The sequence below is a fragment of the Haemaphysalis longicornis genome, unplaced genomic scaffold, assembly GCF_048455015.1.
Source record: "Haemaphysalis longicornis isolate Haplotype H1 unplaced genomic scaffold, Haemaphysalis longicornis Haplotype H1 scaffold_2, whole genome shotgun sequence".
NCBI classification, from domain to species: domain Eukaryota; kingdom Metazoa; phylum Arthropoda; class Arachnida; order Ixodida; family Ixodidae; genus Haemaphysalis; species Haemaphysalis longicornis.
The window spans coordinates 7,917,190-7,988,698 of record NW_027526295.1 but is presented as its reverse complement, the minus strand read 5'-3'; the positions used below and the strand labels follow the sequence as shown (position 1 = coordinate 7,988,698).

General features: G+C 49.2%; 1 protein-coding gene across 4 annotated transcripts; it reads left to right on the top strand.

Moving 5' to 3' along the window:
- Window positions 1-20,895: 20,895 nt before the first annotated feature.
- LOC144168725 (tRNA-queuosine alpha-mannosyltransferase) lies at window positions 20,896-59,422 on the top strand. Of its 4 annotated transcripts, XM_077697667.1 has the most exons (9): window positions 20,899-21,322; window positions 29,909-30,145; window positions 33,485-33,594; window positions 36,062-36,206; window positions 37,360-37,408; window positions 37,468-37,538; window positions 46,968-47,059; window positions 57,158-57,280; window positions 57,734-59,421. In XM_077697667.1, the coding sequence occupies exons 1-9, from the start codon at window positions 20,970-20,972 to the stop codon at window positions 57,958-57,960; spliced, it is 1,407 nt and encodes a 468-aa protein (XP_077553793.1). In that variant the 5' UTR covers window positions 20,899-20,969; the 3' UTR covers window positions 57,961-59,421. The 4 variants fall into 4 exon arrangements, with proteins under 4 accessions (XP_077553794.1, XP_077553793.1, XP_077553795.1 ...); XM_077697668.1 differs by lacking the exon at window positions 57,158-57,280 and having other exon boundaries at window positions 20,896-21,322; window positions 57,734-59,422; XM_077697669.1 differs by lacking the exon at window positions 37,360-37,408 and having other exon boundaries at window positions 57,734-57,871.
- Window positions 59,423-71,509: the final 12,087 nt, after the last annotated feature.

Here is a 71,509-nt window from a genome sequence, read left to right as displayed (position 1 = left end):
GTGCCGCTTTATTTGCCATTCCGTGACATTTTTCGAGTCGCTCAATGCTTTTCAAACGAAATGAACTGTGGCTTTAGCTGATTGTAAAACCTTTATTGACACCAAAAAACATTGTTATCGCATGGGCCAACGCTGATATTGCCCGTGGCGGCCCTTTGAAGCACAGGAACCAAAAAGCGCGGTAGATCGCAGGCCAACGGAGTGGCATAATGCATGCCGAGGGAGTAAGCGAAATACAGTGAGCGGCTTGTCCCGTTTCCCTTTCTGTCTGTATTCGTCAAGTTCTACCCAGACAAAAATTTGAAGTGGTTTTCGAAGTGGTCCCACTTCATCCAAAGTGGTCCCACTTGCCTGCAAGTGGGATCCAAAGTGGTCCCACTTGCCTTCAAGAGGGATCTGAAGTGGTCCCACTTGCCACCAAGTGGGACCTGAAATGGTGCCACTTTGAGGCAAGTGGGACCACTTGCAAGTGGTGCCACTTGCAAGTGGTCCCCCAACAGGTACCACTTTGTTCAAAGTGGGAGCTGAACTGGTCCCACTTGCTGCAAGTGGTCCGCGAACAGATACCACTTGCTTCAAAGTGGTGCCCGAACCTGAGGTCCCACTTGAGGTGAAATAGTGATTAAGTGCAGCACTTCTACTACTTCTACAACACTGGTTTTGGTCATAACCCCGTTCCCTCCACCACCCCCTTATCCCGAAGTAGCTTTTCCCCCACTACCCTCTTATCCCGAAGTAGCCAATGTGAATGTCGATCGGATAACAATTTCAGATTGTTTTATTCCATACTGTGGAAATAGCTTTCGAAAATATTCACAGAAAAAAATCCGTATATTTAGTTGGTTTTTTTTTTAAATCTCATGCCACACACTCCACTCAAAGACATCTTACTCGATATCTAGCATGGTAAAAACAAATTTTTTCAGGCGGCCGTAACATTGCTGCCGTAGCGCAGGTGTAGTACATTGATCAAAATGAACCGAGAAGAGAGTTGCAACCATCGACACATCTCGCGATAGCGCCGCTCGTCTCAGCCCATATAATCGGCAGTAGTTGAGGACTGTGTTTGCACACCTACTTGAGGTATAAATGATTGAATAGCTAGTGCCGGCTAGTGCTATCGCGAGCGGCTGCTCCCAATTTATTTTGCAAAATGAGCGGGAGTGTTTTGTGCGGCAGTTGTTAGGGTTGGTGTCGTATTTAGATTATGTGATAAAGTTGCAGCTGTAAAGCTTAAAATGAGGGCTAAACATGGTTAAACGACGTCAAAAATTTGTGTTATAATTTTATTGCAAGGCATATACCATATAAAACTTCTTATTAGCCTTTTTAACGCGATTCATGAACCCCGGCGGCAGTTTCGTACACATGCAAAAACGTCACAAAATGGCGTATGTTGTGAATGAGACTGGTGAGCGCGGTCGCCTATTCAGTTATATTAGCGTGCAACCGCTGTGTTTTGTTTCTTTGCGATGTCGCGCATCGTGTTTATAACAAGTGCGTCACCTGTGGGAAACGCAAGAACTTCTGCGCCGGCATATGTTCCAAGCTTTCATATCTCCGCACAAGGCGAAGTGACAAGTGTGCGGGTTTGACTGGTCGTACTAAGAGGTAGGTACCTTTCTTTTCCCAATGAAACTGTGACGTCTGGTGCCGGATGCTGTCCGACGCTTTTTAACATGTAGATTTTAAAAATGAGGTCAACGAGCTGCGCTTTTATTAGTGTAAGCCACGTTTCGTGGTTCAAGTGAAGCACGTGCGTGCGGGAGCCGGTGTTTGCTGGCGCCTCGTAGACTTTGTGAAGTCTCCCCCCCTACCCGAGACTGAATTCCGTGCAGTGCGCCTCGCAGGTATTGTGCTCGCGAGACTGGCTGCCGCCGTCGTGATCTTCCGCCTCGCGGCCCGAAGGCGGGCGTCGTATATGCGTGCCGTCCTCGTGAAACTCGGCACCCAAGTACTCGCTCGCCAACGCGCCCCGACAGCGTGCGCGTCGACCGGGTGCTGGCGGAGTGGTGCGGGAAGAAAAGTAGTCAAGAGATCAGGACACAGGAGGTGTAGTTAAATAGATGGGAATTTACTGAGTGGAAGGGCGATAAATTAATATGCGAGGGCAGGAGAAAGAGTTCGCACCGTGCGCCGGCGAGCGAGTATGGCAATTTAACGACGCCCGACTTTGTTGGCGAGCTTCACGAGTACGGCACGCATACCGCGACGCCTGTCTTAGAGCTCACAGAGGCATAGAGTTCACAAACGTGGAAATTGAAGGTAAAATGCGCTCATGCGGCCTCGCAGGGAATTAACATAGTCACGGGGGGGGGGGGGGGGGGGGTAGATTTCACAACGCCTACTGGGCTTTGTGTTGTTTGTTGCATTTGTATTGCTGCTAATTATTAATAATTTGATGGTTATGCAACTTCTGGGACTGAAACTTTGAAGGTAAGGAGTGCGCGAGAAATTCGATAGCCCCGTGGAATACTTTTGTTCTGTTTTATAAAACTGATCAACGAGCATTCATATTTCTGCGGTTTTTGAGTGACCAAGTGATCACGTCGTCTTGGAAGCTCGCTGATTAATTGTAACGTGACCCAATAGATGCGATAGGCCAACATCCATTGCATCCTAGGAAGGATGGAATTCCAGCGAGATATTGTGGTGATTTTAGCTAGGCAAACAATGTCTAGGTGAAAATAACACTGGAAAGTAGAATTTGTCAGTACGAAATTAAATAATTCCTGCTTGTAATCATCTTTGTCCCGCAAGAAAAGACCAGTTTTGTAGCTAGATGTTCAGCTAAAAATTCCAGCAATCCAGCTTGTGTTGCAAATTGTTCTATCTAGGATGCAGCTACTACTTCAGCTAAAAAAAATTCTAGTTGAGATACTTCTAGACAAATGAACTTTCTGGTTCTATAATCAAGCTAGAAATGGGAATATTTTCATCTGTGTACAGACAGATTGGTGTACTATTTACACCTGTGAGGCATTAAATGCACTTGCTTTAAACTTGTTACCTTTTAAAAAACTAAAAAGCAGCTTAGCCCTGAAAGAGTGGCTACAAGCATTGGTAAGCAGCAGCATTTTTTTGCATGCAAACATGTGCCTAATTATGCTTTCCTTTTTCTTTTTTTTTTAGGAACAGCGACCCACTGAGCAGCAAGAACCAGAGCATTCATGAGACATTATGATACAATTTTTACGATGATTAGAAGGAAATGCATTAACAGCGGGACGAACTGCAATGTCTGGTGTGCCATTTCTTTCTGTTTGTCCTGTTCTTAGTGCAGTCCTCCTAATCATGCGAGACCAACTAACCCTTTAGATTGCTTTGATCTTGTGTAACAGAAAATTCAGGACCTGCGAGAAGGCAAGAAGTACCAGTTGTAATTTCTGATTGGGTGCCTAAAATAAATCGTGCAAACGTGTAAGCAAAACTGTGATTTTCTTCGCACCGAAGGCCTCCAGCGTGCCACTATCAAGTGGTCCCACTTCCCAAGTGGTCCCACTTCCAAAGTGGTCCCACTTTAAAGTGGGATATCGAACAGGGACCACTTGGCAAGTGGGACCGCTTGCCAAGTGGGATATCGAACAGGGACCACTTGGCAAGTGGGACCGCTTGCCAAGTGGGATATCGAACAGGGACCACTTGGCAAGTGGGACCACTTGCCCAAGTGGTCCCTGTTCGATATCCCACTTTAAAGTGGTCCCACTTCAAATTTTTGCCTGGGTAGCTACTTTGCGCCACTTCAAAGGGAAAGCTTGAAGGACTGAATGGGAAGTATTGAATGGGCAGTAATTTGCCGCACAGAGCGCGGAAGGAGAGAACATTGACTTATTGTGACTGATTAAAAAAGAAACCGCATTTCGTTCTACCTTAATTTTTTCTTCTACCTTCAGGAACGTTTGGGCGAAAGTTCGAAGCACGAAGAGTTGTAAGAAGTTCCCTGAATAAAACAACCTTAACCGAACGAATATAAAAGCTCCTTTTATTTTTCTTCCAACGGGAACGATCGCTGGCTGCAACACCGTAGCCTGTAGTGAACTTGCAGTAGTCAAGGGCAGATGGAAATCGCTGTTCCGGCGTCAGTTCAGGGGCAATAGATAGAAACGAATGACAGCCTCGCCAGCGCCCGGGGAGGCACTTGCTAAGCGCGTGCATCCGAGTTGTACCAGTTGTACACGTTTTGCACGCACGCAGATCTGAGCTGGAGACTGCACACACACACACACTGCGCAAGTCAGGCGCGAGGACCTCGCCACTTGCTAGCACACTTAAAGAAAATCGAAACCAAAACTGAACTACGCACTTACTCTTTGTTCGCTAATTAGAGCTTAATTAGACTAAAAGTTTTTTATAAAGATAGTTTTAAGTACTGAGGCAATTATTTCTAACAATTTTGCTTCAGTTCTTTGTTTTAGTTAAATAATTACGGAACAACTTTTTAGAGGGCTGAATACAATTGATCTGGCAACGATGGGAATTGTATCATGTCAGCGCCCACGATTCGTACGGTCTCGGAGCTCGTTTACCCCCCTGGCTCCGGCGGCAGCGGCGTTGACGGCGTGCGCGGCCGGTCCGCTGGGCTCAAAGTTGCGGCCGCGGTGTATAGTTGCGTGTCTGCCCTAGAAGTTTCTTCTTTCCGCTTGCGTTTGTCTTCGCCCTTGCGGGAGAAATTTCTTTCGTGTGCTGGGATTGGTGCAATTCTTAATTCGCAGGCGGCTGTACGAGATTTTACAGCCCACTTTAGCAGTGATGCTTGTGCGGAGGCCATGGACACGTGCATATGGGGCACGTGCCCTTTACAAAATGTACAACTGTGAGGAGAAGGACGGAATGTATATAGCTCCTCATGCTAAAACATTATTATTATTATTATTATTATTATTATTATTAAAACTGCCTAATTTTAAACCCCACTAAAACAAAGGTTGTCACCTACAGCCGGAAAACCCACCGTCTGCTGTTTTCCTACAGTATTGAGGGAGCTCCTCTGCAAAGGGTTGATGAGATTAGGGACCTAGGGGTGCTTTTCGACAGTACCCTCTCTTTTTCTCCTCATATTAGGCTCATCACCCGGCGAGCACTCCGAAGCCTTGGAAATGTGTGTCGGATTACAAAGGAATTCTCTTCTCCAGATCCATTTCTAATGCTATACAATGCAATATGTATACCACAGTTAGGATATGCTTCTGTTGCCTGGAACGGCATCTCCAAATCTAGTAGTGAATTAATAGAACGTGTGCAGAAGAAGTTTTTATCCATATTTAAGCACCGTCACCACAATCACAGTTTTCATCCTGATTCTGACTTACCCATAGTCCCTTCCATCCCTTCCTTGAACTGCAGACGTATGCGTGCAGATCTTACATTTCTTCGCAAAATTGTTCATGGCGACCTTTCTTGCGCAGACCTGCTTAACTGTTTAGATTTTAGTGTACCACAAAAGCCCACCAGGTCGCATCGCCCGTTCTTGACCGCTGCGCGCAACTCCAATCATTCTCCTGTGCGCAGAATACAGAATTGTTACAACCGCTTCTTTGAACGCCTTGACATCTTTCAGAAATCCTTTACAATTTACCGTACAGCGCTGTTGAATACAGTATGTTAAACACCTATGATATGTCTGTCGCTCTTTTTTTCTGGAATTTGGTTTCTCTGCGGTTGTGTCTATCCAACTGATAGTTGCCTATTTTTGAAACTGTTTACTGTCATTTGTTCGTATTATCATTTGTCTCTACACTCCGTTGTTTTTGTTGTATTACTGTCAAACTTTGTCGTGTGGCCTTTACGACAGGCAGAGCAACATAGGCATCTTCGTTTTTTATTTTTTACCTGTACCCAGGCTCCGCCTGTGCTGTATTTGTCATTTTCACTACTTCAATTTGTGTGTCTTGTCGCTTGTTTGTTTCTTGCTATATGTTTCTTGTATTTTGTTTTCATGTAACTACCCGTGCGCCAGCACTCAGGTCTCTGGCTGTTCCTGGGCACGTAAGTAAACATGATTGATTGATTGATTGATTGATTGATTTATTATTACTGAAACAAATTATTAAAACAAAACAGACTCTAGTGAACAAAAACTAAAATTCTTAATGCTAACAATATAACCGGAAAACATGCAATTCAAATCTCAATACAAAACTTCCTAATTTATCCAGGATTTTTGGTGAGCTTCAACCGGCGAAACAATTTGATTTCTTCGGATCAACAAAGGATACGTGGATGTATTTCATAAATAAAGCATGAAGTTGCTGCGCATGGCTATCAAGAAATATCATTCGTGCTGCAACGAATTTGCGCGATTGGCATGGCAAGCGAAATCGTGTGCCCACTTGACAGCTACTGCTACGTGAAAATTCATTTAAGATGCTGTCGTTCTTATTGGTATTTTATCCCCCTCTAAAAGTCACTGGGCGTACGTACATCTCCGTGCATAATAGGCCCGTTTCAAATAAATCACGAACTGCAATAGCGCGGCAACAATTGTTGAGCAACTTCCGAGAACAGTTATTTCTTTTCGAGTATGCAGAGCTAGCTGGTGCCGAGATGCCGAGATGCCGGGGCGGAACGTACGCTACGGGAGGTCCGGTTTTTGCATGAGGGCGAAGGAGTCAACCCACTGCGCCACAAAGCCGACACAGAATGGAAGGCTACGAACGCGCCTTATATCCTTGACTCATTCAAACTACGTCAAGAAGCTGCTGATACAACGCATTCACTACCACCAACTCCCCAAACACTAAACGTTAACGCAATACACCCACCCCCTATGCGACGCATTTACTCGAGTCCCCCTCGAGGGGAGATGGGCCCAATTTTTTTTGTTGTTGTTGTTACCAGCTGTAGGAATCAAGCCTTAATAATACACATCCTATGTATTTTTTTTGCTTTTTTCCTGAGGGTTGTATTTCTCTGGCATTCTTTTCTCATCGCGCGCGGCGGAGCGCCACCAGGTGGCACGACTAGGTGATCGATGAAAGGGATAGTGGAGGGTAGAGAGATGGCTTTAGCGGTGTCTTACCTGTGGACGGGTAAGGATAGCAAAGAACAAAACGAAAAACTGGTGGCGTGTCTAAAAAAGGACATCGAAGATTTGAAACGTTCCGGGGAGGTACTATTGGTAGGGGACATGAACGCCCACATTGAAGATCTAGACGGGTACACCGACTTCAACGGAAATCTAATGCTAGATATGTGTGAGTACCAGAAGCTGATCATAGTAAATAGGGAACAAAAATGCGAGGGTCAAATAACGTGGGAGTGTGGTAGGAGACAGTCGAGTATTGACTACTGCCTTATTTCAGAGGGACTTTATGAATGGTTGGATGGCATGACCATGGATGAGGAAGGGGGCCACAGTCTGGGCAGTGACCACAAGCGCATAAACCTGAGTTTTGGGAAACTGGGGGGCGAAAAAACGGGTCGACCGGAGCAGCGCACAAAGTTAAACAGCAAACAAATTGCGGATATAGCCAAAAGCATTGAGACTGACATAGAAAGAAATCCTGGAGAAGAGTGGGAATATGACAGGCTCATCAAGACTATGCAGGAAAAAATAGTCAAGGCAGAGGGGGCCAATCGATGGAGAGGAAAAAAAAACACCCAAAAGCTGGTAGAACAAAGAAATAAAGGCGGCGATAGAGAGGCGTAAACAGGCGTCTAGAGAGCACAGGCAGGCCAAGAGGATGGGGAGACATCAGGAGGAGGTGGACCTAAAATGGGAGCAGTATAAGCAAATGAAACAGGAAGTGCAGCAATTAGTGCAGGCGAAAATAAAGGGGGACAGCGAGCGATGGGTAGCGCAAATACGAGGAAGGGATAGAGACGCGCCGAAAAGGTTTTGGAACCATGTGCAGGCATTAGGGAAACGTACGAGTCCCACAGAAGGCGGTACTATAGAAAACGAGCAGGATTGAACAACTTTTTATTTGCCCAGATTTATCGCTTAGCCGTAGGTCAGGAGTCCTTGGTCCCTGGCGGCGGTCGTGGCCATCTGGACAAGCCGGGTCTGGATACCCGGGTCGGAACTGAGTAGCGCGGTCTCCCACTGCTCCTTCGAACTTATGCTGAGTGCAGGCTGCCCTGCCTTACTGCTTTGCGGGTCATTTCTCCGGAGAGGGCAAGACCATACCATGTGATGTAGGTCAGCCCTGTCACCGCACGCCTTGCATTTATCTGAATAGAGCCCTGGATAACATCGGCTGTAAGCCACTGGATTGGGGAAACAATCTGTCTGCAGCCGTCGCCACGCTACTGACTGCCATTTGCTCAGTGTCTTGTCTGGGGCTGGGTATTTGGCCCTTTCCAGTCTATAATGGTCAACTACGTCTCTGTAGGACACCAGCCTGTCCCTTCCTGACCGTCGTGTCGAGTGCGCGTCTGTGTCAGGAGTTTCGACGTCGGCTCGGTCAATGAAACCTCGAGCCGCGTCATGCGCACACTCATTCCCGGCCAGGCCAGAGTGGGCCGGTGCCCATATCAGTTGTATTTTGCCGTCCCGCTCCTTAGTCAAGCCGGATTTTAGAATACGAAACGCCTCGGGTGAGATGCAGCCCCTCGCATAGTTTAATATTGCCGACTTGGAGTCGCTTACTATAACTTTGGTCTTGGAGGACGCGACCATTGCCAGGGCAATGGCCACCTCCTCGCCAACCTCCGGGTCCGTCGTCCAGACCGAGCCGGAGGCGATGCAATCGCCCTGTCGATTCACTACCGCTAAGGCCATAGCGTCGCGGCTGACAGATGCTCAAGGGAGAGGAAGCATTAGCATACCTGCACAAAATCATCACGGAGAAGTTCGGTAAGGTGGATGAAGAGGCCCCGCAGCGACACAGAGATGTCGCGGTGGGTAGGCCGAAATGTCTGGAGATAGATGGGGACAAGCTGAAATGGAAAAGAGCAGAGGAAAAGGTCCCCAAGAATACCGCGGCAGGCACGGATGGGATACCGATGGAGTTGATTAACCAGTTAGGACCAAAGAGCAAGGGAAAGCTACTGCAAGCCATCAGAACAAGGATAGAAGAAAAGGCAATACCGGCCGCGTGGCAAATGAGCAGGATGAACTTAGTGTACAAGGGCAAAGGAGTCAGGACAAACCCAAGCTCGTATAGGCCAGTAACCGTCACGTCAGTGCTGTACAGGTTAGCAATGCAGGCAGTGAAGTTCGAACTAGAGCAGTGGGTGGAAGAAAATAGGATATTAGGGGAGCTTCAAAATGGGTTTCGAAAGGACAGAAGACTAGACGACAACTTATTCGTGGTAAGCCAATGCATAGAGGTGGCGAAAATGCAAAACCGACATTTGTGGTTAGCCTTTCTGGACATTAAAGCGGCTTATGATAATGTAGACAGGGAGCGGCTTTGGAGTATCCTGGAGGACGAGGGAGTTGGGGCAGAATTCATTAGCTTACTCAGGGAGATATACCGGGAGAACAAAGTGCAAATAGTGTGGGAGGGGGTAACATACAATAGGCCTGTATACACCTACAAGGGTCTGAAACAAGGATGTCCTCTCTCTCCGCTGCTGTTCATGATCTACATGACGGGGTTAGAAAGGAAGCTAGAACGCAGCACGATGGGGTTCGACTTATCCTACATGAAAAACGGGCAGGTGGTGGAACAACGGGTTCCGGGACTAATGTATGCAGACGACATATTGTTGATGGCGGACAACCGGATAAGTATGCAGGGCTTGATGGATATATGCGGTAAAGAAGCGACGCACCTAGGGCTATCCTTTAGCAGAGAAAAATCGGGGATCATGGTCTTTAATGACGGCTCGGAGCACAAAACAGTATCAGTGCAGCAAGTAGAAATACCATTGGTGAAAGAGTATAAATATTTAGGAGTATGGCTGAACAACAGCGAAGACTACACGCAGGCGCATGAGGCTCACCTTAAGACGAAAGGAAGACGGAACGCGGCTATAATGAAGCATAGAGCCCTCTGGGGATACAGCAAATACGAGGTGGTAAGGGGAGTCTGGAAAGGGGTCATGGTACCAGGATTAACTTTCGCTAATTCGGTTCTGTGCATGAAGTCAGAGACCCAAGCGGGCCTGGAAGTAAATCAGAGGGCGGTAGGCACATTGGCCCTAGGGGCCCACAGTAAAACTACAAATGAAGCGGTACAAGGGGATATGGGCTGGTCGTCTTTCGAGGCGAGGGAGGCGCAGAGCAAGATAAAGTTTGAGGAGCGACTTCGTGACATGGAGGACGAAAAATGGGCCGCGAGGGTGTTTAAGTACCTGTATTTGAGGAGCGTGGACACGCGGTGGAGACGGAGGACCAGACAGTTCAGCTGACCAAGCGGTATACGGAAAGTCGGTAGGGGAAAGCGGGGTTTACACAACAGTTAAAAAGCAGGTAAAGGCAGCAGAGACGACGAAGTGGGCAGAGAGAATGGAAGCGAAAAACACCCTGGAGACTTATAGGACAGAGAAACGGGAATTTAAGAAGGAGGGATTCTATGGCAATACGAGAGGCAGTGCGTTGCTCTTCGAGGCACGGGCAGGGTGCCTGAGAACCCGGGCATACACGGGTAGCTACAGGCAGCAGGATGAAACGTGTGCATGCTGCGGCAGTGATCGGGAAACTATAGAACATATTGTCAGGAGCTGCACAGAGATACGGCCACCGTGGGGTGAGGGGGAAACGACGCTGGCGGAGGCTTTGGGATTTGGGGCGAGGGGGAACCTCAACTTCAAGGCCATAGAGGTGACGAAGAGGCGACTGGAGTGGTGGTGGAGGAAAAGCAGGGAAGGGATGGGTACGCAGGTGGAGTAATCATGCGGACGAGAATTTAGAACAGAGAGGGGAGAAAAAAGGGGGGTGGGGGCGATGAGTTTAAAACAGAAAAGAGGGAGAAATGGGAGGGAGGAAGCAAATCTATAGGTTAACCTGGGAGTAGGGCATGTAAACGTAATAAAACAGGCAAGTCGATTGCTGACAACCGACGCCCCGATTCAAAGGGAAAGCCACTAATCATCATCATCATCATCATCATCTCGCTACGGCTGCGTCGATTACGGCGTTTTTCACCGGTCCTGTGGGCCCGGGGCCCACAACTCCGGTCTCTACTGCACCATCGAACACCATGGACCAACTCGGAGCTTCATACAATGACCCAGCCTCGGAGCATATGGATTTACAGCCTTCCGTACACTCCGCCGGCTCGGACGCTTCACTAGGCCTATCCAGGAGTACGGCACTCGTCGCAGGGCCGAACTCGGTGCCGGTGCGGACGCTACTGCTACCTCACAACAATCCCTTCGCGCCCCTGGCGGACCTTGAACAACCAGAAGGTGAAGGCAAGCGCAACTCCTTTGCTACATCTGCCGTGCGCATGATACCGACTGCCAAGCAAGGGCAGAAGCGAGCGCGGGGTGCCGCACCAACCAAGCACAGCGTCGCCGTACTCGGGGCTAGGCCTAACTACACCGGCGTTCGCACCAAGGCTCACGCCAGCGGGGTCATACGAGTCAGATCAGGAGATTGTGGCTCAAGAAGCAGTTTCTGACCAAACTGAATGGCAGGAAGCACGAAACAGACGCAAGAAGCGAACGGGAGCCGCTACGGAGGAGTCGAGTTCGGGCCGACCGGAATACGTTCACACCGTTGTGCAGCAACCATGTCAGCCTTGTAGGATCATGGACGATAACTTCATTGACATAGATGAGGCAATATCGCGCCATATCACCAGCTGCAAACCAGCTGATGCGAAGCGGTCCCGACCGAATATCGTCATACGATACCTTCGCAGGAGCAACCAGATAGCCGTGGACGCAGCAGACGACGAAACGCGGGACGCTCTCCTGACGCTCAAGAAGCTCCCGATCAACGAGAAACCTACCGCCTTTCAAGCTTACGAAGCTATTCACAAGGGGCAAATCCGCGGCATCATCCGAAACGCGGGAGGAATGACCTCTGAACAGCTGACGGAGAATCTTCACTGCAGGAAGTGCGAGATAGTCAGCGCGCGCCCACTTGGAAACAAGGGGACAGCTGTTGTGACATTTCAAAGCAACAGTCTACCCTATCGAATTGGTCTCAGGTCCTTCACCGTTCGGGTACTTCCGTACAAGGCTCGTGTATGTACGTGCGAGACATATAAGCTCGGCCACCGAAAGGAACAGTGCCCGAACCACGACAAACCAAGGTGCTCTACATGCGGGGGAGGACAACACGAAGAAGGTAGCAGCTGCCCTAAACAAGCTCTCAAGTGCAGAAATTGTGGAGGCGCACACTTAGCTACGGCGAAAAACTGTCCGAAGAGAGTAGAAATTAACAAGCAAATCAACAAGAACATGAAGCAAAGAAACTCTTCCTCAGCTCCAAGAAAGTCTCAAAATTCGACCGCCGGATCACAGGACGCTGGGCAGCATAAAAGCGTTAGGCCTCCGGTCATCACGGCCGCGCGGCGGGACTTCTGCACAGGTATCAGTGCATCTAGACGTGCTCGTGACAACGCAACGCAGCATGGCCGGTCTACCTATGCGAACGTTGTTGGGGCCCTGAATGCACATGCTTTACATCCGACCGCCCCAGTGCGCGAAACCGCAGCCTCGAAATTCTCCACCGACTCCAGTGGGCCTGCAGCTGGGGGGAGCATCCCGGGGTAAACTTAGAACCCAACAAGGGCAAAGCACAGCCCTCGGACTCTCCTCAGCAACCGAACTTCGAAGCCATACTGGAAGCACGCATGGCTCAGCTGGAGGCGAAGATCATTACACAGGTTCAGGCAATGCTTGAGAAGACGGTCGAAACGTGCGTTCGCACAATAATGGAAAAGCTCATGCTCAGCGGCATGTTCCCTCTTGGGGCACCGCCAGCTTTGGCGACGGCGCTCACTGGCGCAATTCATGTGGCGTCACCAAACGCGAGCTCACCGCAGCAAACCCATGGCTCTGCATCCTTCGTGTAACAGGGGCTCCGGGCACGGTTGGGGTGATGAGGTGAAAGCCGCGACCGTGATTCAATGGAACTGTCGTTCGCTGCGGCGGAAGAAAGCAAATCTGATATTGTGTCTTGGGCTGAATCAACAAAACTCACCTGCGGTTATAGCTCTTCAGGAGGTAAATGGTCCTATTGCTAAATTGCCAGGATACGAAGGCTACGGTCCGGCAAACGATCCTAAAGAACGGGCATTAACAGCTGTATATTTGTTCACACCTGAACAGCTGTAACAATTGTTCACACCCAACTGGATACGGACTCGTGGTGCTCACCCAACACCAATGTGACGGGATGCCGCGTTCAACTTTCCCCGCAAAGGACCGTCCTCGTCTTCTCAGTCTACATTAAGCCAGAGAATTCCCGTACGAAACTCAAGAACCCCCTACCGGACACAAGTTTCGTGGCACATTTTCAAAAGCTGTACCCTCAGGACCTTGTCCTCGTGTGTGGAGATTTCAACTCGAAACACACGGCGTGGAACTATGCGACATGCAGCCGGAGGGGCAGGAAGGTGATGGAAGACGCCGACCACCTTGGTCTCTCCCTGATGAATCTGCCACACGTGTACACCCGTATCGGACAAACAAGCAGGCAAGCAGATACCACGCCAGATCTCACCTGGACGTCCAGACCTCAGCTCTGCACGTGGAAGGTGCTGGAGGATCCGATGGGCAGTGATCACCTTCCTATTGTTGTCACCATTAAGACCGGAAGCAACAAATCAGGAAGAGGGGCACAAGTAAAGAGAGACTGCTGCGTCACGCACTGGGATCGCTATAGAGACATTCTCAATACGCTGCCAGTGACAGCGAATGTATCGGAGCTCACACAAGCGATGATGGAGGCGAAGCGCAAGGCTACCAAAACATTAAGCGTGCCAGAGGACCACCCTGATCTGGACAGGCATCTGTTGTCTTTGTGGAACCGTAAGCTGAGACTTCTGGGCGCTTACCGAAAACGCGGACGCCCAAAAAACCTCCGCATGAAGCTCCGCCGCATCCAGGAGGAAATCAAGAGCTACACAAACCAACTCGCATCTGAACGGTGGATGGACACATGTGAGCAAATGAATGGTCGGACAAATTCAGCTCGTTCATGGGCCATCCTTCGCGCACTCTTGGGGCAGCGTAAGCCCAACAATGCGGCCGCAAGAGTGGCTTTGAGGGAAGGCGTCAGCGCGCAAGACATGGCCGAAAAGGCAGCGAACATCTTCCTCCCGCAGACGTCCGCCCCGAATGCCGACACATACGACATGGACACTGGACCTCCCGATGCTGAGGCTATGAATAGTCCATTCACGATGAACGAACTGGAGCGTGCGATTCAGCGGGCGAACGTGCGCAGTGCCGCAGGGTCCGACGGCGTCAGTGTAGCGCACGTTAAAAATCTTCCCACCCCGTGCAAAGCAGCGCTGCTCCCAGAGTTTAACCGACTGTGGATGTCCGGAAAGCTGCCAGACGAATGGCTACATTCGATCGTGAAGCCCATTCCGAAGCAGGGAAAGCCTCCTAACAGTCTTGCAAACCTTAGGCCGGTGTCTCTCACGTCATGCCTGTGCAATATCATGGAAAGCATGGTGAATGCCCGCCTGATTTGGTGGCTAGAAGACAACCAAAAATTGGCCCCCACCCAGTATGGCTTTCGACCTGGTTTAACCACACAGGACATCATGCTTCGCTTAAAAAGCGACGTTCTCGACGCAAGGTCTCCATTCCCGCGCAGTGTTGCAGGAGTCGATGTGAGGAAAGCTTTTGATGCCACACCTCACACCTCCATCATGCAAGCGGTGAAAGAATTGGGAATCAGAGGGCGCATGCATAACTTCATTGCTGCCTTCCTAAAAGATCGGACCTTTCAAGTTCAAGTCGGAACAGAGCTTAGCACAACCAAATACAACCGGGTGGGAGTTCCCCAAGGCTCCGTCATATCCCCCACCCTCTTTAATATTGTGATGGCAGGCCTCCCACAACAACTAGCTTGCATACCCGGTATTGAACATGCAATCTACGCGGACGACGTCACAGTATGGACAAAAACGGGATCTCTCGGAGAACAAGAAACAGCCCTCCAAGCCGCCCTAGACGCCATTGCCGTCTATACAAAGTCGGCCTGTCAACAGCCCCCGAAAAGACAGAATTTGTCGTTATACATGGAGGCAGGCGTTCGCAATCGAAGACTGCGGAGAAAGAGGCGATCCAGCTACAACTTCGACAGAGTTCAGTACAGCGGAAAGCCGTAATCCGCATTCTCGGAATGTTTTTGGACGAGGCATGCACATCCAACACGTGGCACGCACGCATAATGAGAACAATAAAGCAGGTCACGCACATCTTCCGCCGGATCACAAATCGAGCGCGGGGAGTAAAAGAACGAGAACTGCGCCACTTCATCCAAGCGTTCATCCACTCGCGAATACTGTACGGGGCACCGTATCACTCCCTAACGAAAACGCAAATACTGACCCTAGAGCGCCTCAACAGCGAAGCTCGCAGGATTGCAACCGGCCTTCCGAGATACACTCCCATAGATGCTCTCAACAGCTACAGCATGATAAATACTGTTTCGGATCTCATCGAGGTACAAATGCACACGCAAGTCGCACGGTTGCAGTCGACATCAGCGGGGAGGGCAACACTGGCGAGACTTGGGCACAACGTCAGTGTACTTCCCCCATTACCTCTACAGTCACCACCATGGGAATGCATTTCCCTGGCAGATGCCAAGCCGTTACCGCGGAACATGGGAAATGATCAAGCAGCCAGAAGACGGGCATACGCAAAACGTCACGGGAAATGGCTTCGTTGTCTAAAAGACCACTCCCCCGGAGGCGAAAAAAGTCACGTCTTCTATACCGATGCGGCATGTATCATGCACCTTCCCAACTTCGCCACAGCGTGGGTTAATGAGGACGGCACATCACAAGGACGCAAACTTCACATCACAAAAGAACCGGGACACAGCACCGGGGCAGAACTTCACGCCATATTGGATTTAATCAAGCACCTGAGCTTTCAGCGCAGTTCAGATTGATTGATTGATTGATTGTAGGGTTTAACGCGCTGACGCAACGCAGGCGATGAGGCGCGCCGTAGTGGAGGGCTCCGGATTAATTTTGACCACCTGGGGATCTTTATCGTGCGCCGAAATCTCGTACACACGGGCGTTTTTGCTTTTCGCCTCCATCAGAAAAGCGGCCGCCGCGGCCGGGAATCGAACCCGCGACCTCAGCGCAGTTCAGAAGACCGTAGTCTGAAGCACACCTATCATGTCTTTACGGACTCACAGGAAGCGTACAGGGCCTGTGACGACGCTCGGCACACGTCCACTGTAGTCAGCCACCTTCGTCAGTACATCAGCGGGATCCGCTCCTTGGGCCACGACTTCACAGTTCACTGGATACCTGGCCACTCGGGCATACGGGTAACGAAAGGGCAAACCGACTAGCGCGCGCTCTACTCCAATCCGCGCAATCGGGACGCCCTAGTTCGGAGGACGACATCGAGCACGAAACAGAGACGCCACCAACAAGTTACGACCCAAGAGAAGCCATCGTTCAAGCTAAGAAGTATCGCCGGGAATACTTAACGAGCGCCCACAACCCTTTGGGCATCCCTCCTCCTCCTGGCCATGTCTTCAGTCGTCGGCAGCAAGTCACTATCCGCCAAGTCCAGTCTGGCACTCTCTTAACCCCATTTCTACTGCAGCGTTTCCGTAGACCCCAAAACGCTGGTTCATCCCGTCACAGCTTGGGCTCGTGTGATACGTGCCTAGTTCGAGCGGACCTGGAGCATCTGCTTTGGGCCTGTCCGCTCTACTCGCTGCTCCGGACTCGAGCCCTGGCCACTCTGCGGCCCGAGGTACGCCCGACCTCCCTGCGAGCTTGGGCCTGCCCGGACTCATCTACCCCAATTGCGACCGCCGTCGAGCTCTGGCGGGCATTGGACGAGTTCCTTCTGGATCCAGCTGCTCCGCCCACTGGCACTAGGCTCCTCGCCCTTGGGCATACCGCATGATGGGCACACCGGAAGACCTCCGCAATGGACAATGGCGCCGTGGGCCCCCGATCCGCAACTGCCCAGGACCTCGCTTCTTTATTTGTGATCCCCTTAAGGGTTTTAAATGCAGAGCATTTCAGTAACTCACGATGTCACCCGCGTTGGCGTCCGTAGTCCGCATCGCTCCCCCTACACTATATAAAAAAATTGGCCGCGTATCTGCTCCTTTCGTTGCAAATGTCGTCAAAAGACGATAGTCTTTGTTGGCATTTGCCAAAAAAATGCCCCCCTTCGCTTTCCCGCTCACCTCTCATGCTGCTCCTGTTCCGTCGCGCTCATCTCAAAGTAAACACACTAAAGGTTTGCTCAAGGCGATTTGAATTTACCGCGTTCCACTGCTACAGGCGGGGTTCCTCGATGCCAGCGCTGCAGTACGGCGGAGACGCGCGTGAATGGAGGCGGCCGACTACAAGGTTTATAGAACCGCGTGGCCGTGCTCCACGTGCGTTCCAAGCAGAACGCGGAACCTAGCTAGTGGAACCTTTCGTTGCTGTTGCCGCGTGATTTTTCATATGCCGCCAGGAGGCGGCGGTTTTCTGCAGTAGATGTAGAATATCATTTGCTATCGAAAAACCAAGCTCCCAGGAATTTTTTAATAAAGGAACACTGTAAATATCCATTGTGTACTAATTTCCTGTCTTATATTTGCGTAATGCCTTGTTCTTGTTCAACAAAGTTGACAAGTACGAACATATAAACTGGGCTTAGGCGTTTGCATTTGGCTGCGAGTATATAAGACTATTGCGCAGTAAGCAGTTTACTTCGGCCGGGTAGGTGAATCGAGTTACAGACAGACAGACGGACAGACAGACATACAGACAGACCAAAATTTCTGGGTTTAAATAGCCCAAGAAAGACTATCGTCTTTAAAAAAATACCTTCCCACGACTCTGCGGGCGGAACGCAAGGTACACGGCGCTCTACCGACTGCTCCACAAAGCCGACACAGAATGGAAAGTTACGCACGCGCCTTATATCCTTGACTCATTCAACCGTCGGCCACAGGTGTGCCCTCTCCCCCGCGTCCTCCTCGCCTTCTCTCCGCTCGCAACACCCTCTCTCGCCGCGTTCGGTTAGGGCGCACAAGTGGGGACGTGCGCAACACCCTCTCTCGCCGCGTTGGGTTCGCATCACGCGTTCGTGTGGTGGCGCGATTTCGGCGCTATAACATTCTCTCGCGAAGGGCATTGGATTGGATTCGATTGGATTGGCTTGGATTTGATTTGGATTGGGTTGGATTAAAGTGGATTGTGTTGCGTCATAGCCGCACCACGTTGCGTCATAGCCGCTCCACGTTGCGTCATAGCCACGGCAGGGGGTTCACGGCACGTTTCACCATCGACTTCATCGACAATGTCTACGCTGGAAGACAACAATTACAACAACAACAACCAATACGTAATCCATAAGACTTGCAGGCGCGCCCCCCGCGGAAATGCTCTGCATTTGATCGTGCCCCTCGCGAGGGGGATGTGCCCCCCGCGTCCTCCTCGCCTTCTCTCCGCTCGCAACACCCTCTCTCGCCGCGTTCGGTTCGGGCCAACACCACCTGGACTCTAGGTGGTGTTGTTCGGGCGCACAATAGGTGGGGGCGTGCGCAACACCCTCTCTCGCCGCGTTGGGTTCGCACTGAGCAACAGCCGGTTCGCGCGCAAGAACAGGTGGGGGCGCTCGCATCGCGCTCTCTCGCCGCGGTCGGTTCGTGCTTAAACCACATATGTCGTTCACGCGCGCTCCGGTCGTTAACATCTGTGGCGCGATCGTGACGTCAACATCACGCGTTCGTGTGGTAGCGCGATAACACTCTCTCGCGAGGGGCATTGGATTGGATTCGATTGGCTTGGCTTGGATTGGTTTGGATTGGATTAAAGTGGATTGTGTTGCGTCATAGCCGCGCCACGTTGCGTAATAGCCGCGGCAGGGGGTTCACGGCACGTTTCACGTTCCACCATCGACTTCATCGGACAATGTCTACGCTGGAAGACAACAATTACAACAACAACCAATACGTAATCCATAAGACTTGCAGGCGCGCCCCCCGCGGAAATGCTCTGCATTTGATCGTGCCCCTCGCGAGGGGGATGTTTTGAAAAGTGTCCGCATTGTGGTGCCGTCAGCTCTTCAGCGTTCTATGCTTGATCTCATTCATGACGGGCACCAGGGTATAAGCCGATGCCAAGCCATTGCCCGGGAGTCTGTATGGTGGCCGGGAGTCAACAGCCATATCGAGACACGGTGTCTAACTGTGCCAAATGTGATGAAACCCGCGTTCAACGTGCAGAGCCAATGATGCCTTGTCAAACTCCAAGTCTTCCCAGGGAGGAGGTTGGAGTAGACCTTTTTCTTTTCTTTTTTTTCCATTTCACAGCAGCCCCCCAGGGGCAATTTAAGTGAAATAAAGACGTGAAACAACAACAACAACAACATCGCGCGCGCGCGCTGCGTTTGCCCGGCGTTGCACGCGCGCTGCGGCAAGTCGATCGACGTTCTCATGTGGTGCTGACTATTCTTCTCTGTGCCTGCCCTAGGTTCAAGCGCACCGAGCTTTTCTTGCGCGCTGACATACCGGCGCTCACATGCGGTTTCAGTTATGCTTTCTTTCCGAGCGAGGGTGGGCGCACACATCTGGTAATTGTGTACAATCTTGGAAGCAAACTGCTACAGTAAACAGAAGGCAATACAATTTTTTTTTGCCCCTCGTAGTGGTTCTTCTGAGTCCACTCCTCCAGAAGAGCTGCATACGCGTGCTCCAGCAGGCTGAGTAATTTCGTGTCTCTACAAGTTACTTCCTTTCGTTTGCGTTTGTTTTTTACCCCTGTGCGCGAACCTTGCCCTTACAATGCGTTCAGTTTGTGACGCTATTGAAAGTACCGATTTCATAGAGGATTTCGTTGACTCAATACGCTGTGTTTTCTTTGATGGCTTACCGAAATGGTACGTGCTCCGCACCTGGCTGTACGATAGCAGGTACAGATGCAACACTTAAGCGTCACTTTTTAGATCCATATTTCCAAAGAGCTAAGGAAAACGCGCAAGGTATGTGGACATCATTTTCTCGAAAAGAACGTTGCAAAGTCGCGACCGGGCTTACGCTGAAGGAAGGTGCAGTTTAACTTCCCAGCAACTTAATTTGTTGCGAAAGCAGACTCGGCGGCGACCTCCGAAAAAGAGAGACAGCGTCTGCGCACAATAAGCTAGGTGATTGCAAAAGGAGAGCACTTGCCCATGGAGAGACAAGAGGAGTTGTCTAACCCATAGAGTTTCATACTAATATTTCATTAGTATGAAACTCTATGGTCTAACCATGCCTGTTCCTCTGCAGTGCACTGATTTTGCTCAGATAGTCGAGCATAGTGCGGTAATACGGCTCCCAGCCAACTTTAGAACGGCAGCACTCGAAAAAGAACCGAGGCAGCGTCGGCAAATTGTTTTTTACGCGGCCGGAATGAATGCGGGGGCGTTGTTGTGAGGCATGTTGTCCACGAAACGGAAAGCTGCTCCAACAGTCGTGTGAGGAAATATCGTTCGTGATGCAATAAATCTGCGCAATTTCCATGGCAAGATAATTTGTGTGCACGCTTGACAGCCACTGCTACGCGAACGTTCATTTAAAACACTGTCGATCTTGATATTTAAGCCACCGCTTCAAATCCCCGGGCGTACGTACACGATTCCTTGCATAATACCACCCGTTTCAAATAAATCTCGAAATGCAACGGCCGCAACAAAATGATGAAACATCCGCGAACAGTTATTTCTTTTGCCGTACCTACGCCGCCAGTGCCCGCCACAAGTGGTGAGGACCGGAGATGCCGAGCGGAACGCTCCCCGCTAGCAGACGACGCTAGCTTTCGGAGCGCAACTCCCAACCCATCCCAACCGCAGCGCCGCGGTGGCGAAAGTCGTGGCCGGCCGCCTTCTCTGCATGGCCGCGGCGGGGAGATACGGACGTTGGGTCCGAAGTCATGTCGGTGCTGCTGCTCGAGCCGTTCTACGGCGGCTCGCACAAACAGTTGATGGACCTGGTGGCGTCCGAGCTGGGGCCCCAGCAGTGCCGGCTGGTCACACTGCCGGCCACCAAGTGGCACTGGCGCGCGCGCACCGCCGCGCTGTGGCTGGCCGAGCGCATTGAGCCGTCGGCGCACTACCGCGTGCTGCTCGCAAGCGGCGTGCTCAACCTGGCCGAGCTGCTCGGGCTGCGGCCGGATCTGGCGCCGCTGCGAAAGCTGCTCTACATGCACGAGAACCAGCTCGTCTACCCCGTGCGCAAGGAGCAGCAGCGGGACTACCAGTACGGCTACAACCAGGTGGCCTCCTGGTGCGTATGGGACCTAGATATAAAGATTCTTCCCTTCGCAGGCTGTCACCCCCTTACGAACTTTTGTGTCTATTTTCCTTTCGTGACAATCGTGTGTGTGCGCGTCCTTGCCTCATATCTTCACTGACAATGCAAAAGCTGCCAATCTTTTTCGTCGTTACTATCATAACCGGACCGTTTGCGCAGCGCGATTATGACCATCTTCATGTTTCAATCTACGGGCCCTCTGCACCCATGTATGCAACTTTTTAGGCAGCACCGTCCTCATCTCATACACATTTTAAGCACAAACCTGACCTTGAAGGACCATCCAATAGAGCCTTGGCGCTGTTTGGTCGTAGATACCCTTACGCCAGTAAACACAACCATACTGCTACTAGCACGATTTCTTTCCATTTGATTCCTCCACTTCCAGAGAAACCGTGTCATTGCCTCCTGTTTGTTGACGCGTAAAAAAACGGCAAAAAGCTGCGACTTGCTAGAAGGGCGTGACAGCTGCTGAAGTAACAGTGAACAGCAAAGACAGGAGCCCTAATGCACGACGGGCTTTATAGATAGTGACCTGCCCATAACAGCCGGTGACAGTGGGAGCCAGCAGGCCGAAAAATTGCTATGTAACGACGGCGATCTTTGTTAAATGGTGCTGCATTTAATTCCCAACTTCACCAGTGTAGCTTCACCCACAATTCCTCCTGCAACTGCTCGCATAAAATGTATAGCGGTCATACCAATAAATACTGATTGTAGAGATCAGTGTCTATAATACCGGCCAATGCCGAGAACTCGCGGTTCAGTCTAGATGTTTCGTCTTTGCTATGCGGAGCTCAGCGTATACAAGTAAATCACACTGCTACCATATCTGCCTGCCTGAGTAGCATTCTTTATTTTCGAGCATTCTCGTTCATTTAAACATGCGGAAACTTTTATCGACTTTGGCTTTATCTTGAGAAATTTTCTTTTTACGTGGAGCTCGTCTGTACACGTTCAAAAGTTCACAGCAAAGCTTGAATTTGTAGGGCGCGGCTCCAATTATGTGCGTTGAAGCGCTGCCATTCTTTGGTGAAAACAGTGTTTTTCCAGTGAAGGGAGTTGATGGCTATCTCTTCAACGGCTGTGGCGTTTTCACCACAACTCTTGTGGGAGCCTCCTTGGGGTGACTCCCAGCAAAAAACAAAGTTGCGTGGCAGCTGTCCCCGGTCAGTCTCAGCAGTGAGAAGCGCAGTTATCTTTGAGCCACTGCCGAAGCAGTGGTAACCTGGTGAGAAGAAATTGCTTTTACCGTGCAGCTGCCATTCGGTCTGAGCTGTACACTACAAATACCATGGTGTACAATATGTTCACTGAAAGTACGATGCAAAAAAGTTGCACTGGATCTTTCAGCATGTTTTGTCGCGAAGGGTAGGGCTGTCTCGGCCGAGCCTTTTGCCGATGTAAAGTGCAGCATTTCAGTTCGACATCAGACTCACCGCAGCTAAGTGTTCCAGAAGGACTATGCTGCAACACTGCCTCCATAGCTGAAGGCCAGTCAAGGCTACGGGCTTATTCTGTGTTTTTTGTTATACTTGCGCTATGAAACGTGTCCTAAATCAATGGGAATTGAACGAGTGCTGAGTGTTTCTGTTGTTTTATGCACTGTATGAAAGAGTGCGTGCCAAGTGCCTCTTCGAGTTTACTATTTCTGATCCATGCTATGGAGAAAAACGTGCTGAGTGTTGTGTTTTATTCGTTCTTACGTTCCATCTTATTCATTCTTGTATGCTACAGAACGCGTGTGTTTACAAGGGCTGCTTTTTGTGGACGATATTTGGGTGGGAGCGCGTTTGGTGGGCACCTGCCGGGTGCGTGCTTTCGCCAACCTAGCCAAGTAACGATTTGGCCTTAAAAGCCCCTTATTTACTGTCGAGCCCACAGAAGGTGTGCACTTCCCAGTGTGAATCACGAAGACTGAGTGTAACAGACGGAGAAAACGACGACGGCAGGCTGAGCAAACGCGTATACAATGGGCAAATGCTGATTACATGCAGTGCAGGCTGGTGCAGTGGTGTAAAAAAGAACTAAAGCAAACAAGCCATAACAACCTCAGCATGTGGAATCGCTGAGCTAGTATTTGTAGGTCGCTATTTATAAAGGCGGTCATGGTGTGGTATATTCCTCGGCAGAGTAGTTTATGAGAGGTGGACATTCTGAGAACAGGGGTGACTGGGAGATGTTAAGTTCAAAAATTTCAGATTTTAATCACAAAGCTTCAACAACTCCGGTCAAATACCGCAGGCTAAATACCACACATAGCTGGCAATTTTTCCGACCTAAAACAACTTGTTGAGACTCCTCCGCGTATACATGCAGGCAGCAAGCCGTGCTGCCCACTGGGGTTGCTCTCACACAGTGGCCGGTTTTAGTTCCTTCAGACCCGCATTTCAAACAGGGTGGTGGGGCCTACCGAACTTAAGCAGTGGGCAGTGAACCAGAGAGATGGGCGCTGAAGTGGGCAGCATTTCCACCGCCGCCCACCGTTCCTCGCCATGGCAGGTGACAATGTAATGTGGCTGCTTGTTTCGGTCGCTGTTGGAGCGATCACCTGCCAGTTGTTCGTGACTGTACTAGCTGGCATGCGGCCGTCGGGGCCAACCTGCGAGACCCGAATGGCCTTGTGCGTGGAACTCGCCGTAGTGGCGATTTGGAACGCATCCTTTGCCTTTTCTGGGGCATTCTTAAAGGGACCCTGCAACACTCTTTGAGCAGTGCAAGTAAACCTGCGCGACGTTTAGATTACACTGCCAGGAATACATGAGCCAAATATTACACGTACACGTGAAGCGGTGAGCGCGAAAATCGATGTGAAAGACGCGGAAAAACCAACCGCTCTCTCTTCAGTTGTCCTCATTATGCAACCCCTGGCATGGCCTAAGGGACGTCACATAGGCCATGGCTGCCCGATCGGCTGTCACTGGTCAACTTCGCGGCTAGATTCTCCCATTTCCGTCATCGTCATCACTGTGTACGAACCTCTTCTATGCCTGAACCTGTAGGCACAGTTTTGCCGTTTCTTTTGTGTTTTGAGTGCGGGCGGAGCTTGAGTGATAAGCTCAATACTTCCCTTTCAACGGGACAACTTGACTACAAACGTTTATTGCTTCAAAAACGCCCTACCAGCCCGAGCGTGCACTTGCGAGCAGGCACCCATGCCTGCTTTTTTGTGGCACCAGACCGGAAATAGGCCCCTCCGCGTTGCGGAGAAAAGGCGAAAACTACCCAGAATGTGACATATCGAAGGCCGCTGAAGAGAATGCCGTGAGCCGCCCCCCTCTCCGGGAGAGAGCGCGCAGCTTTCGTCGCGTTGTCTGCGGTCGAGCTGAGAGGGAACGATTATGCGCGATTTCTCATCGCGCGTAGTTTCGTTAATCGTGAATGGATTTTCATAATTCTTGCGGGAGGAGATTTCTGGGACAATAGACTTTATCCCAAAATACATTACTAGTAGTTGATGGCAAGCGATGCAGGTTCCCTTTAAAGGGGCCATGCAGACAAAATACAATGTGGTTTTATTCGAAAGATTTTGTCTTTCATAGGGCCCCAAGTGCCTGTGCGGAAGCAAATGATGCTTTATTCACTGAAAAATGATTTAATCTAGGTTAAAATTTTGATTCTCCTGCCAAATTGTGTGTTTTCATGATGTCTGCAATGACATCGCAGGAACTGCTCTGCAGCCGATTTCGGAGCTTTGTTTACCGTTAGTCAACCTGTACTGTGAAGGGCCGGTTTCTGCCTTTGGTTTGTTTTTGACCGTATTTGTACCTAGCTTGTTCTTGTTGAGGCAGAAAATAATCGTTTCGTGAAACACGGTGTTCGCACAACAAATATGGTCACGTAAAACACTGCTGTTTGCATCTATCGGCCAGTGTCGTCTGAGATAACCCCAAAGCGCTGCAGCGCTGTGCAGCTAAAACAAGCATAGGGCAGGCAGCACGAACAGCAGTACGCATTGGTATTTCTATGTTTACGTATACTTTCGTAACCTCCACTGTTTACCCCACCATTCTTACGGCTATAAGAAGAATGTGGCCAAAATTAAGCATAAATAGCTCGTTGGCAAGCTTATAAGCCCTGCCTAATGTGCGTTGGCTTTAGCCGGCCTCAGCCAATCGCAGAGCTGGCTGGTGTGACATCATAGGTTCTGTTGCGGGAAATGAGCTAGTGGGTCGCATGAGAATTCCCTTTTTTCCTAATTGTATAGCTTAGTAGAGCGAAGTTTACGCTAAAAGTGGTGTCAGTATGATACTAACGAGGCAATCTTTCAAATGAGCCAAACTTGTGCTTTGTTTGCATGGCCCCTTTAAATGGTTTGCCTCCGTTTTTATACAGTCACTTTCAGTTACTGAGACCCTGACAGGCCCAAAAGTCATTCATGTGTCTCTCTCACATACTCTGGAGTGTGTGTGAGCACTAGACCAGGAAGGGGGGGAAATAAGAAGGGGAGGGAAATGCGGCTTCTTGAAGGGGTTAACAGTGCACGTAGACGAAGACACACGAGGAAGAGAAGACAGGGCCAAGTGCTGCACTACAGCTGATTTTTATTCAGACAAAAAATATATGTAAACCTGGAAACATCCAATAGGAAGGCCAACAGAACCTGACGCTCATTGCTCCTGCTACTGTATTTCTTTTTTCGAGGGCGCAGCCAAGGGCATGCTGACACAGTTGTCATCAAGACCTCCTCCGTGCTCTGATCCTTTCCTCTCCGAAAAGTAGAACAGCAGCGCATTTTCTTTCCCACGAGGGTCCTGTTGTTGAGGCCCCTCTGGCCAACATGAGTCCGGCTGCTGCCATCCGGGGGGAGAGTGCCCATTACGCGGAACAAATGGTTCCCAGTGCAGCCCACTCTACCATCGGATGCAGCTGGTTTAGGGGCCCAGAAAATGACTTGAACGCCTGCGCACGCACTAATCTTCTTACAGTTGTGTGCAATCCTTGTGCATATAAGCAGCCACCACGGGTTTTCCCTTTGTGGTGGTTCCTTATCTCTTATCTCTGGGTCCTAACTCTTTCAATGAGGCACGAGCCACTGATGTCAGCACATGCTGTGGGTGCCCAGCAGACAACAGGCGATTAACCCGAGCCGCCATGACACTTTCTTCTGCTGATGTACACACGACTTCAAGAAGGAATTTCTTTGACAAGGTATGACAGTACCCCGTTTTATCAGTTCAATGTGGTTGGAGGGGAAGGAAGCAGCGGTTTTGACGCGCGGGGCTCGTACAACCAACACGCAACTTCTCTAGTAAAATAATAATTATTATTATAATTCTTTATTCGGAAGGGGAGACTCAGGGTCTAGTCGGGGATGGGGAAGGCGGTAAAGAAGGTGAGAGCGTCTGCATTCTCTTATGTATCCCCGTGGTACAAGCGAAAGTCCACAGGGACATAACAGTCTCTCTTGGGTGAGCCCGGCCCAGAGGAGGCGATGCCCACTCCTGGAGGGTCTTGATGTACGGCGGAAGATGGGCTCTTCTCTCCGCCGCGAGCCCCAAGCACTCCCACAGCATGTGCTGCATTGTGGGCCTTATTGGTGCGTGACACGAGGAGCAGGTCACGATGGTAGTCTCCCTGGAGTTCTCGAGGGGTTCTCTCAGGTATCGTGAGCGTCGGGGAACGTATGCCCGCCACTTTGCGAGCACGTCCTCCGTAAGGGCAGCCCCTGCTCTTTTGTGTAGCAGGATTTGGGCCCCTCTGGGAAGTCCTCCTGGCAGTGGTCGTGGGTCATGGGGTGTAGCAGCACGGAGCTTCGCCCTGCTCTCTTGCTTGGCAGCGGCTCTGTCGTCCGCAGGGTCTGTGTCGTGCCGTGCTGGGCGAACAGGGTGTAATGGGTCGGAGCGGATACTTGCTTCGTCGCTCGCCCACGCGTGGGCAGCCTCGTTGGGCAGCCTCGTTCCCGACGCCACCCGCGTGTCCCGGCACCCACTCCACCCGCACGGTAATGGATTTCGTTGTGCGAAGCCTCTTCGCAATCGTCTTGACGTTTCAGTTTGACACCATGCCCAGCACAGTGCGATGCGAGCTGGAGGCGGTACTACTGGCGGCGAACCACATCGAAGAGCGCTACCAGGCGGAGGAGCACCGGGGCTGGCAATTTACCATATATACTGGCAGCAGAGAGGCGGTGGCAAGACTCGGTGGCACCCCAGTCATCGGATCCACAAGCCACCTCTAGTAAAATAAAGCATCACATCTAGAAACTTACGAACCGGCTAGTGGAACCTCGTGCATCAGTTCTAAAGGCATCAGACAGTCGTTGAAAATAGCCAAGACATGGGAAACTGATTCGTTGAAGTTAATGGCTTCACAATTTAAAACTATGAGGTAGTCATTGACCTACCTTAAGATGCGCCTTACGGTCGACTCAGATAAATGCTTACTTAAAACATGATCATGATAGCAGGTCACTTAGAATAGGCGCGATGCATGGCCTGGTGCAGATCCCGTTTTTCTGAATGAATGTCCCTTCTTGCCATGAAATGAACGTTGGTGTAAGGTAAAATCCCCAAAAAGGCAGCGTCAGGCAAACCAGCAGAGTCCTGGAAGCCCACTACACTGTGGTTGTCAATGGTGTAAAGAGCTCTTTCAAAGGAAGCCGACAGCAACTCGGGACACTTGTAGTTCACACAGGCTTGGCCGTGAGTGGCACTTCTATGCGCTTTAGGGATGGAGTTCGGCCACCGCTGCCGGGCTGCGTTTACTTCTGCGCGGACCTGTACGTCAGTGTGCAGTTTGGGGCCTACAAAGCAGACCTGTGGGGAAGTAGCCGGGTAGCTCGTATGTTGCCAGTGGTGTGCCAAGCATTGCTTGTCTGCTTTTCCTGTGCTTCAAATAGCGCCGAAACTGCTTCCAAGCGGAGTCTCTGTGTGCCAGTGACAGCCGCTTTGCACAGGGATCAGTAGAGACTCGTTTCTTACGCTGTCATTCACCATGTGGCGCGCTCTAGTGGACTCCCTAAGGACTAGCACTGAGTCACTCGTCACAATTTCCTGGTCTTTGTTACGGCACTTGCAAGTGAACGTGTGGTGCTGGCAGTGCAGAAACTTGCCTAAATGCAGCTTCACCGCTCAGCGCTTGGCGCCGTGATGCATGCGTGGTCACCAGCAGTCATTGCGATCTACCCGCTCATTGTCAAAAGCGAAAAACAAAATAGTTTAGCTTTCAGTTCGACCCCCTCCACCTTATCTTATAGCCATTTCAGAGGTTAGATGCTGCGGGGCCATGTCGAGCAAGATGAGCCAGCAGGCACAGCCCTGTCACAAGCGAGAGGGGATCAGCTCAGTGCGTGTGTCTTGCCTTGCAGCCAGGGTTCTCCCCTCGGTGGGTGGCAGTGGTTTCGCCGCCCATCACTCCCACCCACCACCACTGGTGGCCATTGTCTGGGCAGGGGGAGCTACGAGTGCCCTCCTCTTCCACAAGCGCACTGTTACGGGAAAGTGCCCATGGGAAGCGGCACACATTTGCACGAGGTGGAAGCACAGGCCAGGAAGCTGGCGGGAAGCGCGACGACACGGCCCCGGTAGACTGGGAGGGAGACTGTTCAGCTCTGGAACTCGCCAAACACAACGGGACCTCAAAGAGAAGGCACGGGACTGTGTCATGTGCATTGCGGTTAAAGGGCCTGCTGTTTACAGCTACCTGTACGATACTGTGGTGCACAACTGGCCCAAAGCGAAAAATTGGAGGCTGAAAGGATGTCGGGAACACAGAGCGATTGCGCTCGAATGGCCATTGTCTTGTCATTTATTAGTATGTTCCTGTCAACCCCCCCTCCAGTCTTCATATGTCTGCCTCTCAAAATCTTCTTGGGATACTCCTGCGTACAGCAATGCTTTTTTTCTGGGAGACGGGCAGGGGTGTCCCCATCTAGCCATAAGCCCGCTCTTTACGCTCGAAAAAAGGTTGATAAGCACATTCGTTATTTGAATGAACACAGTGCTGCAGTTGCGTTGTATTTTTTACATTAATAGGAGCATTTGTTACCTGGTCGATAGAACGCGCAATATGCTAGGGTATTTGTTTCTCTTGTGTTTTGCGAACATCAGCATTAATTTTTAATTTCTCTAGAATCTAGTCAGTTTTTGTTTTGCAATGCATAGTATTACCTCTTTTTCGTATTAGTTTTTTTCAGTCTTAACTTCTTTCTATCTTAGTTTCTCAAGTTATTTTTATTCGTCCATAGTCTCTTTTGGTGTAGAACTAAGTTTAACTTTTAACAGCTTTGGTGCAAAAAGGACCATTTTGCCTATCTCGAGTGTTCCCCGGGTTGTTTTCTGCGACTATGATGTGGTTGTAATGCCACAAACATTTATTTTTCATTTGTTTGAGGTGCAGCTAGACGTCCCTCGTGAGATGCTCCACCTAGATGCTTTTGTAAGCGATTAAAACATTGCTCGTGTCTCCTTTTTTGTTAGTTATTTTGTTTTAATTACGCGAACAGACAGACTTGCACTGCCCCAAAGCTGCTCCGAAAGAGCATTGTCCCTGCACCCTCGTTGGCTGCTCTGGAAGGAGGCTTCTTCACGCTAAGTGGCACGGGCGGGGTGCGTGCAGTCTGGCGGCGGACGTGGTGCTGTTCAACTCGTGCTTCAACCGGGACTCGTTCCTGTCTGCGGTGGAGGCCTTTGTGGGCCGGGTGCCGGGTGCGGGCCGGCTGGCCCCCCTGCGGCCCCGCATCGCGGCCAAGTCCCAGGTGCTGCCCTTCCCCCTGCAGCTGCCCCCTCGCACCAACAGCGGCGGCGGCAGGGACGACCCCGGGGCACCCCTGCACATTGTCTGGCCCCACCGCTGGTGAGCGAGGGGCCGCGTAGGAACTGTTTCAGGGCCCTTCGAAATACGGGAAGTGGAGTTACCTATTCAAAATCGTTCAATTGGAACGATACCTTTTCAGAGTGTTCCAGGCGGTTCTGGAACAATTTGGAGTTGGCTCAGAAAATGCCCTTTCAATCCGTTTTGTTTTCATTTTTGGAACAAAAACGCAATTTTTGACACTTGTTGGCACCGCCTGGGTGTGGAGAAGGGGTGTGGTCATCGCGCATCACTCGTGATTACTCTGCATTAGCGTTTCGATTTTGTTATCGGGGCACAAATGGTGAATCAGAAGATGATTTTCAATCGTCAGGCTTGCACACTGACAGTAATATCCCCTGAATTCAGCTGAAAATATCAAACAGTGCCTGTTTGCAAAATTACTTTGATTTTAGGCAGTTTTATTGGCTTTGCGCACGTTGTTGTAAGTTGTGTTGTAGTTACCAAAGGACTATTCACAAACAGTTTACAACAGTTTCGGTTTTGTTTCTGCATTGCAAAATTTATATTTGACGCTACTACACCAAATTTGGCGCTACTACCCTACTTCAAGCCTACCTGGCATGGCGCCCTGAGCGTCCGCTAATGATCCTCGAAACAAGCTCTTGCATTCCTGATTTCACCACACCCCAACCTGATTTCTGCAATGAGAACTTCTGATGCAAGTCAACAGATAACACCCAGTCGCCAGGTATCAGTTCCGACAAGGAGAGTGCTTCAAACCAGCCTTCACACCGCCAGCTGTTCGCCTGCCAGTTTCTTTTCGATACAAGGGTATCTCTGGAGATCTGTTGTTGCTTCTTAGTTGAACTCTCTATTTGGACGGGGTCTCCAGTACGTTTGGTACTGTTTCATTTTAAAAATGTTAGGGTGGTGCTGCAAAGCAGGACTGCTCATCTCTCCAATCCCCTTCCTAACTCGCCTGGTCGATCCGGACCTTGGACACCAGCAAGAACTGGTCAAGAGGGCCTGGACGGCAAGTGGCAGCCTGGGTATCCCGGAATAAGGATGCCCTCCACCGGGCGAGTGCCCTCCCATCAGCACTTACGCTCAATAAATGTTTATTCTCCTCCTCCTCCTCTCATCGCGCCACAGCTACTCGGCCAAAGTTTTCAGGGCACGATTCTAGTGCATCGCACCTTGATCTTGCAAGCAGTGAATCAGAAGATGATGATAAACCGCAAGTTTATCTTCTGAGAAATAACTAACAGTGAACGTCAAAAAGCATCAATGATTGAGTTTCGTTTCCAACTCCATGCATGTTTTTCCGCATCGCGTGCTTGCCCCGAATACTGTGCTGGCTGTAAATGCAATGTCAGTCATTGACAAGATGTGTTACATCACGTGGGGACAGATTGGTACCTCTGATAATGTCAAACCGCCAGATTTCTTACATGGAACCACCCGAAAATGCACATTTCGGAATGGAGGTTGGGCTTCACCGGAAGGCAGGGACACCATGCATGCTAACATTTTTTTCATGTCTGACAAACTGTTCCCCGCAAGTCAACATCTTTTCTAAGACGTGTTTTTGAAATGTTTCCCTACAAAATGTGTATTGGAAATTTTTTCTACTCTCAATTTTTTGTTATACACAACTCCTTTTTTATCATTTTCTTCGACAACTTTTAAAAAAAACTTGATTTTGATATTTTTTTTTGCAACTATGATGTATGAAAACATTTAAAAAACTGGTGTTATTGGAAAGAGCGTTCAATCATCTGCATTTTGTGTTCCTCCAACTAGAGAATGTTTTCTTAGACCCCTAAAACTCGGTCAATTTTCTTTTGGTAATGAAGGAGTTAAAGCCTGCAATTTTTTTTTTTGCCTTGAAAACCCTCGATTCCTTTGGGACGACACCCGATTCTGTGACTGGGTTTTCGAGGCTTACACCAGTGTGGCCCTGCACTCTCTCTATCCAAGACATGCTTTTTACAATTCAAAGCCATCTTGGGGGTGCAGTAGTGGCGCTTTATACAACTTTTACAATTTAAAGTGAGCATGGGAACACAGGCGTTGCTGCTTTACACATTGACTCGCACGTAACAAAAATCCCTGCACCGGATGAGGCAGAAATTGGCATAGGTCCCATTCCAATTTTCCATACTGCCTCATCCTGTTATTCATTTTACGTACTGTATTTTCGCGCGTACAGCCTGCAACAAAAATGCAAAAATTTTGGTGGCAAAGTAGGGGTGCAGATAATACGCGGGTTCTTCCTTTAGTGAAGCTTCACGGCAATGCTCATTGTGCCGTGAAGCTTCTACGCAGTAACACTGACCAAGCCTTTCATGGCAGCGGTTGCGCAACACATAAAAGGACAAGGAAGAAAAAAACACGGACAAGTGCACTCTAACAACGGTGTTTTATTATTGAATTGTCTTTGGCCTTGCAATCACTGTATTCTACTTGCTAAATATACGGTTTTTCTGTTTACGTCGTATGTGGTGTGTAGCTTGAGCAGTAGCTCTAGTGCAGCCTTTCCTGCATCAAATGTGCAAGCTTTTTTTTTTCTTTTCTGGCAGGCTGAAAGCGGGGGTGTGGTTTATATGCAGGGGCAGGTTATACGCGCAATAATATGGTATCTTTCTGTTGCTCTGCCCCACTATGTTTTGAAAGCCAATGGTGCTGACACTCCAGGGTGAAATAAATCTGAGCACAGATAAGCAAAACTCTGAATGTGAGAACACAGTGCGTCTAGCTCCGGAGCTTTACTGGAATATTTTGTTTTGATGCGTGCGATGGTGGACAGAGCCAGTAGAGTTGTCAATCACCCATGCCTTCACGGATGCAGAAATTTGGGCGCTGAGAATGCCAGGGATATGAGAAGTCATGTTCCTCGCTGTTTGAGACTGTGTGCTGAGGGCATTTGCAGAGCTCAAAAAAGTTCACGACGGCATGGCTTTTGTAAAGCTCCCTCAGTGTTACTGTGGGTGGGGTTGGTAAACTTGTCCACTTCCAAAGGGTGGAGCTGTTCCGGAGAGATTTTTCTCAGGGTCATTTTTTGAGGTGTAAAGGAGCAAATGTTTAGCGCGTGAAAACAGTGGTGGAACGTTAGCACACGTTCTCCCTTGAAAGTGCCTTGGCAAGGGCTTTGAAGGTCCCTGAATTTGTGTCCCTGAATCCTGTACAGACTCCGCTGTTCCCCAAGGAAGGGCGCTCCATATGCGTTTGAGAACAGCGGGTGCATCTATTGCTGTGTGCTTATTGCTGTTCGCCATGCGAGTTGCGGGAAATCGGGGTGTCGGGGGGACGAGCCCGGCAGTGGTGCTTGTGGCCAGAGCCCTGGAGGGAAGCGGAGGTGAGCGCCCTTGCTCGCAGGGAGCACGACAAGGGCCCCGAGGCGTTTGTGGAGGCCCTGTGCGAGCTGCACCAGCGGGGGCTGCCCTTCCACGTCTCCTTCCTGGGCCAGGGCTTCTCCGAGCTGCCCCGTGAGTCCTGTGGCCCAAGGAATCGGCTGGGCGTGTTTGTGGGGAAACCGGCAGGGTGCGGTCAAGCAGCTGTTTTCGACAGCGCTGAGCTGGGAACTTGAGACTCCCATGAGGGATCTAGTCACCTCTGCTTGCGATGAGTTTTGGCCGCTGTCGAGTCCACCTTGTCGTGGGTATTTTGCCATTTTCTGAGTGGCTTCTGACCACTTGAAGTCTTCAAAGATTCGGTTTTTACTTACACTGGTGCAGCGGCCATGTTGTTTTGAGTGCTTTAGATTTAAATTAGATGCGAGCCGGCATTCCTTGTGTGCTGAGATCACCTCACTTGCTCAAAACGTTTCCTGAACTTTCCAGTGGTGTGGGTGGTGGCAGTCGAGGTACGGTGTATTGCAAAACGATTCAACACACTGCTGCCGTTCAAAGCGACCCTTGGTTTGCGGAATTCTAAAAGTGAAGTGAGGAGACCCAAATTGGCAGTAAATGCAAGTTGGCCTCCTATTTCGGTACATTCGAGTGTTGTGAATAAAAATACACCACTTGCAGCAGCAGCGGTTGCTAGCACAAAAAATGCCAAAAGTGTGAGAACAGGTGTTGATGTCCTGCACACTTTCCCACATTCAATTTGTGACATCACAAATTGTGAACAAATGCGAGATTGGTGGAGTTTGCCCAGGTGTTTTTTCTGAAACAATTGCTGAGGCAACAGGGACATGTAAACGTAGATTAAATGTATGCAGGAACCTTGGCTGTTGATGTGCTTTTTGAAAGACGTAAGGGTCAGCTAGCTAGCATCATTAAATATGATGGTAGGGTTTGTTTCACCTTCGATTTCGTTGAAATATTTCACCTGGCCTGTAGGCCTACAACAAGATTGATGGGATGTGCGAAAAATTTCATTGAAATGGAAATTCTGCCCTGACACCTGACGAAAGGGCTAGAAAAATACCCCCCTATATTGGCCACATAATGCAATCTTTAGAAGAAGGAGTGATGTGCAACTATGTCATGCTTAGAAGTACATAATAAAGAATACGCCGACCACAAGAGAAAATAAAACAATGACGTTTCGGCACCCCGAACGGGAGCCTTTTTCACACTAAAAGCATAGACAGAAAGCTAAGAGTTTAAGTAGGATGAAGCACGTGACCTAAACACCTTGCGTAGGTGGGGGAAGATTGCCGTCAGTGCGGTTCAGAGTGTTTTTGTTCGTCTATCATTATAGATTCAAGATACAGCCTAGAGGCGAAGTCCTCGGTGGCAACAACACGTGCCTTTACCCAGTCTATCTCGTGGTTAGACGATTGTGCATGTTCCGCGAGGGCATTAGTGGACACTTTTTCTTTCTTTACGTCATTACAGTGCTCTTTTAACTGTCTTTCGGAATTTCCAGATTCCCCTATGTACAATCTATCACAGTTCGCGCATGGCACTTCGTATACAACACCGGCCAATTGTTCTTTTGGTAATATATCGTTCACTTTCACAAGAGTGCCCTTTAGCTTCTGGGCACGTTGCCCACGTGCACGTATGACGTGCACGTGGGCAACATGCACGTCATACGTGCGCAGGACTCAGGCCAAAGTCTCACTCACTCCCGGCACGTATGGAATGCTGCATCTTTTTGAGCATCTTTGTGAGGCTGCAGAGGCGCGACCCAACTTCTTTTCCACCGAAGTCGCGAAGGAATCCGGGTAGCCGCTTGCAGACAGGTCGCGGTGTACACGTTGGACATCAGCCGAGCGGTCGGCAGCCATAGAGCAGATAGTGCGGGAACGTTGCATTAAAGAAGACACCGCGGACCTCTTGTGCGCTGCAGGGTGCACTGACTCAAAGTTCAAGTATCGTCCCGTGTGCGTGCTTTTTCTAAAAACAGCGAAAGATAGTTTAGTACCATAGCGTTTGATTAGAACGTCCAGGAAGGGCAATTCCCCGTTGTTTTCCTTTTCCACTGTGAACTGAATCGAATCTTGAAGGCAGTTTAAGTGATGCGCAAATGAGTCCAAATCTTCTTCCTCAATTATGCAAAAGCAGTTGTCAACGTAGCAAAGGAAAATCTTCGGGGCTGGAGAGAAGAACGAAAGAGCTCGTCGTTCTACAGACTCCATTGTCAAATTGGCGGCTATTACCGAAATTGCAGCCCCCATGGCTGCACCGTGAACTTGTTTGTAGAAAACACCCTTAAACACGAAGTACGTGTTCGATAAACAGAAGAATAAAAGCCTCACAATGGATTGGCTGAAGCTCCAGCTTGGCCAAGTGGACCTGCGCCTCGCGGAAAGACGGCCAGCCACAGCGTTATCACCACCAAACAATGGTGTCCATCTATGATTTTACGTTTAGGCGCCAACATATCCTGCACATTGTGCCTGCTGATTTGTGCGGAGTGTGCGTTAAGACTGTCGGCACTTCTTTGAGGGGAGTGAGCAAAGCGGCGTGTGATGGGGTCGTCCCCCGTTGATGCCCGCAGCGTGCCTGTTGACGGCCCGTGAGCGGCTGCCGGGCCACGTGGTGCAGTGGGGGCCCCTGGCCGAGCGCAGCGAGTACCTGGCCCTGCTGCGGACGGCCGACGTGGTGGTCTCCACCGCCAGCCACGAGTTCTACGGGGTGGCCATGCAAGTGACGCTCTCCTTCTTCTGCGGATTGGGGGACGGGAAGGTGCGCTGTTGCAACCGACGGGGGCTATGTCGGCACCACCAGCCTATCTACGCCCACTGCAGGGCAAAGGTCTCTCCCATGGATTATCCCGGTCCTCTGCTAGCTGTGACCAATTTATCCCCACAAACTTCTTGATCTCATCTGCCCATCTAACTTTCTGCCACCCCCTGCAACGCTTGCCTTCTCTAGGGATTTGCTCTGTTACCTTTAATGACCAACGGTTATCCTGCCGTCGCATTACATGCCCTGCCCACACCCATTCCTCTTAAAGGGACAAACAACTGATTTTTGTTGAGTATGTGTTCTCTATCCTAAATGGAAGGGCATCCCTTGAAGCGCCTTAATGAGAAACGGTTTTGCTGATAATGCCCTAGAATGGTTTAAATCGAAATTTTTAGATCTATGAGCCGTATGTGTCCTCTCAAAAATAATGCCTGCAACCATGACATACAGTTGCACGGCAACATTCTTTTGTCTGTATGCGAGATGAAATGGGATATTTAAAATCTTGTCCCCAGCTAAAAGAAGCGCTCCGCTTTTTTTTAACAGCTCCGCTGTTAAAAACAGTGCCGTGTTCTGTGCGCAACTGAGGCAGCGCACAGGTGATGAAGTGGCAGGCCTCTGTTGAGGCCCTCAGTCTTTGTTGCGGACAGTGGCGTGTGAGAGTTTGTGTGGTGGATGCTTCAGGCTTTCGATTTTAGCAATAAGTCTCAACTATCGTGGCAACCCCTGTCGTACGTTTGACTTGGTGATGAAACACGAGATTCTGAACGGAATCAAGACAAGTGGTTGTGGACTAAATACATTGGTGTTACTGTGCTTTTTGTTTAACTGGAGGTTTGGTTATTTCGAAGTGTTTTGCAGTCCCCGTGGAGTTAGGAATCCACTGTATTTAGTTGATTTGCATTTTCTAACTTCCAGCAGTGCTATCTGAATCAAACAAAAATCTAATGTTGTAGTAATATTTCCTTTAATACTTTGAATGTTGGTGAAACCTTACTTGCTTTCATTGCGAAAAAACAGTGCCAGAGGTAAAAAAAAAACGTGAAAGCACAGGCGGCACACACAGTGTTCCTGTTGTTTGATTTTGGCCCTGTGCTTCCTCTGAAGGTTAACCAGCATCTTCGTCGTCTGGAGCTTCTGTGTGGAGGCATGGAAAGTGGGTGTGCAAGCATGGGCGTGAGCCCCGACTGAAGTGGAGTGCTTGGCCGCATGCAGGCTGGAGGCTGCCATGCTGGGCTGCTACCCGCTGTGCCCCGACCGGCTGGTCTACCCCGAGATCTTTCCCCGTGAGTGTCTCTCTCCCCTGCCACCCAGTCGAGGCCGCTTGTGGGCGCCTGGCGTTGACCGGTGTGAATTGCTGCGCGCTGCGAGTCTTACACCAGGGGCAGGAAACTGGGAGGCAGGCCTTTGCGAACCTCTGCCAGGTGTGCCTCCATTTTGGGGCGTCTTGGCCAGTGCTGAGGCGAATCTCGTTTGCAAGGCATCGCAGAGTGTGGCACCACTTGTAGGTCGGCTTTGGGTTGGTTGCGCATCCGCGCACACAGTGCACAACAAAGAGGTTCACACTTCCCGAGTTGGGAGTGAATCGGCACTCGTTACGGGAAGGCGGCAGCACATGTAGTGGGCACTCTTCTCATGCACAATTGACTCGAGTCGTCCGCATTAGCAAACTCGCGTTCCCTTGTTGCCCGCTCACGCTTGCAGCCTTTCGGGCCTTAAAGGGACGCCAAAGCCAAAATACAAGTTGCTCTAGATCTTTAGCTCACCCAGAGCACGAATATGCCACTCTTATGTGTAGCTTTTCTAAAACAAGGTAGAAAATAGTGAAAACATGAAGAAAGGTGTCGCTGCCCTTGGCACGCAAATTACACCGGAAGTGGTTAAAATCACGTGACAGATATTTTAACAATACAGTCGAGCCCTGCTACAACGATATTGACGGGACGTGCGGAAAATTTTGTTGAGGTGAAATCTGCCCCGAAACGCCACGGAAGGGCAAGAAAAATAGCCCCGTATATCATCCGCATCATTGACAGAATAATTCAGTGTTTAGAAAAAGGAATGATGTGCATTTACGTCATGTTTATTTGGAGTTCTAATGGCTATACAAAGATCGCGTTACGCGGGCGGGGTAGGGGGGGGGCGCTATACAGCAAGGCGCCTCTTCCGAGAGGATCACTTGCAGACAGCTGCCAGGCCATTGGAAGCCCTCCTCTGGCCTGTGGCAGGAGTGGTGCCGTTATCTTACCCTCTGACTGGGCACTGCGGCATCTGACCTTGGCAGGCAAGCCACGCGTGCTAATTTATTGTGACCACGCGCTCGCGGCGAAGAAATGACGCAGGTTCAAGATAAAAGGAAAAAATATAATTTTTGCTTTTCACTTTGAGGAATTGTAGAAGGAAAACTGCAATGATAGCTGCTCGCAACGCATACATGACGGCGCTGCACCAACACCCGACCACATTCGCGCGATTTCAACTGGATATGGATTGGCTGTAGCTCCGGCCTGGCCAACAGGGTCTGCGCGTCATGTAAAGACGGCCAGCCACATCGTTACCACCAGCAAACAATGGCACCCACCTATGAGTTTTAGCGTCCTCGATAATCACGCACCGGGGTTGCCCCCAAAACCGGCGCGGTGCACAGTGCCCCACGACGGTGCGTACCGGCACGGAGCATTGATCGAGGACGAACTGAGCGGTTCTACCCAAGCGCCATCTCTTAAGCTAAGAAAGCAACTCATAAAAACGTTCACAAGTGGCAGTACAGCAACGTAACATGACACAGCGCTATTAGAAAGTAATATTTAGTGAAGGCCAATGATTCTATGTACACACTACCCATACCCGCGGTTGTCACACGTACATGCACGACAACGTACTTCCACCGCTTCCTCTAAACAGCTACATACAAAGCTGCTTCTCGTCTTCGTTAGAGCCATATAATGCAAGTGCCTGCTTCGTTCCGCCCTTCCGCGACAGCAAAGCATGTAGGTCTTCATGGTCTAGGCACTCTAGTGACTGTTCGTGGTAATTCAGTCGAACGAAACGAATGCAAATCTCGAACTGGCTGGCAATGCATGCAGCCTACTTTGCAGCACACGAAAATCCTGGTGACAGTATTGGCGATATTGCGGACCCCGAGCCCCCCAACATAAGCTGTGACCTACCGTTGTGATGTGTTTTTAAGGTGAAGGGTAGAAACCTCGAACGGTGGCCGTCGGAGCCCAGGTCAAGCTCCACCGGATGGGCTCCCTGTCTGTTTACCAGGCAGGAAGCTCCGGGACCTCTTCAGCTATCAGGGTGGGGCTGACTAGAGTTCCTCTATATAGCTCCCGCAGGGAGCCAAGAGTTGCGCAACCGCCCGCCATCTTGTTATCTGGAATGCTGCGGGAAAGCCGCCCGTCGCGAGCGTAGGAGCCTCGCCGCCACGCTTCCAACGGTGGCCGACGCGCGGTGGGGGCGCTTCGGTCGGCGGAGCCTTACGGCAGCTACGCTGGATTCGTGCGATGCGTTCACGCTGCTGCTGCTGCTGTTCCTGGGCGGGGTACAATGCTGCCCGCATCGGCGGCTGCAGTGGGGGCTTCTCTGCGCTGCATGGATAACCGGAGTGACGTCATCACGGCACCGCGTGGAAAAGGGTCGCGCAACTCTTAGCTCCCTGCGGGAGCTACAGTTGAACCTCGTTATAAGAGACACTGATATAAGAGACAAATGGGTATAAGAGACACTATTCACCTATATGGTTGGCTGCCCTATCTTTCCCATTAAATCGACCTCTTTTATAACAGACATCGGATGTAGAAGATTGGTTATAAGGGACAAGTCATCCTTGAAGTTTAATCAATAATCTCGCTTGTAACAGACATTTTAACTTCAGATGCAGTGCCACCAGTCACTAATTGCAGTTGCTTCCATTGTGGAAACACAGGTGGACGACAGACGCCTGCAGTCGCTATTTATTATAACTTCAGCAAACACAAAGTGGTTCAGTCAGCTATGAAATGACAATGAGAAGCCCTGCCAATGGAAATGCAACTGACAGAAGTGGTTGAAGCTTACTGCCATCCATTGAATGGAGCGCGATCGCACATGCGGGCTCTCCCACTCGCGTAGCTCCCAATCAAGAAGCACTGCAGATGTCGAGTCCTGCAAGCGTAATGAATAGCCTGAGCACACAGCGGAAGAAGCTGTGCGCTCTGGCTATTCATCAGGCTTGTGAACTCAACATCTACGATTCATCTTCCACAAACAAGGAAAGGAAAAAAAGCTTGTAGAATCGGTTGTAAAAAACAGTGTAAATACAGTCATGAAGCAAAGTTTCATAAATTCTTGGGCCAAACATTAATTAGAATGAATCTTTTGAAACATGCTGTAGCGTTCTTTTGAGTTTATTTTAGTCATACGGTGCCCACATTTAACTAGGGTCTGATTAGTAAGTGAAAACATAGTTCCCTGCTTATAAGAGACATCTCGTATAAGAGACAGAAACTGCTCCCCGGTACGTGTCTCTTATAAAGGGGTTCAACTGTATATAGAGGAACTCTAAGGCTGACGAAGAAAGTAACCCCGTCTCCCTGCTTTTTCCTATGCCATATGGCTGGAGGCAGATCTGGCAGGACTCGATGTCAGTGTCAGTTGTAGGCCACCAGACAGCAGCTCTTGCTCTATCATGGTGCTTGTCGATGCCGAAATGGCCTTTGTGCAGTACGCAGAGAGCTGACTCCTGTAGCTTTTTGGGCGCAACTATCCTAAAGCCCTGCATCAGGACGTCGTCGACTTCCGTTATGCTGTCCTTACAGTGTGGCTGGAGGTCGCGACAGCTCAGCCAACCCTTTTGCATGAATGCACGAAGCTGGCGGTTGATGCTCCTCTTTTAATTCTTCCAAAGAGGGTGGGGAGACTGGAAGCGTTGATAACAGCTGACCCACGTGTCCTTCGATCTCTCTCTCGAGCTCGTTCGTCTCGCTGCGCTTTTCGGGAGATTGTGATAGGGCTGCGGTCGGCTCTTTGCCGGGGACGTAAAGGACCTCGTATGCGTAACGTATTAAGCGCATCCGCGTCCTCTGTAGATGAGGATGAGGGGCTTTGAGCTGAAAAGCGCAACCAGGGGCTTGTGATCGGTCTCCAGGCCCAGACGAGGGCGAGCCCTTCCTTTCCAATCTGGGCATGTCGATGTTCTGTTTCAGTCAGTACTCAAGAGGCGTAGGCGATTACTGCGAAGTGGCCGTTCTCTTGCTTTTGGCACAAGACGGCACCGAGCCCGCAGGATGACACATCCGCTGCGATCTTCCTCGCCCTATCGTTCCTGTACATGGCTAGAACTGGGCTTAATAAGAGCAGTGTCTTCCATTTGCCGAATGCATTCTCTTGTGCGGCCTCCCAGACGAACTCTTGCTTTGAAGACAACGTGCTGGACAGGGGCTGCAGAAGTTCGGCCATGTTCGGTACGAACTGACCGGGTACCGCCATGCCCAGTAGCCGCAAAGTTCAGTCTTGGAATTCGGTCTCAGCATTTCTGTGATGGCTTTGAGTTTGCGCTCATCAGGTCAAACATGGTTGTTCTCGATGACGTGCCTGAAGTACGAGATCTTCATGACGCCAAACTGACATTTTTTTTGTTGAGCGTTACACCGGCTTGTCGAATCCGCTCGGGAGAACGTCGGAGTCGCTCGTCGTGAGGGTGCTGTCCATGTGACCGGAAACTCCGTCGAGGCCTTGCAGAATGTCACTCATGCACCGTTCGATGTGTTCAGGTGCAGAGCAGATGCCGAATGGTAGACGGTTGAAGCAGAAGTGACGAAAAGGTGTTATAAAGGTGGTGAGCAATTTGCTTCTCTCAGTCAGCGGGATCTGCCAAAAACCTGAGGGTGCATCAATTTTTGAGAACCCTTAGGCACCTCGAAGCATGCCAAGGGTGTGAAGCGTGCCACTCGCGTAGTACTGACTTGTTTAGTTCTGGTAGTTTGTAGTTTACACAAATGCGGAGTACCCCCGATGGCTTGCGAACGACGACCATTGGGGCGCACTGTGCTGTGAGTTGTGTGACAAGGAGTAATATAGCCAACTTCCTGCATTCGCTGAAGCTCTGCCCTGGTGGTACCCGTCATGGAGACATCAGAGCAAGCAGAGTTGCGTCGGGTTGGAGCACGATGTCATGCTCCTGTTGCAGCTTTCCAAGCCCTTGGAAGACGTCAGGAATGTCCCTTTCGATGTTTAAATGGAAAACATTGTTCACTGATGGGAACAACCCAAGGTTGGTTCTGGCTGGTTTTCCAAGTGGGGCTGTGCGTAGACCAGGTAGGATGTAGACTTTTTCCACGCTTTCTTGGCCGTTGAGCTTAAAATGAAGCTTTGCTAGTGTTGAGATGCGCAGAGTCTTTCCATCCGGACCCCGAAGCCTCCAGTCGGTGGGATTGAGAGCGACATGCTGGAAGAGCTGTTGGAATTGTTGCTCCAGAATAAGTCTCAGCTGCTCCTGTGTCGATTTTGAAGACTGACTTGGCGAGCAGAGAGGCCTCCCACCTGGATGACGCCGTGCGGCCCGGGAAACCTGGCTCCTGCTCGATGTTTCGTAGAGCATTTGATGAGCGGCAAACGGTTGAGAAATGACCCTTTTTCCCGCATTTCTGGCAAATTCAGTCTTTAGCAGGGCATGTAGCCCTCGCGTGACGTTCTTTGCCACACCAGCAACACGATGGGATGTTTTTCGCCGAGGCTCTCGTGTGGTGCGCACTTGGTGGTGGCGTTGCAGCGGGTTCTTTAGCGGGTATATTCTGTTGTGCTTTAAGAGCATCGAGGTTGACTGTGTCCCTTGGCGTGCCCGAAAGGAGTTCTGCCGGCTGATTGTACTCATTGCCTCATTCTGACGAGCCCTTGAGGGCTCGTCAGAATGAGGCAATGAGTGGCCCTTGAACGTGGTCCTTGAGGCCCACGACTAGTCTGTCACGGATGAACTCTTTGCGGAGCTCCCCGTAGTTGCAGGTCTCTGCTAGTGCATGCAGGGCTGTAGCAAAATCTTCCACGGACTCACCATCTAGCTGGACCTGGGTGTTAAATTTCGCCTGCTCGTAGGTGCTTTTGCCGAGGTATGAAGTAGTCCTTGAAGCCCTTATTAAGCACAGCGTAATTGCTCGTAATTGGTCAACTTGAATGTATTAAAGATGTCTTCTGCCTGGGGTCCCATGAGATAGACCAGTGCGTCCACCTGGCATTCGTCGGGTCAGTCACTTAGCCCTGAAGCAGCCCGGTAGCGGTGGAAGTGCCTCTTCCATTGGGGCCAGTCTGATGGTGAGGAAAGGCGACCGGGTCAGGTGGAACGAGACAGCGCTGCCATTTTTGTTGGCCATCGAGGATCCCGAGAAGGTCACAGGCTGGTCCGTAGACAAGGCGGAAGCGGCCGAACTAGTGGGTTAGCTGCGGCTTCAGGACTAGGGGTGTGCTGACGCGCCTTTCAGGCGGAGAGCAGTCCCGCTTCTGACGTCGGGTGCGTGGCGCGTGGTGAGAGCGCTGTATTCTCTCCGCTGCGCTACACGTGCAGGTGCAGCAGATTGTCCCACAGTTTGGGTGCTCTCGGCACACTTCTAGGCACTTTGCAAAACATTCAACTGATGGCGCAATAAGCGTCGCCATATTGCGATGAAAAAGGTTGCGACAACATTGCACGCTGTCACAAGTTACACTAACAGATGGTGCCACGTTGTTAAGCCGAATGCATTGAAGCGACTAAAACCCAACTATCCATAACGAGAATGCAAATCAAAGGAGCACCCCTGTCGTCGTCCTTGCTGCTGTTCCGCTAGACATTTTCCAGGTGAAGTAAAAGTTCGCGCGGCACATTCAGATTGTTTAACCACCATCTCATGTCCTGTGGGGCACCAAGAGTGACGCACAGAGAGTGGCAGGTAACAGAAGTGTGGGGCGGGCAAGTTGTTTCGTCAACCAGTGGCTCCTGCGGCCGCGATGGTTTGCCAAGTAGGTTTTGAGTTTTCCTGCTAGACCACATCGCTGTCTGACTCGCTTTCAGCAACCCTTGAAAACTTCATGAAATGGCGCGAGGAATGAAACCATTTTTCCAATGGCTAACTTCTCGGCAATTAAAGCATCTTTTGCTGCCGAATAAACGCTGAGAGGGCTTCAGGAACTTTCATCGGAGCCCAACTTGCTATTTGCCCTGGCGTCCCTTTAATTGAAAGTTTTTGTGGTGTCATGTTTGAACGTCATAGAACAAACAGAAAGCTAGAAACAGTATCATGAGAGCACTGCCAATAGATCACGTGGTGACCCCAGATGCAAAGAGGTCCATTTGGTTTCCATGCAATACCTGGTGCAATACTCGTCGACCAGATAATTGTGTGACTCTTGTGCAGTACTGTGGGCACAGCCACATTTATTACGACACACTGCGTGCTTTGGCTGCTCTAAAAAAAAAAAAAAAAAATCAAGGAAACTCTTATTTTGGGTAAAGTCAGCATTTTCAAGTGTGTGCAATGTCTTCTCTAGCTGCCGCTGGATGGTGCTACTTGTCCACGCTCGGGGCGCTACTGCTATGTGCGAGTGGTTATTTTGACGCCAACATTTAAACGACCTAAAAAGGACAATACGTTTTTCTTCAACAAGGCGTACAATACTGATCACAGGCCCCATGAAGAACCATTTTGCTTAGCCGTCTGGAACAGCAAAGGACGTGAGAGTTCCAGAAAGCACATCTGATTTGACTGAAACTGATGAATCCACTCGGTACGGGGTTGCGTTGAACCATATTTTTCGGTGTATGTCGCGGTTTTTTCTGCAATTTTCGTTGGTGCGTCTTATCCACTGGTGCAACTTGTGTATGGAATAAATCCGGTATGTAGCGGCTGTGTGTGGTCCACGCTCAAAAAGGTGCCTGTGTGCTGCGGGATTCAGCGCACATTAAGAGACATAGCTCTATGGTCTAGATGAATGAATTATGTGTTAGCGAGTTTGAGGAAGTAGGCTTTGATGGTTTTGCCTGTACGCTGTGTGCAAGTACATGTCATCTGTGTGTATCAATAAACCATTTTGAGAAGTTAGTTCTGTGTAGACTTTGGACGGTAGATGCGTGTGTCTAGCACTGCTTACCAGGGTATGCGTTCAGAGGAGGCCATGTGCTTTCTAACGAACTGATAGTCTATGAGCTTACCTGATTAACGAGAGCGTTTTGTACACCAGTGCGTCTTATACACCTGTGTGACTTATATAAACTGTCGCTTTGAGGGGTGCAACTTATACAGAAGTGCGCCTTATAGACTGGGAAATACAGTGTTTGGTTGCTTCTATACCACTATACATCCCCGCTGCCTCGCTTGCTTCCAGTTTATCGTGACGCAAACAGCGGCAGCCGCTGTTTGTGTCGTGGCATTGCTGTGTGGGAAATGAGGAAGGGCAATGCATTGTTTCATCAGCGATTTCACAATTGAGGCATCTTTCGGCACCGAATCGACGCTGAAGTGGTTTGAAGCCGACTTGTTGGCTGCCTTCAGTGCCTTCTAAAAAGATGCACTGTTTACGTGGTGATCCTCTTGCTCACTTCATTAATTGTCCGAGTTCACCGTGGTTATTCGAGGAGTTGTTTCCTCCACTAGTGTTCCTCATGCCAGCCAGCCAGTGTGCATTGCATTCTCACCAGGCCCATTGGGCGGTCTGTTGCAGGGGGCGCTCGTAGTTGGCCACTCGCAACAAACTGACTTTAGCCAGCGGGACCTTTCACAGGCACTGTCCAGCGCACCGCAAGCAGCGGCATGGCGCATAATAAAAGCCACCACGTTGTACTAAAAACGCATTGTTGTACAGGGGCCCTGGGTATAAAAGGAAGCCTGCATATGCGTGTTAGCGCAACTGTGATACTTGTAGTTCATTTTGCTTAGGTATGTCAGTGTCAAGTGTCGATGGCGTTCATTGCGGAACAGAGTCCAACTGCTGGCTGCGGCTAGAACATGGCGCTGGAACTAGCAGCTTGCTCTCGCGGTAGGGACGCGAGCACATGAAGCCTGGGCCGCGTGGGTGTGTGAATGCCTGGCCCGGTACATGGTAATGCGTAGTGCTCCTTCCCCCTGCTAGTTCGCCTCTCCGTGTCGTCTATGCCTGGGTGGATTTGTGCCGCTGCATTCCTGGTGCACTGGTGTTGTAGCTACGAAGGTCTATGACCGCAGGTCCAGAGAACCCTCATCACATCTGAAAGGGCCTTTGTACCCTTCGCTGCGGTATTTATTTGCCATAAAAAATAACTTACTCGAAAAACGTTCCTGTAGCTTTAAAAAAAAAAAGAAAAACTAACGGATTTGGGCAAGTGAAAAGGTGATGTCTAGCTATAATAAAGATTCAATTCACACGTGTCCATATCTACCCTGGTGATATCAACTGCTAGCATTGGATGCCAAAAACCGACACCAGTATTTGAGAGATTGTAGATGTTGCTGAAGATGGGGCCTATCTATCAGCAGCAGCTCTTCTGGCCTTGCTTGGACAGCAAAGTATGGTGCTGCTGTACAGCTGGACGTCACTTTTGTAAGAGGTTCTCGGTTTAACCATCACATTCGGATTCCTGTTGCAGGTACCACATAGGCTTGATGTTCTCTTGATGTTGTGGCGGTTCAACTGCATATTGTAGCCCTTGCTGATTGGCAAGGTGCCCATAAAATGCTTGTGTCCTGGTGGAAGCTCCTCTCACCGATTTCCCTCTGGGTCAAACGCAGCCTGCTGCCTGTACCGCACCCAGCGCCAGCTGGTCAAGCGGCTGCGGAGCTTCTGCCTGCACCCCGAAGCGGCCCGCAGGACAGCCGCACAGGTGGGCCTCTCCTCTGCTTTCGTCCTTTCCCAGGCGCTGCTTGGCGCTGTAGACCTTTGCAGTGACATCCATCCTGACTCACTACTTGGATGTACCACTTGCTCCAACTTGCTGCAAACCATCGGTTAGTTGTGCCATGTTTCTCGTATAGAGTTGCACAGAGCCCTCGGGAAGGCATTTTAGGGGATCTGCAAAGCCCTCTGCTCCTGTTTTTCCCCCGTGTTTAATTTTACCGACATGCAGAAGGTGGCTCTGAAACATGGCAAGTGGTATGTTCATTCTACTGTTAGCAGGTGCTTTAAAGAACACTGAAGTGAATTTGTTTAACTTCTGTTAGACGGGCTCAAACAAACACACTTTTCATCATCTTTTATTAAATTTTCATTTTTAAAGTGTGAAAGAAGAAGAAATACCATGTGCCGTCTGTAGTGGCTGCAACAACTACAGCAGTGACGCGAAATGACACAAGCTCATCATGCGACGTGATTGGATGATGTTCATGCGTACGCACTTCCGTTTCTGTCGGTTGTTTTCTTTTCCTTAGAAAAAAATCTTTATTATTATTCAGCAAGCATATGTGCTGAATCTTTTAGGAGAGTTGGTCAAAGCAGCTTTGGTTTTGGTTCCGTGCAACACATGCACGACTTTCAAAGTTGTCTGGGATCACGCATTAGTGATAGTACTTTAGCAATCGCTATGACCCACCGTTCCCATATTGTGCTACAGAAAGAGGCAACATAAACCTTCTAGCCCGGATTCAAGCACCAAGTGTTGTTGCATGCAATGACAAAGGACGAGCCAAGGTGTACCAAGTGCTGAACGCCCTCTGCGCCAACAGAGGTGCTCTGGGAGGCAGGTGTTTCTCTCGCACCTTTGGAGCTTGCCCCCGAGGACTGACCACATAAAGACTCTGCTCAGGACCTGATTCCTTTCTCCTGGCACTTGGGCGGACTGGCCAACCCCCTAGAGGACCCCCAAAAACAGCTCAAACTCGCTCTCTGCAAGCGCACAAAAAGCACTGACTGGTGCCAACCCTCCTCATTCCCGACTGACAGAAGGGGAGCACTGGGAGGCCCTCCTCCAACACATGGAAGCAGTTCTTCCCCCCCTCGTCCCCCCCCCCCCCCCCCCCCCCCCAGCTACGCCTTCATGCAAGGGCAAATAAAGATGTTTTATATGCGAAGCATCTCATGCTCGGGGCTGTGTCCCTCCCTCCCTCGTTGTCGTTGTCCGCCGTCCGCACTCTACTGCGCATGTGCGTCTCTTCAGCCCCGTCAGCGTTTGGGCTGACGTCAGCGCAGTCCACTATAAAAAGAAATAGTTAGGCGGCGCCCGCTTTCGATCCCACGACTCTCTGGCCGCAACGGGAGGTACGTGGCGCTCTCCCCACTGCGGTACAAACCGAGACGGGAGCATGTGCTACGAACGCACCTTATGTCCTTCACTCATTAAAACTACGTCAAGAAGCTACTGATACAACGAAGGCACGCGAAGCTGAACGTCAACGGAAACGACGAACCGAAAACTAATGGGAACTTCAGTCGACCCCATGGCTGCTTCGCATGCTACTCAGGGTTCCCCTACGGAAAGATGATGTTTCTCTCTCTCTCTTCTGAATTTCTGCCAATTATCTTCGTTTACGCTATAACGATCATGGGTGTTACTCCCACCAAATCTGCATTTTTGTGGAAATGCAGGGCATTGCACTGCCTTGGCAGGGGGAGTACTTGGCGAAGAATGCCGCGTATTAAAAACATCTTCACACCGGCTTGGCGAATGCGTCGTGAATGCGTATCAATTTGTGCGCAGACATTGTAGAGAACGCAGTCCTTGGTAACTGAAGCACTACTGCTGCAAATGTCGGATGCACATTGCAGTTTGTGGGTACAACAGCAGATGAGGTCAAGTTTTTTTTTTTAGTGCCTCCTGCATTTCCTTGCTGGCAAAAAAGAAAAGAAGGCCTCCAGGGCAGCAGTTTGCGCATAATGCTTAGCAAGTGAAGGTGAAGCCAAGCCAGTGAGAGCTGCTGTGAAGATTTCTTTCTGTTCTTTTTTTTTTTTTTTTCAGCACTGTCTTCTCATTCTGTTTTCTTTGCTGAGGGGTGGGGGAGGAGAGGTGTCGGTTGCTTTGTAACCAATCACATTGCTGGACTGTAAACGGAGGTCTTAAAGGAGCCATCAAGACAAAATACAAGTTGGGTTTATTAGGAAGACTGCTTAGTCCCGATAACAATGATACCAATATCATCGTAATCTTCGAACAAATAACGGAGATATTAAAGAAAACGTGTGAAGCAGTCGTGACCCCCTAGCCAATTTCCCGCAACTTTTCTATGACGTCACGGAACCTTGTTTGTACGATTGGCAGCCACCTAACTGACCTGTCGCGACGACACATGACTGGACGTCTGTAATGGGGCCTGTAGTTCCATTTGACCACATCACTTGAATGCTAACGTGCAGTTAACGCACTGAAAATTGTGTTTTATTGTTGGCCCGTATGACGTCATTCTTGCTCATAACACGTCACTGTGGCGCAAAATTTCAGTTTTTAAATACTTCTTGCTTTTTTTTTTTTTCGTTAAAAACCTATTTTGTGGCTGTAATGGAGCTGAGTGAGATACTGATTTCTAGTTCTTTCAAATTAAACAAAGTTCAGTTAAACCTCGTTATATGCTCGTTATATTATGCGATACCCTGGCGTCGTGCAGGATGTGGAAGTGCTCGGAAGGGTAAGGTGTAGTGACCACCGTATGGTAAGATCTCGAATTAGGCTAGATTTGAGGAGGGACCGCAACAAGCTAGTACGTAAGAAGCCGATAAATGAGCTAACAGTAAGACGTAAAGTAGAAGAATTCAGGATCGCGCTGCAGAACCGATATTCCGCACTTAACGAAGAAGCCGAGCTTACGACACAGGAAGCCAGCGACAACCTTACACGCATTCTCACGGAGTGTGCAGTAGAAGTCGGGGGCACTATGGCTAGACAGGATACTCGTAAACTTTCACAGGAGACGAAATATCTAATCAGGAAACGGCAAACCATGAGAATCTCTACCGCAGCTGACAGAATAGAACTAGCCGAGCTCTCTAAGTTAATCAATAAGTGTAAGACAGCTGACATACGGAAGTATAATATGGAGAGGATCGAATACGCTGTGAAGAACGAAGGTAGCCTGAAAGCAGTGAAGAGACGTCTTGGCGTGGGGAAAAATCAGATGTATGCACTTAAGCATAAGCAAGGCAACGTCATCACAAATAGGGATAAAATAGTCACAGTTGCCGAGGAGTTCTATACGGATCTGTACAGTAGCCGCGACATACAGGATAATGCCGAACGAGACAGTAGTTCAGAGGGGATAGACATCCCACCAGTAACAACCGAAGAAGTAAGGAAGGCTTTGAAAGAAATGAAAGGGGGCAAAGCACCTGGTGAGGATCAGATAACAGCAGACCTCTTGAAGGATGGCGGAGAAATTGTACTTGAAAAACTGGCAAACCTGTATACGCAATGCCTAATGACCGCAATGGTACCGGAATCTTGGAAGAACGCGAACATCATCCTAATCCATAAGAAAGGCGACATGAGGACTTGAAAAATTACAGGCCAATCAGCTTACTGTCAGTCGTCTACAAGGTATTTACCAAGGTAATCGCTAGCCGAATCTCTGCAACCTTAGATTTCAGTCAACCTAAAGAACAAGCAGGGTTCCGTAAAGGTTATTCAACAATGGACCATATTCACACGATCAATCAGGTGATAGAGAAGTGCGCTGAGTATACTGAACCCCTATATATAGCCTTCATAGATTATGAGAAAGCATTTGACTCGGTCGAAACCCTAGCCGTCATTCAGGCATTACGGAACCAGGGGGTAGATGAGCATTATGTAAGAATACTAGAGGATATCTACAGTGGGTCTACAGCTACCATCATCCTCCATAGGGAGAGCAGCAAAATACCTATAAGGAAGGGTGTCAGACAAGGAGACACAATCTCTCCAATGTTATTCACAGCATGCTTACAAGAAGTATTCAGAACGTTGGATTGGGAACAGGTGGGAGTAAGGGTTAATGGAGAATACCTCAGTAACCTCAGATTTGCTGATGACGTTGCCTTGCTAAGTAACTCGGGGGACGAATTGCAAAGCATGCTTTCCGCACTGGGCGAACAGAGTAGAACCGTGGGCCTGAAAATTAATATGCAGAAAACTAAAGTAATGATCAATAACCTCGGGACAGCACAGCAGTTTGAGATAAATGGCGAGGCAGTGGAAGTGGTAAGCGAATATATATACTTAGGCCAAGTTGTGACCCCAGATCCCAACCATGAGGCAGAGATAATTAGAAGGATCAGAATGGGGTGGGGTGCATATGGCAGACATTCTCAGATAATGAATAGCAGCCTACCATTGTCGCTGAAGAAGAAAGTGTATGGCAGCTGCATCTTACCGGTACTCACCTACGGGGCAGAAACTTGGAGGCTCACTAAGAGGGTTCAACTTAAATTGAGAACGACTCAGCGTGCAATGGAGTGGAAAATGATAGGTGTAACATTAAGGGACAAGAAGAGAGCGGAGTGGGTCAGGGAGCAAACTGGTGTTAAAGACATATTAGTAGAAATTAAGAAGAAGAAATGGACGTGGCAGGGCATGTAATGCGAAGGCAAGATAACCGCTGGTCATTAAGGTTAACAGAGTGGATCCCTAGAGAAGGCAAGCGTTGCAGGGGGCGGCAGAAAGTTAGATGGGCAGATGAGATCAAGAAGTTTGCGGGGATAAATTGGTCACAGTTGGCACAGGACCGAGGTAATTGGAGAATAATGGGAGAGGCCTTTGCCCTGCAGTGGGCGTAGATAGGCTGGTGATGATGATGATGATGATGATGACGAAATTGAAGGGGCGCCGTTATTTGCTTGTTATAGCCAATATTTCATTATAGACGTAGCCGACATTTACTGCAAATATTATGCATTGTAGAGGCCTACAACAAAAAGCGGGCGAAATAGCATCTTGCTGCACGGCGATAGTCAGTAAAATAAAAACATTCCGGAGGTAAAAAGGAAAAGTCACGAAGCTACTTTATTGCAGTTCAAAACTCGTATTTCAAACAGACTTGGCCACGAAGAAGTCCGTAATTGGACATTGATGCACCTTCCTGATGCGAGCGATGACTCCCTCAGCTGCGGCCGCTACGTTCACCTTCGCCGCCCTCGTGCGTGCCGAAGTAGCGACGCAGCACTTCCACCACATCTAGTGCCTCCGACGCCGTCCTTAGCGCTTCTTTTCAAGCCATATGCAACAGTGCTGACGATGGACTCTCGGTTGCTCAGGATGGTGGACAGCGTACTCGCCCACACGTCAGTCTCTTGCCACCTTACCACGGAGTGCACCTTACCTTCCTTCGCGCCCGATGCGACGGCTTTTATCATAGCCATCTTCTGTTCAAGCGTGATAGTCTTCCGCTTCCCGCCTGTTGCACTCGCGTTGTTGGAATCACGCCGGCAGTACGATAAAAGACAAGGCTGAAGACTGCCAAAACCCACGCACACACAACTACACCATACTACGCAGCGACGTCGGCGATACGAACAGGGGAGGAGAGGGAAGGGGGGGGGGGGGGGGAGGAAGGCGACGCAACCGCGCGCGCCATGTGCATTGGGGTTCTCCTCGGGCTCACCGCGGATTCCCCGAAGCCATAAGGATACGTGGGAAAATCGAACGTTGGACTGCTTCTCGGGGAGCCCGCGGTGAGTCTGACACTGTAAATCGAAGGGCCCCATTGTCTGCATGCCGTGCGCAGCGAGAGGAGGGTGGGGGCCTCGCGGGCGCAGCGTCGGCATGGCGCGCCAGCCAGCTTTGCGCGCGTGGCGGGAGTTTTGAACTGCTAATACAGTTGCCGCGTCACGCACTGTCTCAAATCCGCGTTGCGCGCTGTTGTAAAATTAGCTCAAAATTTGATTTCTCCACGAAATTTGTTCGTTATATCCCGTAACAGGGAAATTTTATCTCGTTAAAACGGGTTTTTAAATACATTGGTTTCTATGGCGACTTTCAAGGGGAATTGCGATTTGCTCGTTATATCCATTATTTCGTTATAGCCCGTCTCGTTATAACGAGGGTTAACTGTTGTATTTTCTCTTCATGGCTCCTTTAAAACAGCCGCCAATTTGCTTTGTGTAACCATACGCCTGTAATTTCGTTAACTTTGTTAATATCATATCTGAAAAAATCTGTAAAAATGGGAGTAGGTATATAAATGTTCGCTGTGCATGAGTTTCTGTGAGCGCATGCATAACCAGCAATGGACAAAGCCAAAAATTATTACAAAAATACTCCAACTCCCATTCTAAACCTGAATTCTACAGCCAACTTGTTTCCATCAGAAACCAGAGGCACTCTGAGAGTAATCCTTGTTTTATAGTGTCAAGTATAGGCTTTTAGCATTTGGAAAAAGCGCACTATGTCACTGCACTGCACCTGAATGATCCATCAAGGGAAAGCATTGAAGAAGCTGGGGCCGAAAGGAGCTGGGTAGAAACAATTGTCCACCCACGCAAACTTTTCTTTTGCACCGCGTCGATATGTCTCCCTTCCTTTTTGCATGGGCTTCGGTATTAGTAGGTGCCAGGAGTTAGTACCGCATGTCGCTCACTATATCCACCTCATTGAAAAGAAAACGGCTCCAACCTGGGTGCCACAGCCAAACCATTTAGGCTTTCGATGCGCGTGAATTTTCCCTAGAAGCAAACAGCGCCGTTTCCAGAGCTTCAATGGCCGTGCTATGAAATCGGTTTTCAGTGTTGGGCGCTGCAGCTGGGCAAGGCTTTGAGGAACACAGGAAAGAATGTACACCATCTCCTCCCCCGAAAGTCTCCCACGCATGTGGGCTTCTGAGAAATTTCTCAGAATCAAACCCAGACATCAGTCGACAGGTTTGAACGAGCATTCTGCCTAATATGCATTCCCCGTAAGGGCTGCGATTACTATAAGACTTTCCTGCTGGCTTGCCCTTGTAGCAGCAATGCTGAACAACGCGTTTCCATCGAGAAGGTGCCGCCAAAGGTGGGCGCAGGTTCTACTTGCATGCACGGAGCAGCGGCGGCCGGCCAACGCCCTTTGACCTGCGTCGGTGCCTCTTGTGGCAGCCCCAGGCGAAACTTTGGCGGGCGCTTCATGACCAGAAAAGCATTGAAGAACTCGGCTAGAGACCTTGACGGAATCATGAATGAAAGTCTGTTATAACAAGTGTTCGAACTTTGCAACCGTTAAAAACAAAACAAAAAAAATGAAAGTATGCCCGTCATTTTTCAAGATTTAGTTGCAACTAAAACGGGTTGGTATTTAAGGCCAATAAATATTGTAAGATGTTTTGCAGCAGGTCCATCCCCGTGACGCTATGAAGCACAACACAAAATCTTGATGCTCTTGTTGCGTGGCACTCTCTACATCTTTTCATTCACTTATATTGCTGCTCTCACTCAACAGTCTTCTTGCTATGCTTGGAGATTTTTTTGTTTTAACTATGGTAACTTTCGTTATAAACATCTGGTCTGTTGCACTGACGTTGTTAAATTTTAAATCCTATCACCTGACTGCCAGGACTTATGCATACTGGAAGTGTATGACTGCACGCACTTAACGGCACTAGTTTTTGGCAGGCAAAAAGTCTCACTTCTACTAATTTACAATTATTTTTAGTTGTTTCGAATAGCTTTTGTTTGATCACCAGTGTAAATTAGAAGCATAGACACTGCAAACGCAGGGAATGCATGAAAAGTCCACTGTGAGGGACAAAATGGGCTTGCTAGTCTGGCCTTGCTAGTCTCAAACTAGTCTGTTATATCCAAACTTATGGTGTAACAGAATCCACAGTAAAAAAAGTATAATCAGTGGCACAGGTAGGAATACTGACTAAACATCATAAATCAGTATGTTGTATTCGAATATCTGTTGTAAGCAGATCTGTTGTAACGAGGTTACACTGTATGTATACTAGACTCGGAGGCCGACCTTTTGCGTTGTTGGATGGCAGCACTCTGAGCTGCTGAATTGAGCATTTCTTGAATAATGCTTGTGCTGTTGTAAGCGTCCCCCTAGCCCCCAGAAATATATGACCACCAGCGATGGTATTCCTTCAGCAGCAAAAGTGATCGAAATGTGTGGTTGTGCTCCAGACTGGTCTGTAATTTCACCGAGTGAAAAAGTGATTAATGGGGTTTAGATTTTTCTAAAAGTGTACCAGTCACACAGGCATACGCAGCTTACAACTCCTGTGAAGTGAAGTCAGTGATACTGTACAGCTGATACTGTCAAAAGTACAGCTGATACTGCCAAAACCCCACACGCTGAAGTCGCTGGGAACTGCAGATTATTTCACTAAGTCGAGAACTTGGTAAAATTGGAGCAGTTATTTTACAAGCAGTTGATTTCATAAATTTGATCTCTAAACGAAGGCAGCTACCATGGCATCATAATTGCGGCGGTGCTGGCCTGCCGGTAATTTAGCAATGCACGAAAAGTCCACGGTGAAAATAATAACGATAACACTCTCGGGGTTCGGGGGGAAACGAATTTACTTCCTGGCAGAAAAGCCTGCCCGGAAATAAATTCCTGGCAGGCTTTAAAAGTCCATGCCCAATGCTAATGAAGCACGTGCGTGTGCTTTGTCAGCATTGGGCGTACAGTGTGCTTCTTGCAGCGTGCAAGCACATGCAACGCGCCTGACCAAGTCAGTGGCATCCATCGGCTGGCCTGACGTGGGGACAGGAGCTTAGCAGTTTCTGGGCCATCAGCATCCTCCTGTGCTGGAAACTAACTGTACAATTTCTGCAGCGTTCAAAACCTCCGCGGTGTCGGCGTCTGTGTCGGTGCCGGTGCTCAGATAGTCGTGAAAGCTCAGATTTTTTGTTGCCACCTTGTTAAGCCAACGCAGCTGTGCGCAGGAACTGTCCGACGCCGCTGGTGCCATCTAGCATCACTCACTGACTGCTGAGCTTATCTTGTAGAGCTCCGTAAAAATGCAAGCCTCGTTTTTTTTTTTTCCCCGCTGACGTGGCACAGTAATTTTCGTTGCGTTCTGATGAAACACATTTGAAATTGCTCCTTTTGTAAATGTGTCTGTTTCTCGAAATAGTTCGTTAAATTGGGAATGGCGCGGAATCTATTTCGTTTGCTTGAGTTTGTCAAAACACTGAGCCATAGAGGCACCTCCAGGGGAATCCGAATTTGTTGGGTAAATCGGGAAATTCGTAAGGTCGGGTTTCGTTGGGTCGAGTTATGACTGGAGTTGTTTTGACGTTGTCGACTTTACTGATCCCAATACAGTCTACGACAAAATAAAGCCACATTCTTCTGGGCACGAGTGTTGTTGGGGCTAAGTTTCTGCTGAGCCATCTAACTGTGATGACCCACGGACAGCTGGCTCTGATCGGTGGGTTGGCTTAGCTGCGCAGTCGGCGCAGTCTAACCAATGTGGAATAGTAAATGCCATAGGAAACGCCACAGAAAATCAGCAAGGAGGATGCGGAAAAAAGTACAGCACTTTTATTTTTATTTTTTCTACTAAATAAATTCATGTAAACGCACCCAGAGTGGTTGAAGCATGGCCTGGGGACTTCAGACTTGAATTTGCACAAGTAATCCCACAATGTTTACAAACGAGTCACTGCAGTGTCCTTTTAAAGTCGGCTTTTTTCACAATTCTGCAGCTGTGCTGGAGGTGTCTCAATGGAAAATGCTAATTTGCATCAATCTTGCACTGAACGGTGTCGAATGGCAGCAAGAAAATGTAGGATTGTAGAAATAAATGTTGCATTGTGGGGTTCTCATTTCAGGTCACAGTAAGCTTGGGTGAATCAAATGTGAGATCAAATCTTTTTTGTAGCTGAGTGCGAAGGTTAACGGGAATTGAGTGGTTTAGTTTGTTTGGACTCAGAAGGCTGTGATGATGGTCGCACTTTTTCTTCGTTAACGTGCACCCACATGCGTAGATGGGTGTGGGTGGTGGGGGCAATGGGGAGGAGTTCCCCTCACCCAGTTTAAGCGAAGGCAGGTTGCCCTGCCAGTGACGTGGCGTCCCCCCCCCCCCCTGGTGCGCAGCTGGACCTGCCCTGCTGCAGCTGGGAGTCCCTGCGGCCACGATACCTCGAGCTGCTGCGGCCACCGTCCCCCGGCTGAGCGGCCTCCTTCCACGGCAGCCTGCCCCCGAGGCCCTCCACACAGGTCAGTGAATGATGGCCGTCGCTGCGCGGGGGTGTGCACCAGCGGCCACGCCGAGGAAATGCTACACGCTAGGGCCCAGGTGTGCCGTTATAAGAGAGAATGATTCTGAGTTTTGTTTTTTATCAGTACATTTTCATCTATCATCTCCTCCTTGCAGTGATAAGTATTGCTGCATTGGGAATATTGAAAATGCATTGTGAATATGGTATTTCTTCTTTTTTCAGGCTTTAGAAACTAAATACTACTTTATCGACTGGTTAAACGATGAAAGGTGTGTTTATTCGAGCCAGTCCGTGCAACGTAAACAAAAACAGAAGTTTGGCAAAGTCACTCAAGTGTCCCTTTAAAAGTTGAAGCTTAACTGAATATTCTGTTGTTTTTTTTTTTTATGTTCAAAAGTTTCGAAGATTTGCACGCTCCTAAAATTTAGTATCCGTTCCATGAATTGTCCAGTAAGGAGGCTGGCAGCGGACGTCTTGTCAAGAGGGAACCCGTCTTGTGGTGCCACGGCTGCTGCTGCTACCCTGGCTGTCGGGCATTGCTGGAGGAGGAAGGAAGACAGTGCACAGGTTCCTCTGGCATCGGAACTTCACCCGCAGCCAATGTTGTGCCTGCCACAGTGTTCGGACCAGCCTTTCTTTCATTGCCTACAGGCTGTTTTCTTGGGGGGGGCAGACTGATGTGTGTTGCTAGTTTTTCTGTTTTACCTCTGTGCAAGTACAGTTGCTTTTGTTTGTTTTATACATTTCTTGAGTGGCCTCGTGCACACCTTGCTGCACTTTCCCTCCTGTGCCCCCTGCTGTGTGCCTAGCTACGCACGTTCCTCTATCATCTGCCTATCAGAGTCCACTGCAGGCCTCTCCCATTGGCTGTGTGCAATGTGCTGCCCAAATACATTGTTTGCCCGGGAATTTTTATCATGGATCTCTCCACCTTGTTGTTATTGATAGTGACCAAGCAGCTGGCTCCACCCCTCGGCACTCTCTCATTACAAGAACAGGCATTCAGATGTGCAGCATTTGTCGTGTTTGCTTCAAAATTTTAATTAATCACCCTTGCTACACACGCTGCACGCAAGGACATTTGAGTTGAATGGTTTCCGAAATTTCAAATGCCGTTCAGGCCGATCTACACGACCATTCCCGAAGGAAAGCGGTCGTGTTCACTCGCCGTGTTTTGGTGTGGCCACTGCTGCCCAGTGTTGTTCTCGTAACTTCACAAAAGTGTTTAATGTTAAACTAGGCAAAGGAACACCTTTATTAGACATAAAATGGGTAATGATCTGCAAACACGCACAAAATAGGCAGACATTTTTTTTTCCTTTCTGCACACCGCCGGTTCTGCGAGTACTAAATTACATTGTAGTCTTAGATTGAGTGATAGGAAACAAAAGCAAATGAGAAATTGTAAAAGAGCTCTTTAGAAACCAAGTTTTACTTGTACATAACTATTTTTGTGAATACGGCAGACAGAAACTACGTCCGAGAGTACCTTTGAGAACCTCAGAAATCATTGGTTGGTGCTGCTACTTTGATACACATGGCATTTCAGCCAAATGCTTTTGAAAAAAGTGTAGCAGCTCAAAGGTGGCATTTGGATCAACTGACGATCGGTTGAAATGACTTCAAAGCGGTGTAAGTGGTGTCGCTAGGGGATGTGTGCAGTCAAACGAAGTCTTGGGGGACATGTTGGCGGCACTTGCTAACAGCAGTGGAAACTTGTGGGGCGCTTTTGAAGCCGGGTGAGCCAGCAGCCGCATCCTTGGTGCGACGGGCAGTTCTGCCTGGCAACACTTGCCTCGTGTGGGGATAGGGGTATGGGCGTATTTCTCCCTTTCTACTGCTTTCAATCACGGTGGTTTCTGGACGAGTTCTGTTGCTGTGTGGTCACGGAAACCTTATGGCAGTTTGCAAATTTTTTTCTGTAAGTGTTGAGGAGTGACAGCACAAGAGCCTGGTAGCAGAAGCCGCACTGGCACGTTTGTGATGGCCATTTCATTGGGATCCGGAGTAATCCAACCAATAGCCTAATCTAGAATCCCACGTTTTCCCACCTGTGATAGGCTGCCAAGGGCATTGAAAAATAGGCTGTGGCCTCGTAGGTGTTGTGAAATCCCCCCCCCCTACCGGATAATAATGGCCGCCGCGAGAGCAGTCTGTCTTGATTTTACCTAACAGGCCAAACCGCTTCCGCTCACTGACTAGCCAGAGTCACTGTTAATTATTGATAGTGACGCTGGCTAGCCAGTGAGCGGAAGCGGTTTGGCCGGTTAGGTAAAATCAAGACAGACTGCTCTCGCGGTGGACGCGTCTCGGGGTAGGGGGGGGATTTCACAACACCTACGAGGCCACAGCCGAAAAATGTGACTGAGTGTAACGTCAACCTGTGTTTTTTATGCATAGACATTCTTTGCTGAGTATCTCAATGTGAATTGCATAATGCCTTGTCAGGACATTTAATTATGAAATCGTGTATTGTGTAATGAGGCATAATAGTGATTTCATTATGAAATAGTGGGAAAGGTCACCCAAGTGAGGTATTGATAGCCAAATCTGGCAACCGCTGTCTGTGGCCTAAAACATAACAAAAAAACGCAGTCAAGAAAGAGGTGTGGAAGCGACTGAAATGCGTACCATTCAATGACTTATGCAATCTCCCCGACGATCACACGTACAACGTGTTGTCGTCAGAAGAGACTGCACAGTATTATTTAGCTGGCTATGTCGCATTTAAAGCTAACAGAACTGCAGATTGCAAGAAAGATCTGGTTGGTTCCCAGGATGCCCTTCTTGCAGAAGCACTGCTAATCATTGAGTGTGCTCACGTTTCTGGTTGCCTTGTATATCCATCCAGAAAATTATTTGCATGCATAAGTACCATTGAGAAGACAGTGAGTCAAGCAAGTGAACCAGCTACATTTGCTGATCTTTTTTGGAAGGTTCTTGATAGCCTTATTGAAAATGGCACCAACACAGTTGGCTGTTCACAACACTGCAGCGAATTCACTGGTAAAGTGATCCATTTTTATTTAGTTACTCGAATGCATTTCTTTGCTCGCACAAAGTGCCAAGAGAACGACTCCGCAGTCAGAGTACGAAGAGAGAGAAGGAAGGCAAAACTTGTTTGAAATTGCACAGTTGTTTCCTGAAGTGTGTAAATAAAGAAGATTGCATTTTGAATTTTATCACTTGATTGCCTCGTGTTCTTCACCTTAGTTGCATGCATGCGTTATAATATTTTTGTCAAATGTGGGAAACTTGCAGTAAAAATACCATCGAAAAATATATGCAAAGCATAAAAATACTAGTGAGGACGAGAAAACACGAATCCTGCCGCAGGCATTGCGCTGCTGAGCACGTGGATGCAGGTTCGATTCCCGGCCACTTTTCTGATGGAGGCGAAATGCAAAAACGCCCGTGTGTGCGAGATTTCGGCGCACGTTAAAGATCCCCAGGTGGTCAAAATTAATCCGGAGCCCTCCACTACGGCGCGCCTCGTCGCCTGCGTTGCGTCGGCGGGTTAAACCCTACAATCAATCAACACGAATGGATTCGGGTTAGGACATCTGATTGCAACGAAAGCATGCCACGCGCGCGCTTTCAGTCAACCCAAACGAGGGGCTGGTATGCAGGGCGCAGTTTAAGCATCAGCTTATGGCCTCAAATTTTCCGGATGCGTAGAAAATAATACAGCGGTGCGTTGCGACACGCATTAAGAACATCACACGCCAGAGTGGAGCTCTGAAGATTTAAAAGCTGCAACGGGCGTAGTAAAATCCGATGGCTTGCTAAGCCTGCTGCGCAAGCGCAACATTGTGGCTAGCAGACGACGCTCGCATCTATAGCGCAATTCTCGACTGCAGCGCCGCGGTGGCAGGAACTGCAGCGGGCCGGCTGCGTTCAATGGCCGCGGCGGCGAGTTTCTAAACTGAAATATATCTATAAATGTTGGTCGCTACGGCAAACGTTTTTAGATTAGGTCAGTTTGAAAACTTCGCCTTTGGAGGCGGCCCGAACTCGTATCACGGCCGCAGCGGCGCTGGCGTCGCCTCGAGATTAGAGTGCCTCGATGCGCGCGCCCCCGCGCGAGCATCAAGGCACCCTACTCGAGATCGGCGGAGCGAACAGCCGCCGCCGGCTGCTGCAGGCAAAAGCCTCCCTGCTCAGCGTTGGCGAGAGCCACAGTCGGTGCTTTGCTTGCTGTGCGTTTCTGCATTGTGAAGCGAAGCGAAATTCTTCGCAGCTGAGACGTAGCGCACACCGCCGTCCTGTACGGACCCAAACAATACTCCCGTCGTCTGCGTTCGCTTTCGCGAGCCGCCCGTACCGCAAAGCTGTTATCAAATCGGAAACAGCAAAGGATGATGGGAAAGAGTGCTGGGCTCATTGCTGGGCTGGGCTCAAGTCATGGCGGGACTCGGCTTCACAAATGTGACGTCAGGGCCTCTCCTAACCTTTTCTTCCCTCCATGGGTAGCTCCAACGACCGCTTCTAACCTGCTCAAAGCACAAAGGAAAAGAGCCACCGCAGGCACGAAATCGTCGACGCCGCCAAATCTCGTACAAAAACTCGCCGTGCTGTTCACACAGCTCGCAGCTGGCTTAGGTTGCTGGATGCACTTGCGCAGAGGGACGATGTAAATGGTGCCCAAATATCGCACGCACAACGCGCCTTTTTTTTTTCAGCGAATTTTAAAATGGAGTCTTTTTGGGAGCTAATCTTAAAAGCACTAATTCTTGACATCAGGAGCCAGAATTACATAGGGTCACGTTGCATGTTGAGCCAGCTAGGGCAATCGAAAAAAAGTAAAAGGTGCTCGCTGAAGCGCAACTCGAAGCTTTTATCCTGCAAGATGAAATAAACTCTTTCAAGCCGCAACTGAAGGCAAGCAAACCTCAAACTGAAGTTAATCAAAGTGCATTTTGAGAATGAGGGCAGTTGCCACAAATGTGTTTTTCCCTACGATAGAATGTGTTTTCTCTACGCTTTTTATATGCTTCTTGGACCATTTTCACAAAATGGCGCCTGTTGTATAGGTCAGGGAATTTCAACTAAAATGGTCATGGAAAACCTGGAAAAGTCAGGGAAACTGAATTAGGCAATTTGCTAGACGCCCTGGTAGACTGCATAGGGTGAGGGTCGGTTATTTCAAAAAACTTGCGTGGGTCACTTTTTAGAATGTTTGGCACATTACAGTTATAGAAGAGTGCTTTGCTTAGCGTATTTTTCCTAGGTAGTCACGTTCGGCTGCATAGTATTTTTGCCATGCGCGTTGATTTCCCTTCTATTTGTCTGACGTACGAAAGGCGTTCGCTTTCGTTTTCTAGGCGTTTTAAAGTCTTGGTGAACCAGGGCTTTTTGAGTGTCGCACAGAAAGCAAGTGCAGTAAAAAACAGAGGACGGACGAGGCGTGGACAAGACAACCGCTAATCCTGTCCTGTCCACGCTTTGTCCTCTGTTTTTTACTACGCTTGTTTTCTGTGTGACTATGAACCGACACGCCCGCCCACACCTTTTCCCTCTTTTGAGTGTCGGCCTGGAAACTAAATGTGAGTATATATTTGCTCACAAGATAATCTAGCTAATCCACTTTGTCCGTTAATAATTTCCAATTATCTTGCACCGATCTATTTTGGAATAATGATTCTAATGATGAAAAGAAAGAGCAGTTCATCAATGATTGCTGTGTAATATCCCTTGTCATAAAGACATATACGTCTTCGATCAGATGGCGATCTTTCGACCAGATGGCGATCTTTAACGTGCGCCGAAGTGTCGGCACATGCACGGGCGTTTCAGTTTTCTGCTTCCGTTAGAAAGACGGCCGGCGGGAACGGGAATCGAACCCACGACCTTGGGCTCAGCAGCACAACACCTTACCCACTGGGCCACTCCGGAGTGTTTTCACCCGGACTGGTGCCGGCACCAGCATTGGGTCACGTAACCAAAACGGGGCAGAGGATTGTCAGTCTCTCTGAACTCACGGAAGGCATTGATTACGAGTAGAAACGAACTAAAATAAAACCCAAGGGTCTAATCACATGAATTTTCAAACTACGTTACAACATTCCCGTGGTCCTGTCTCCGTTTGGAAAACGACGAAGGGCGCTGTGTGGCTATAGGTTAAAAATCACCCTAATATATAGGTGACCGCTGAAAAGTGCAAAGGCTCATGGGTAAATTGTTTTCTCCCGTGGAGTGCCGCCACTTTCGGTTCGGGAGCTCTCCTGGCCTCCCGTCAGCGGCTTTCATGCACATGTGTGCTTGCATGTTCTTTATCTGTTTCCACCGGGGGAAAAAAACGCTCGTGCATCAGGAATTCCATAAATAGCAACGATTGACCCTACTAGGGGTTTATCTGACAGGTAAGCACCCCGCGACGAATAAACACGCACACGCATGCCTGAAAGCCGCCGGCGTACAGGAGGGCAGGAGAGATCTCGAACTGGAAGTGTCGGGAGCAGACGACGTACCCGTGAGCCTTTGCGCTCTTTACCGGTCACCTATCGGCCACCAGGCCCACCACTGAAGAGGCCGGCGCTGTGATTGTTTTGACGGCACTTGTAGGATCTCCGTTCTTATCGTGCTGTGTAGTTGGTTTGCAGCGCTTGACACTTCGCTTCGGAAGCGTGTTCTAAACGTATTTTCGTGTTAATTTCCGTCGTTTGAAGTTAATTATCAGTGCGTCAAGCACAGCTTGAACTCATAGGGACAATATTATAACCGTATCAACTCTGGTACTTCCTCAGCAAACAACTTCACCGTGGTGCCGTGGTGTATGACATATGCGACCGAAGCCTAAGCTGCAGCTCGTTTTCCCGATCACCAGCGTGGACTATGATGGTCGCCGAGCTAAGTTTATAGATTTCCCTTGCTTGTAAGAAATGTATAAAGCAGGAAATCGTGTTAGCGTTTACTGTTCGTAGAAACGTTCAGCACACACACCCGCCGTGCCGGACCGCACGGCCGACGGAGAAGTTCTCTTTTTCTAAAACTCCCCATTACCCCAAATCATTAACGACGTGTTTCGCCTCGTACACAGCCTCGCTTTCTGTGAGCAGTCGTGAGTTTCGAAATTGGTGCTTCAGAAAGGCAGGCTCAGACGAAATTAAACAGGCAAAATTAAAGCCCATACCTTGCATGTAGCCATGTCCAAACCCACTTGAAGGTGTAGAAAACTCGCGTTCATACTATTCATACATTGCGGACAAGTGTCGCGAAATCTAAACATATCACCCCTGCGAAGTGCAGGCTACGGCAGTGATAGTTAATCAAATCGGGACATAACTACAAAAAACATATATTGTGGGGGCAATATAGGCACGGCTTAAGCCAAACTGCAAATCATCGCAGCACTTTTAAGCATGCGCGCGAAGCAATTGGATAACCGTGCTCACGTAGTCGTTCATTTACCAGAGAATGCGAGCAGTACGCGCGGTGAGATCACAAGTGAGCGACGCGTTTTTGTCTTTGTTACAAGGTGTTTCCTTGCACACACAGTCTCGTACATGTCACGTCGCAAGTATTTCATAATGAATTTACAAGGTACTTTTCTCGGCATCAATTGCACCGTCCTTGGCGTTATCTGGCGGCGTACTAGCTGTGGGTCGCGATGGTAGCAACTACCTCAACGCGGCGGTTTCGCCGGGAACAAGCGAGTCGCTGATTGCTGGCCTGGATTATTCGGTCTGCAGACCAGTTTTTTTGGGTAATCTGCATCAAATCAACAAGGAGGGACCAGGGGTGAGACAGCTGCGGATATTGCGCAGATTTGATACAAATTTGTTTTCCTGCGCCAGGCTGCTCCAAAAGCTTGAAAATTGCAAAAATTGCGCCAAACTGCTCCAAAACAGTCTGAGAGTCAAGGAATTTATTGCTCCCGTCAATTTCAGTGGGGAAAAATGCTTACTGACAGCATAATTTTCCAACACGGCCAAGGTGATGCTGTTTGTAAAGGTTTATTTGATTGATCATTCCATAAAAAACCCGCATAAAATTGTCCCCGAGTTCGTTTTTTCGAAAGTCAGAATGTCGGGTTCCACGTGTTATATTCCTTGCGTTTTTAAAAATTTCCCATCGAAAGCCACTGCAAAGTCCTGTAGAAAAAATACTTTTGTGTACTGAGGCGTCAAACCGCTTGTGCAAGTTGATGAAAACAAAAACAAATTTTTGGAGCACCGTATCTCCGGAACGACATTACTGGCTGCCAACACTGCTTTGTCCTGTCCTCAACCGATGCTGAACGCTGCCCCTCACGGCTGCGCTGGCAACACTTGCAACGCGCACTTAACAACGTCCGTGTTGCGGTCAGGTTTTAGTCGCTTCGCTCAGCTGTGCTGCCCATCACCAACAGGACGCATCCGCTGAGCTACAGTGAATCAGTAGCCCAGCTTTATTTGGAAGCTCCTACAATGTGCCCTTCTTGCTGGTTGCTTTCTTCAAACTGCTGCTGAGTGTTCTCCGTGCGATCCTTGTGTGAAGTTGGCTCACCGGGGTGCATTTGGTGCAGTACCACCACCCGTTTGTGCCGAGGAATCTGAGAGCGCTCCCTGCAAGCTTTCGACATTGGTGCCTGTGCTGCTTCGTGTATTTCCCGGCGTGCTTCCGGCCGTCACTTTAGTAGCATCGTAGCGATGGAATACGCCCAGCAATAACGACTAATAACTCGGAACTTCTAGATAACCTAGTGTGCTTCAACATAGTTTTACATTCTACTAGAGCCTGCAAGCTCCGCTTCAGTATGTTAGTAGTGTATTCTAGCCTGTGGGATCTGTAGTCGCATATTTTGACGTGTGTCGGGATATGTATGTTCCGTTCAGAGGAATTTAATAAGCATGTAGTTTTGGGTGAAAAACGAAACGCACAATGCTTTTTAACTGTACATAGAAGCTCTAGTTGCAGCTGTGACCTGTGCTACCCACTATGATGCCTGCTTCGCTTATATTTATGTCAGCAAGGCAGGTACAAAGACTTCTTCCGAATAATTGCCACATATACAGCAGAAAAATGCCGCACTGTTTTGTGCTTGTATTCGGCGTAGGATAGGGTGATGTGCTGTTTTATGCCGAATTTGGCCTTTGGGTGAAAATCTGTTTTATACCCCATCACACCGGATTTTCTGTTTCTACTAGTGGAACAGCTGCACCATAGCCACTTTTACCCTCCAACCACTCTTCAAGAGCTCATTGGTACTTGCATCAATTCTGGGCGCGAAGACCACAAGGACATTGAACAGACAGGATGGGCGCTACTTGCAACCGATTTATTTAGGGTATGTCGATCAGGTATAAGAAGCATAAAAGCATAAAAAAAAGGTCACAGGCGTTTGGCAAGAGCACATTCCTTGGAGTAGATTGATGAAGAGGGGGCTCACTCACAAATTGTTCATTCATTTGATACAAAAAGTTTGTTACTTTATGTGCCATTAAATCCGTGCTTTCCTCCACTGTTTTTATTTTTGTCAACTTGGGTGCACAATTACAACCTTTGCACTCAAACGGCCTGCGTAATGTTCTACCGAAGGTGCACGTTTTCAATTGGTCCCGATACATCAGCTGATTTGGCGAATGAAAGCTTTATGTGAAGTCAAAAGGTGTCTCATCGCACGACTAACAAGGGGCTTAGCATGCTTCCTACCACAAATTTTGTGTCTTTTTTTTGTTGTTGTTGTTGTACAAAGCATGGCACACTTTAAAGGTACCGAAAACACAGTCGAAAGATTTCATCTGGAGGCGACCTTTTTGAAGTTGTGCACAACTCGGTGTGACCTTGGTATGATCCTGGGACGAGTTTCATTTTAAAAATGGTCTGCAGTAGCCTTTGGTGACACAGCTTTCTCCTTAGAAGAGTCACAGCCAAGATATTTAGAGGACTACACAACAGATAATGTTTGCACCTGCACTATTTTCATGCGGGAGCACTAGGTTCCCCATTTTGTAGTGTTCTGCCCGTTCTGCCCGCTGTTGAGTGAAGACTGTGTGCCCTGAATAGTGGCGCATTCTCTCTCGGGGATTGGCAAGGACAGGGTACTGTTATAGTGTGAAAGCACGAGGAGCAGGGTCCATCTGGACTCACTTAGTGAGTGCTGTAGCTGCACAGGATGTGCAATTGACGATAGTACGGAGAGACGGTTAGCATTATATATATATACATTAAGACAAACTCGAGAGGACGGCGAAAATTTGTATTACCAGAAATTCGTCTTAAGCGAACGTTATTGCGTTGTGATGTTACAAGTGAACAAAAGTTGTTCATCTTAATCATGGCACGTGGAGTTCTTAACCGGAGTCTGGTACTTGTAGAGGTGTGAAGCTTTGGGAAAAAAGATCTGAGCACGGCCAGTGGTCAATTTGCTGTGGCAGCAAAGAGGGCAGCCACCAACCTGGAAAGGCGGAAAAAGCGGGAGCCCCAGCTCGGGGAATCAACATGGCTTTGTGGGAGAGAGGGGCAGTTTTCTTACAATATATATATATATATATATATTGTAAGGATGCCCGTCACGAAGGAGCAACCCGAGTATAGGAAGCACTGTCCACTCGCCATGAGAGGGTACGTGCCGAAACAGTAGAGCATCATCATCGCAGTCAAGTGACAACAATAGACGGCAGCCGCATCGCGAACGCTTGGAAGGAAGAAGCTGCCTCTCGCTTTTTGCTCTCGGCCAACACTACCGAGCGGACGTCGTGCTCCTGCCTCCTGGAACTGACTTTGAGCTGACCAGTCCTTCGGCCTTGGAATAAATCCTCCTTACAGTTTTGGTGGAGTGTGCGGGTCCCTCCCCGTCCTGGCCCCAGCTTCCCACCTCATCGGCCTTCGCAGAATCGTCGAGAGGGCCTGACCCGCGTCGGCAGTCGTTTTCTTACCCTGGAGCTCCGCAATCGGACACTTCAACCTCATACAATGCCTCGCGACGATAACCCGCCGCCTTCGCCAACACCCATCGTCTGCTCTGGTGCGATCCGTGAGCGGGACCCTCCCAAGTACAACGGCACCGATGAGCAGGACGTCGACGACTGGCTTGCCGTGTTTGAACGGGCGAGCACTCACAACAATTGGGACAACCGCCTCAAGCTCAATAACGTGGAATATTCTTTGACTGGGCTGGCGGAGAAATGGTTCCTGAACAATGCAGCCAGTCTTGAAACGTGGCCAGAATTTACAGCCGACTTCCAAGCAGTATTTGGACGCCCCGCTGTACGAAAATTCCGGTCGGAGCAGCGCTTGCGCGAACGTGCACAGAAAAGTGGTGAAAACTTCATTTCGTTTCGTACATCGAGGACGTCGTAGATCTGTGCAGGAGGATCGACAGCGCCATGCCCGAAACGGACAAGATCAAGCACATCCTGAAAGGCATCGAAGACGATGCCTTCCAAATGCTCCTCGCGAAAAACCCCCAAACTGTGGCAGAGGTCGTTACCATTTGCCAGAGTTTCGACGAGCTGCGTAGGCAGCGGGCTCTAACTCGGCGACCCGTCGCACAAGATCAGTTTATGTCCAGCTTGGCTGCTAACGACAGTGACGGTACATTATTTCATCGAATCCAGCAGTTTGTGAGCGAGAAAGTGGCTTGTCCCTTATGCCTAACGTTCCGGAGTGTAAATCTTCTCTCAGCCCTGACCTCCGGACCATTGTCCAACAACAAGTTGCTCAGTCCCTTCCAACTGCACTGCAGTCAACTCCTGTTGTTGTCGCCCCCATGCCCTATTCCGACGCTTCGCCGACAGCCCCAGTCACCACAACTCTGGCTTATGCCGATTCTATTCGCCGCGAGCTCGACATGTAGGTGGCGACAGCGTCGCGCTGCTAGTGTGGATGCGCCGCTGAGCGGCCCGTAAGAATGCACACTGTGGGCGCGCTTCGTGCCTTTTTCTCGCCGTATGTGCGCACGACAGGTGCAAACAAGAGTGGTATGCTGTAGTTCGGTTACTCAACGTTCAATGTGTAGCATGGAAGCGGCAGTCAGTTTTCATTATTACGCCAAAAAACGCGACGACTCATCGGGAATCTCAGGATCTCAGGATGGAACTTGTACGCTGCGGCTCCTAGCAAGCTCGATCTTTCCAGACTATGGCGTTGAGCCTTCAATAAAAGCATAAATAAAAGAAATCAGGAAGCCCCGATTTCTGAAATTCAGTTTACAACCGCAATCTGAATCGCTTTCACTGGTAGCATGACGCATTCTTGCATTTGTGGGATGCTCTGAAACGGTAACACTACTTAACTGCCCCGAAATACTTTCTAAGAGCTTACGATAGTTTTTGTGTGTTCAAAAGGCAACATAAAATTACTGAATTTTGATCAGCGCAGAGATATAAATGGAACCGCTCTAACGGGTCTTTTAAATGAAATTTTAGCGACTCTGGAGGAAGGTTTCATGAATAACGGTTTCGGATCACTTATTTACGGCTTTCGTCGCAAGTGAACTTGCGAATTGAATTGTCAACGCACGCAGTACAATCAACATCTCATGTTTAGCTAGGTTTTCGCAAAGTGACAAGCAGGTTTACAGTGTGCAAACCAAGCTTCTGGGACCTCGCAGTGAGCACAAATTTTCTGTGACGGCTGCTCTGTTGACGATTTGCGTTCCTTTTAAAATCATGGTGCCTGCAACAGCGAGATGTGTTTGCATTTTTGCGTATAAGGTCGCTTACGAACCCTAAAGACGGCAATAAATGAAGTTGCGCTGTTGCAGATGTAGTAAAACATTTCCTTTTTATTTCTCGTTGCAAATCAGCGTAACGGGTTCCCGGTAACTACTTTGTTTTGTAAACTGAATATCACCTTTGTCTTGGCATTTAATTCTGAAGGATTGGTTAAAAAATGAAATTTTTCGCATTTCATTTTTTTTTCGGGAATGGGGGGGGGGGGGGGGGGGGTCCTCCTAACGTTGCAAGAGCAGCGAGAAGAGAACGCATGTAATGCGCGCGAAAAGCCGAACTATGGTTATCATTATTACTTACAATAGAAACTACACTATGCGTCGTGTTCTGTAGCGGTGAAAAAGCAGTACACGTATTTTCCAAAATTATTAACCCCCCTTTGGTCCGAGATTGTTCAGAAATTGTGGGACGCCTTTTTGAAGATTGTATGAAAGCAAGCATTGTGGGGAAAAAATTAAAAAAAAAAAAAACAGCGAGTCGTGGCACACACCCCACACACATGTGGGCAACAACGTGCATTATATTACGCGTTTTCTCCTCTTTCTTTAAACTTATGTCCACCTTAAGAGGTTAAGACGTGACCAAATTAGGCATTTGGTTATGCTGAATGAGACACGTTCCTGGACAAAATGATTCATGTCGGATTTGAAAATGATATATATGAAAATTACACACGAAATGCCAGACTGACGCAAACTCACAACTGCTTAATTTTACCGAAAAATTCCCCCTAAATCCTCTTGCGCATCCATAGAAACGTATTTTAAATAATACGAAAAATTAGCAACTCGATACAGTTGAATAAATGTTTATTCCTCCTCCTGAGTATAACCAACGACTGTCCAAAAATGGTATTTATTTTAGAAAAGGTACGGGAAGGACACGATCACACAGGCGCCTGCGGGTGTAAAATACGTGTCCGGTAATGTATGGGCGATAGCGCACGGGTCGTGTGCAGTGTAAATGTTTTTTTCTGTTTCTTTTTTATATAAGGACACAGCGCAATTTTACAAGGGTGTGGAATTTGCACGCGTATGCACAGGTCTTGTCGCTTCTTAACCGTTTCTTTTATCCTTTAAATAATCACCACGCCACCTTCAAAAAGCACCCTTCGACGTTCCCGAAACTGCAAACGACTGCACTCAACCATAAGAAAAGTGCAATGTTTGGCCAAAAGCAATGTTTATAACACGTTTCACACTCAAGCGGTTACCACAGCGAAGATGTTTCGGGGAATTAAACCAGCGCATTAACCCGGAACGGCCGCTGATTATTGCGTTTCTAAAGGGACGAGCACGCAGAGGTTCCTATATGTCATTGCTTACTGCCAAACGAGCACACACATTGGTTGTTTTGTCGTGTGCAGCACGCGTCTTGCGCCGCACGCAACGTGAAAAAGCAGACGACGCCAGAGCGCCATCCACACTAGGAGCGGTTCGTCCCGCCGCCGCCAGGGGCCGACTGTGTTCGCGCTCGGGGCGAATACCCTCCATGCCGATGGCCGCTCCACCGACCTTTCTTGACTCTGTCCCACGGCGACCTTATGTTGAAGTCGCAGCCAGGTACATACA

Coding starts and splice junctions, on each gene's coding strand:
- LOC144168725 (XM_077697667.1), top strand. CDS start 20,970: ATGTCGGTGCTGCTGCTCGAGCCGTTCTACGGCGGCTCGCACAAACAG. Junction 21,323..29,908: donor TACAACCAGGTGGCCTCCTG/GTGCGTATGGGA, acceptor GGGTGCGTGCAG/TCTGGCGGCGGACGTGGTGC. Junction 33,595..36,061: donor GGGCTTCTCCGAGCTGCCCC/GTGAGTCCTGTG, acceptor TGATGCCCGCAG/CGTGCCTGTTGACGGCCCGT.